General features: G+C 43.1%; 4 protein-coding genes and 1 pseudogene across 14 annotated transcripts; 3 read left to right on the top strand and 2 right to left on the bottom strand.

Annotated features, from left to right (window-relative positions):
- Positions 1–13,169: 13,169 nt before the first annotated feature.
- On the top strand, positions 13,170–14,669 carry LOC108290629 (annotated as a pseudogene).
- A 15,074-nt stretch (positions 14,670–29,743) lies between these two features.
- On the bottom strand, positions 29,744–48,646 carry LOC108290639 (putative uncharacterized protein ZNRD1-AS1). 9 transcript variants are annotated; one of them, XR_001819640.2, is made up of 5 exons: positions 48,440–48,646; positions 47,787–47,841; positions 43,126–43,248; positions 38,114–38,189; positions 29,744–31,257 (listed from the first exon to the last, which is right to left on the bottom strand). XR_001819640.2 is itself a non-coding variant. In XM_017510537.2 (4 exons), the coding sequence occupies exons 2-4, from the start codon at positions 47,798–47,800 to the stop codon at positions 36,951–36,953; spliced, it is 846 nt and encodes a 281-aa protein (XP_017366026.1). In that variant the 5' UTR covers positions 47,801–47,841; positions 48,440–48,646; the 3' UTR covers positions 36,625–36,950. The 9 variants fall into 9 exon arrangements, 5 of the variants coding, with proteins under 5 accessions (XP_017366026.1, XP_037587985.1, XP_017366028.1 ...); XR_005197164.1 differs by having other exon boundaries at positions 42,222–43,248; positions 47,787–48,646; XR_001819639.2 differs by having other exon boundaries at positions 47,787–48,646.
- On the top strand, positions 42,736–46,482 carry POLR1H (RNA polymerase I subunit H). 2 transcript variants are annotated; one of them, XM_017510548.2, is made up of 5 exons: positions 42,736–42,837; positions 43,006–43,160; positions 43,408–43,508; positions 43,715–43,824; positions 46,248–46,482. In XM_017510548.2, exons 2-5 carry the CDS (start codon positions 43,025–43,027, stop codon positions 46,270–46,272), a joined length of 372 nt encoding a protein of 123 aa, XP_017366037.1. In that variant the 5' UTR covers positions 42,736–42,837; positions 43,006–43,024; the 3' UTR covers positions 46,273–46,482. The 2 variants fall into 2 exon arrangements, with proteins under 2 accessions (XP_017366037.1, XP_037587990.1); XM_037732062.1 differs by having other exon boundaries at positions 42,794–42,921.
- A 2-nt stretch (positions 48,647–48,648) lies between the features above and the next one.
- On the top strand, positions 48,649–51,872 carry PPP1R11 (protein phosphatase 1 regulatory inhibitor subunit 11). Of its 2 annotated transcripts, XM_017510543.2 has the most exons (4): positions 48,649–49,035; positions 50,123–50,231; positions 50,655–50,746; positions 50,956–51,872. In XM_017510543.2, the coding sequence occupies exons 1-4, from the start codon at positions 48,967–48,969 to the stop codon at positions 51,148–51,150; spliced, it is 465 nt and encodes a 154-aa protein (XP_017366032.1). In that variant the 5' UTR covers positions 48,649–48,966; the 3' UTR covers positions 51,151–51,872. The 2 variants fall into 2 exon arrangements, with proteins under 2 accessions (XP_017366032.1, XP_017366035.1); XM_017510546.2 differs by having other exon boundaries at positions 50,655–51,872.
- On the bottom strand, positions 51,809–57,559 carry RNF39 (ring finger protein 39). The gene is made up of 4 exons (XM_017510523.2): positions 56,761–57,559; positions 54,985–55,007; positions 54,683–54,774; positions 51,809–53,238 (listed from the first exon to the last, which is right to left on the bottom strand). Exons 1-4 carry the CDS (start codon positions 57,121–57,123, stop codon positions 52,658–52,660), a joined length of 1,059 nt encoding a protein of 352 aa, XP_017366012.2. The 5' UTR covers positions 57,124–57,559; the 3' UTR covers positions 51,809–52,657.
- Positions 57,560–70,179: the final 12,620 nt, after the last annotated feature.

Below are 70,179 nucleotides of genomic sequence, written 5' to 3'. Positions count from 1 at the left end.
CTTATGAACATAAGACTCAGCAGTATAGAAACAGAGAAATGGTTGCAGGTGGAGAACACTTTTACTGGAGTCAGGAAGGCAACAACAACCCAAAATCTCCAGCTTTTCCTCCCTTCTCTCTCTCGAGCTCTCTGTACCTCTGTTCCAGCAGTGATCGCAGCAGTGTGGAGATCACAGCCTCAGGGAACAACCAAGGCCCAGCATCACTAGCAAAGTTTATGAGAAACTATGACTTCCTTTAAAAAACAACACGGTGGGGGAGGGCCGGGTGGGAATGAGAGTGCCTAAGGTCTTAGGAGACGGCTGGTGCAGGCCTAGGGTGTAGCAAATTCTGTAGCTTGTCTAGAGTCACCATGCCAAGTGCAGAGGTTGCCTGAGTGAGAATATATTAAGGGTAGCATCTGCACCCTCCTCTAGAGGTCTCAGAATGTCCATGACTGTGGCTTTAGTGGTCCTTGAACAGAAATTTGGTAACATGACGAGTAGCAGGTGCTGGCACGGTAAGGCTACAAATGTGTAACAGAATTATTTTATGGGTAACAGAAATACAATATATAAAGAAACAAGTTAACACTATGAGAAAGCCATTAGCCAAATTCAGAATGTGGGTGATTCTACAGGACACGTAATCTGGCTTTGTTGCTGAAGCAGAAGCATAGGAGAGCCCGGGTGACACCATTTTAAAATCAACTCTGTCTTTCAACTAGCAAGGTGTATTCCTTGCCAATCACAACCCATGGTCATAAGTTTACCGCTGAACAAACAACTTAATAATGCCTGTAAGAACAAACGCCAATGACAACAGAAGGTCCATATGTCCTGACATCACATAATAATAAATGCTTTTAAGATTATTATAGTCATGCTTTGATGTACTTAGTAACTAAAATGCCAAGGATAACTTTCTTTAAATCAACAAAGTCCTAAATTTTGTCATACTGTCAGAGCACCCACACGTAGACATAACTTAGCTTTTAGAAGAGTTTAGAGCAAAGATGGTGCATTCCTCCTTTTGCTTTCTGAGGACACCTACTCCATATCTGAGTAACTTTCAATAAACTATCTCCTTCTCACTTCACTCTGGGACTCACCTTTAATTCCTTCCTGTGCAAGATTCAAGAATCCTCTTTTGGGGTCGGGATCAGAATCCATTTTTCCAGTAACAGTTTCTCCAACAAATCAAAGCTTCAGAAAAAAAAAATAGGTGAGACGGGTGGTATATTTAGAAGAACAGAAAATAAAGAGACATAAGAAGCAATTGCAATGCGTGGACCTTCTCTAGATTCTGTTTCAGACAAACCAATTGAAAAAGACGAGAGATTTGAATATGCATTGAGTACTTAGTAAAATTAGAGAACTGTTGTTAATTTTGTTGGTGTGAGAATAGCATGGTTTTATGTTTTCTAAAAACCCTATTCTGTGAAAGGTGCATGCTGAACTATTTAACTGTGAAATTGTAGGTAAAGGATTTGCTTTTACAATCCTCCAGAGATGAGTTTATAATCAAATCAATGATGTGATAAATAAATCAATGGAGGAGAAGAGGCAAAAATCTCCCCTGAAGAAGAACTCCAAATAAGGTAGGTAGATAGTCTGTCCTTAAGGGAGAACATTAACTTCTTCTTCTGGAAGTGTGAATTCTTGACATGATGTAATGAAAATGGTACTTCACTTGTAGTTTTCCTCCCCCGTATCCATAACCCCTATCTCACTATGAAAAAAAAAAACAAAAAACTGCCGAATTCCAATAGAGGAACATTCTACAAAATGCCTAACTAGTATTCCTCAATAATGTCTAGGTTATCAGAAACAAGGAAAATCTGAGGAATTGTCACAGCCAAGAGAAGCCTAAGGAGACATGACAACTCCATGTAATAGGGTATCTTGAATGGGACCTCGGAGTAGAAAAATAATATTAGGTAAAAACCCAAAGATACCTGAGTAATGTATGGCTTTTGGTTAAAGATAATGAATCAACATTTATTCACTAATTGTAAGAAATGAACCATACAAATGTTAGATGTTAATATAGAACTGAGTTTGAGACAGATGAACACTAACAACTTCTCAATTTTCCTGTAGTTAAAACTTTTCTAGAACTAAAGTCTATTTTTTTAATTCTCCTGGAAAAAAAGTGGAAATATATGAAACATGATAGAAAAATCTTAATAACTATTGAATGTGATGATGGATAATGAGAATTAATTATATAATTCTGTTTTTGTGTATTTGAAGTTTTCTGTGATGGAAAGCTTGAGGCTGGGCACGGTGGCTCACACTTATAATCCTAGCACTTCAAGAGCCCAAGAGTTCAGGGCCAGCCTGCGCAACATAGTGAGACCCCATCTCTACCAAAAAAAGCAGAAAAGTTAGCCAGATATGGTGGGCTTGCACCTGTAGTCCTAGCTACTTGGGAGACTGAGGTGAGAGGACCACTTGAGCCCAGGAGGCCAAGGCTGCAGTGAGCCAAGATCATGTCAACGCACTCCAGTCTAGATGACAGTGAAACCTTGTCTCCAAAAAGGAAAAAGTCTGAACTAGAAATATAGAGATAAGGACATTTAGAGTAGCTGCTTCTTTTTAAAATTGTGGTTTAAAAATATATAACAAAATTGACCATTTTGCCATTTTTATGTGTACAGTTCTATGACATTAAGTGTATGCATGCTGTGTAACCATTACCATCCTCCACCTCCAGAACTTTTTCATCTTCCCAAACTGAAATGCTATGTCTGTTAAACAACATCTCCTCATTCTCTCCTCCTCCCAGCCCCTGGTAACCTCCATTCTACATTCTGTCTATGAATCTGACTAGTCCAGGTGAATCATATAAGTGGATTCATACAGTATTTTTCCTTTTCAGTCTGATTTATTTAATCTAGCTTCATGTCTTCAAGGTTCATACATATTATAGGAAAATAATTTCCTTCCTTCTTCTGAAAAATATTCCATTGTATGTACCTACCACATTTTGTTCATCAATCCATCCATGGATGTATACTCTGTTGCTTTTCTACCTTTTGGCAGTTATGAATAATGTTGTTGCAAACATGATGTACAAATATCTGCTTGGTCTCTGCTTTAACTTCTTTTGGGTCCATACCCAGGAGAGGAGTTGCTGGATCATATGTTAATGCTATGTTAAATTTTTTGAAGAATAAAAAGTGGCTGCTTCTACAAAACAGAAATTTTCAGATTAGAAGACGTTGGACAGGGAAAAATTCCTGTCTCTCAAAACTTAAGAGTTTTCACTATAAGCTTTGTAGAACCATTTGTAAGTGATATATGATAAAAATGAAGTAAAGTATGCAATAAAACTCATTTTGTGCCAGGTACTGAACATACATGGAGGGAGCCCTCAGTCCTTTGGGGAAGAAGCTGGTTATAGAACGGTGTGATCACAGGCACAACACAGAGAAGACTCCAGGGGCAAGCAGAAGAGAAAATGGCCATCAAAGGAGATTCTTTGCACGCCATTCAAAGGTGCACTACAGGAGGTGATGTGGGAGTGAAGGAGGAAAAGATGACATTCCAAGTTGGAGAACTGGAAGATTAAACTCGGAATGATGTCAGCACTGAGACTCTAGGATCGTATTGTACAATTGGCCCCATCTCAGCACTAACACTCTAAAATCTTACCTTTCTTATGTCTTCAAACTGTGGCCCTATATTTAGCTTCTATATCTTTCTTGGTCTGAATCCAATACTAAAATTGGTCCTGATTCCAGGGGAGGTGTTTCTCTTTTGAATCCCATAGCCTGAAATTTTCTATTCATCTTGAAGGCCACATTCAGGAAGAACCCTAGGAACTCTGTATCTCAGCGTGTGAGGCTTCAGGCCAAGGAGTGCTAAATTGATTGTGAAAGATCTTATCTGCCTCCAATGCCATAAGGTCCTGATGAAATGTCCAGCATCATTGTAGAAATTCAAGTGTCTTAATACAGGATTATATGTCTTAGAGAGTGCGTATAAGAAAAAAAATTTTAGAGATAGGTGTGTCTCAGTGATGCTGTGCAGACCTGAGGCCAAAATCAATTCAGAAAATGCTTTTGACTCAATGTTTCTCAAAAATATGAGTCTTAAAATTTTGATATTGATGGGAAAACGTTACATAATTGAAGGGATAAATACAAGTATGCCAATCAGCCAAAAACACTGCATATATGTTTAATGCAGATTTTTGTCTCAAAAACTGTTAATAAATTAATAGTGCAGCTTACAAAAGATTAAAAGAGCTGGGATGTTTAAAAAACTTTCCAAGTGTCAGGTGCTGGTACTTTACATTTATTTTACCTCCTAATCCTTATAATAGGACAAAGCTCATTTTATGTCTTCAAAGTTGAGATGTGACACTGGGAATTAGAAAGGTTAATATAGGAGACATGTCCAAGGCTACACTTCTAGTAATTACAGTTCATTGATAAAGAAAACATTAAAATCTGTTGGGCCCTCACTTAAAAACAAATAATATTTGTGTTGTAGAAGCAAGATCCCTTGAGTCACAAGTTAACAGTATTAGAAGAAAAGATTCAACATGTACATTTATTTGGAAAGGCCATGGGTGAGGATGGCTACAGACATGATTGGATTCAGAGACTCAAATTTGTCATCAGATCTCTCTGTACTTCTAAAGAAGACAGTATCAACTTATCAGTTCCAACTCTTCCCATATTATCCTACCTTAACAGCTTCAGCATAAAAATAGACATCTTTCTCACAATGTTTATAAATAAAGAACAAAAGAAGATGACCTTTGGAATAATCCACCATGATCAAGTGGGTTTTATACCAGGGAAGCAGGGATGGTTTAACATAGGCAAGTCAAAAAATGTGATACACCACAAAAAAAGAATTAAAAACAAAAATCATATGGTCGTCTCAATAGATGCAAAAAAAGCATTCAACAAAATCTGGCACCGCTTTATGATTAAAGCTCTCAGCAAAATCGACATACAAGGGACATACCTCAATGTAACAAAAGCCATCTATGACAAACCCACAGCAACATAATACTGAATGGAGAAAAATTGAAAGCATTCCCTCTGAGAATTGGAACAAGACAAGGATGCCCACTCTCACCACTTCTCTTCAACACAGTCCTAGAAGTCCTAGCCGGAGCAATCAGGCAAGAGAGGGAAATAAAGGGCATCCAAGTCAGTAAAGAGGAATCCAAACTGTTGCTGTTTACTGATATGATTATATACCTAAAAAACTCTAAAGACTCCTCCAGAAAGCTCCTAGAACTGACACAAGAATTCTGGAACATTTCTGGATACAAAACTAATGTACACAAATCAGTAGCTCTCCTATACTCTAACAGTGACCAGAGTGAGAATCAAATAGAGAACTCAATCCCTTTTACAATAGTGGAAAAAAAAATTGTAAATATACCTAACCTAAGGAGGTGAAAGACCTCTGCAAGGAAAACTACAAAACACTGCTGAAAGAAATTATAGACGACTATCGAGATTCACTCAGGGTGGCTGGCAAGATATCAAGGGAACTATTAGGGAAAAGTTATAAAATATAGTCTATAACCTTTAAGAAGGTTGAAAGGTCTTTATTAACTTATAGAATGGGCTGAAGGCAGCCAGTTTGTACATTAGAGTACTAAGTCATAAAGTAAGGATTAAGATAATAAAAGCTTCCCCAGTTAAGTCTGTTTACCTCACCCCCACACTCCTTTGTCTCTACTCTGTTTATTCATGTAAACTTTGTGTTGAATGGTCCTCTCAGAGAAGTTGAAGGGGAGTCACCCCTTAATGGTGTTTATTCTAAGCCCCAGAACCAAAAGCTTTTATCATTCATAAAACCACTCTTTAAGCCATGTTAATTATCCACAAGCATGTTGACTTAGAACCTCTGTTATTAAATTTATACTGAATAAATGCAAGGAGGAACAAGAAGTCATCTTTGGTTAGCTGCAATTGCCCTCTGAAAGCAGCTGACAACCATCTCTAGCCCAATTGACACTGTATTCTGTGTGTGTGAGTGCATTCATTCATCTGTTGCTGAGTCATGGTCTACAGCAAAGACCTCCGCAAGTGGTGATCAACATCTCATGCTGTCCCATTAGTTTATGTGTCCATTTTTATGCCAATACCTTGCCATTTTGGTTACTGTAGATGTGTATTTTGAAGTCAGGTATTGTGATATGTCCAGCTTTGTTCTTTTCACTCAAGACTGTTTTGGCTATTCAGAGTCTTTTGTGGTTCCATACAAATTTTAATATTTTTTTTCTATTTCTACAAAGAACGACATTGGTATTTTCATAGGGATTGCATTAAATCTGTAGATTGGTTTGGATAGTATGGTCACGTTACAATGTCAATTATTCCAATAAATGATAATGAAATATCTTTCAACTTTTTGTGTCCTTTTCCATTTCTTTCATTAGTATTTTATAGTTTTCATTACATACTTGGTTAAATTTATTCCTATATTTTTGCAGTTACTGTGAATGACATTTCCTTCTTGATTTTTCAGCTAGTTTATTATTTTCAGTTTCCCATATATGGCCTTTATTGTGTTTAAGTACATTCCATCTATACCTAATTGGTTGAGAGTTTTTATCATGAAGTGATACTGAATTTTACCAAATGCTTTTTCTACATCTATAGAGATGATATTATTTTTGTCTTTCATTCCATTGATATGCTCTATTATGTTTATTGATTTGTATGAAAATTCTATAGTTTTCATATGTTGATATTATAGTCTGTAAATTTATTGAATTTATTTATCAGCTCTGAGAGTTTTTTGATGGAGCCTTTAGGTTTGTCTATAAATAAGATTATGTCATCTGCGAACATCAACAATTTGACTTCCTCTTTTCCAATTTGGATGCCTTTTATTTCTTTCTCTTACCTAATTGCTCTGGGTAGGACTTCCAATACTGTATTTTTATTGTTGTTATAATTTTTTTAAAGTTTCTATCCATTTCTATAGTTATCAGTCTAGGACTATGTTAAATTCAGTTAAAGTAGGCATCTTTATTCTTGTTCAAGTTCTTAGAGGGAAATCTTTCAACTTTTTTTCCATTATGTATGTTGTCGACTATTGAATTGTCATATACAGCCTTTATTGTATTTTGATACATTTTATCTATACCTAATTGGCTGCAAGTTTTTATCATGAAGTGATGTTGACTTTTATGAAATGGTTTTCTGCACCTAGAGAGGATCATTTTATTTTTTTCCTTCATTATGTTCATATGATCTATCATGTTTATTGATTTGCAGATATGTAACCATTCTTGCATCCCTGGAACAAATCCTGTTTGATCATGTCATATAATCTGTTTTAGGTGTTGTGGATTTAGTTTGCTAGTATTTTGTTAATTTTTGCATCTGTGTTTATCAGGAATTTGGGCGTGTAGTTTTTTGTTGTTGTTGTATCCTTGTCTGGTTTTGTTAACAGGGTAATGCTTGCTTTCTAGAATAAATTTTAAATAATTCCTTCCCCTTCAATTTTTTGGAATAGTTTCAGACGAATTGGTGTTAGTCCCTTCTTAAATGCTTGGTGGAATTGAACAATGAAGGCATTCAGTACTGGGTTTTTCTTTGGTGGGAGACTTTTTATTACTGATTCAAGCTCATTACTCATTATTGCTATTTTCAGGTTTTTAATTTCTTTTTGGTTCAATCTTGGTAGATTTTAAGTGTCCATGTTAAATTTCATTTGCCCTGATAATCAAATGAGGCCTACGGACCAAAATTTTGGGTACAGCAGTTTCCATGGCAGTTAGAGTCTTAAAAAACTTTCATTGCCCCCACCTTTTTTGTTGGTTTTGTTTCGAGTTATGGGTTTCTTTTTAAATGTTAGCTAGGAGTAACTGAATTGTATAAGCAAAATATCTCTAAGTAGCCTTGATTAGTCACAAATCAATCTTTTGTTTACCAGTCTTGTTTGCTTAATTAGCAAATGTGTGCAGGGAAAAATTTTAACCAGGTTTTTATTTTTCGCCTTTTCCTTTTTGACTTTTGCATGGCACAAAAACAAAATTTTTATGTTGAACAGCAATGTATTATTGCTCTGAGATCAAGATTTTGACCTATTTGGTCTAAGAGCCTAACTTTTATAAACATTTATTTCTCTTCCTTTTATGTTACTGATTTTTCAATTAAGTATCTCATTATTGTACATAACTGTTAGGGAAACCTAAATTTATATTTATAAAAGGTGTCAAGGTGGTTGATTACCATGGAGCTATTGTAATCTTTAAAGCCATTAGTTTCAATGCCTTTGAGACTGTTTTCTTTCCTTAACTGAAATGCCATAAGCAGTGAGTTTTATCTCAACACCTGTAGAAATGTCAGTAGGTTCAAAGTAGGCAGAAAAAAAAAAGATAAGAAAACTTCTACATGTTAACTCTATAATTATTGGTTTTAAAAATAATAACCATTTCAATTTTGAATTTTCCTTAATTCATTTTTCCCATGCACTTACAAATGTGCACAAGAATGGGTCATAACATACAGCCAGTAGGATTCTCAGAAAACCTGTCATGCCTTAATCATTAACAATGCCATTTTGTTTCTTATCGCTCTGTCAAGAGCAAAAAAAATTGTATAAATCCCATCAAGGAGTGTTAGGAGTTTTGACCAGTAATCACTGGAAACTGTAGAAGATAATATTAGTTGTTTTGAGCTACTAAGTTTTAGGTAATTTGTTATGCAAAAGTAAATAACTAACACAGCTTCACAAGAGAGGATAAATTATTGCACTTTAATTTTCTTTTGCTCTAAATTAATTATGATTACTACTATTATATTATTATTGAGACAGGGCTTGCTCTGTCACCCAGGCTGGAGTGCAGTGGCATGCTCATGAATCACTGCAGCCTTGACCTTCCAGGCTCAAGTGATCCTCCTACCTCTGCCTGTCTAGCAGCTGGGCCTACAGGCATGTACTACCATGCCCAGCTAAGTTTTGTATTTTTTGTAGAGATAAGGTTTCACTATGTTGCCCACGCTGGTCTTCAACTCCTGGACTCAAGTGATCCACCTGTCTCAGCCTCCCAAAGTGCTGGGATTATAGGCATGAGCCACCACACTCGGCCTTGAGTGGCTTTTAATTAGCCATCAGTGCCCATTTTGAATGTTTATTTTTGCTCCTGGAAGACTGTCAGCAACAGGCATCACAATTGAGTCAAATCAAACAAAAATAAACCAAGATAAGAATGTACACAAATATTTTAACCCAGGCATGAGGACTGAACAAAATACTAAACTAGGTGCATGACCAAAAGTGAATTCACCAGAAACTTGCCTCACAGACAGTATTTAAGTTCTGTAGAAACCAGGATATTCAATCCAGAAAGGCCCTAATAGAAAAGACCCGAGGGTTCTTTACTATGGGGACCGTATCCAAACCAGATTCCAAATAATATAAGAAAACCTCTGCCAAAGGAGGGAGGCTCAGCCTGAGGAAAGACACCAGGGCAAGAAAGGCCAGCTGTGGAAGCACAGAGCTCAAAGGGTTCAAGTAAGTACGGAACACCAGTTCCAATGATCACTGATTCCTTCTGACAGAGACGTTTTAAAAAACTTCTTATTTTTAGAGATGGAGTGTCCCTACCTTGCGCAGACTGGCCTCAAACTCCTAGGCTCAGGCAATCCTTCTGCCTCGGCCTCTGAGTAGCTGGGACTATGGGTGTACACCACTGCACTAAGCTCTGATAGTGACCTTTTCCAAGTCCTGTTTCTGACACCATCTACATCAACCCAGATAGGAACAGAGAATGGCTCTCTAAAACAAAAATATTTATTTGGAAACACAGCATTGCAATTGGAATATACATGCCATAGTAAACGATGTGTGTGTTTGGGGAGGTAAAGGAAGACAAAGGTTTTTAAAGGGCTACAACGATCAATAACAAGGTTGACATCAGTTATGTCCAAGTTTGGACAGGCAGTTCCTGGGCAGATACCCTTATAGAAGTATTTTCGTGTAAAGCTGTGATTGCCCTTGTGCAAGGTTGTGATTTTTGTAGTGTTTTGTGACAGTTTTTGTTATCAGGTGTATAAGCATGGGAACCCTCTCTTCATCACCTTCCCAGCTCCATTTGTCAGAGTTTGAAAAACATTAGTGACTCCGTTTTGATTCTGCCAACTTCCACACTAAACACAGCAGAATCACACCTCACACTCTGGATGCAGGTGAGAACCAGCACAGACACAGTTAGCAGTGGGACCCAACCTCAGCTTGCTCCTCCCCCAGCCTTCTCCACACACGGACCCTTCACCCTTGCCCAGTCTCTGTGACATTAGGAAAACCCAGGCACAAATGGGAAGCAGTTGTGAGATACACAAACCCAAATGTCCACAATCTCCAGCAGGAAGTCTTTCCTGAAGTCTGCAGCCTCAGTGCTTCCTTCAGTATGCTTTCTTCAGATGTGCAGACTATGACCCAACAGCACTCTTCCTCCCAGTAACCACAGGTCTCACTTCCCCAACTCCTTCAGGACTTCACTCTCTCAGTAAAGGCTCCTCTCAGGGGAATATCTAAAAATTACCACCAGCTCCTACATCTTCCTCCACTTATTCTCCCTGCCACCCGAGCATTTGGGAGGTTCTGGCTCTGGATAGGAGAACTCCTTCATCCCCTCCCTTGCCGTCTTCTCTTCTTTCCCTGTCTCTTCTCTGTTTCTGAATTATACTATTCCTGTCAGTATATAAAACTACCTAAAAGTTAAGTATAGCTACTGATGAGTTACAGAGCTAACTCTTGTGCATTTACCCCCCAGGTGAAAATCAGAGACCTCTGCCAGCCCCCCAAACTCTTTTGCCTCCCCTGAAACAAAACCCATCCCACACAGATGTCCACTAAGCTGACCTCTCCCCACGCCCCCTCCTATTTAACTCCTTCCCCTCTACTCCTTTTGGCCTCTTTTTCCCTCTTGTCCTGAGTTCCTCCCCATTTTGGCTTCTCCAGGAGCCTCCCTCATCTTCCTAGGCCAGAGCTCCAGGGTCTCTCCTCCCCTTCCCCATCCAGGGATTGGAGAATCCAGAGTTGATTCCTGAGATAAGGCCATTTCATCATGAGAGCAGCAGGATCTCATCCAGGACATCACATTACATTTAGTCCCCATTATGTCTCTTAAGGCTCCTCTGGCTGTGATGATTTCACAGGTTTTCCTTGTTTTTGATGACCTTAACAATTTTTGAGGAGCATTGGTCAGGCATATTGTGGAATGTCCTGTAACTCGAATGTGGTTGGGGCTATGGGTGTCGGGGAGGAACGGCTCAGAGATGAAATGCCACTCTCAGCACATCAGGGGTAGGTGCTACCCACTTTATTTATCCCTGGTGATGTCAACCTTCATCACCTGCCTAAGGCAGTGTTTCCCAGTTTCTCCCCTGTCAAATTCCTTTTTGCTTTCTGCCTTTTCATAGTGTTGTCTTTGGAAGGAAGTCACTATATGCAGCCCACAAATAAGGAATGTTCTGCTACAAAGATTTTGTGTAGGTTTTTGTGCAAAGTAAGTTTTCTATTTGTTAGTTAAATACCTAGGAGTATGATCACTGTGCTGTATGGCGATCATGGTGAATCTATGTTTGATGAGTCTATGTTTACCCTTATAAGAAGCTGCCCTTATCTTCTAGAGTGGCTGTGCCATTTCCTTTCCTGCCAGCGGTGGATGAGGGCTCCTGTTGCTCTTCATCCTCATTGGCACTTGGTATTACCAGATTTTAGTGTTTTAGTTATTCTAGTAGGTGCGTAATGGTATATCATTGTTGTTTTACTTGCATTTCCCTAATGATAAATGACATTGAGCATCTCCTTATGTGCTCACTTGCCATCTGTGGATCTTCTTTTGTTGAGGTGTCTGTTCAGACATTTGCCCATTTTTAAATTGGGTAAATTGTTTTCTAACTGTTCAGTTTTAAGGATTCTCTCTATATTTTAGATACAAGTCCTTTATCAGCTTTGTGATTTGCAAATATTTTCTCCCAGTCTGTGGCCTTTATTGACATAACAACACACAGTAATGCATACATATATATTTGTGGGAAAAGAAATGCGAAATTTCTAACTGTGAAGGTTTCCAGGTAGATGACCTGAGGGACAAGCAATGGTGGTAGGGGTCGGGGAGCAATGGGAATAACTTACCTTTGTATATTTTATACTATCTTTTGAATTTTCTGTGTGTGCATTAATAATAATCTCAAAAATAATTATATAAAAATCCCTTACACTTGTGAAACCCTTGACAGATTGTGTCCAGATCATGTGTTAAGACTCAGATTCTGATCCCGTATTCTAGGACCAATGATGTTCTAATTGAACTATTTTGCTTTGAAATTTCCATTTCTGGAAAAGGTAGTTAGATTATATGAACAAATCCCTGTGCTGAAAAAGCTAAAAGTGCCATTTAAAATGCAAAATTGATTTTCTTAAGCATCAAATTGCTGAGAAGATGGTAATAAATGTCTGCACCCCACAAAGGGAAGGGAAGATGCTGTTTGGCCTCGTAGAGAGCAGTGACTTCAGAAATGGAGAAAAGGCTCTGTAAGTTCATTGCCTGGAGCCGAGACACAGGGGCCCTGCACTTCCAGCTCTTTGCTCCATGTTCCTCACTTTGTACCCATTTATCTGCCTTCCCTTTTAAAATTTCAAACAAAGCTCTTTATTTCTGATACATTATAATACATATGCATAAGGTGTAATATATGATATAGTGTATATTCACTGTGGAAACATTAAAAGATGCTGTCAAAGACAAATCACAAATTAAAGATAACCTGTAAACCTCACACCAGAGATATTTTGTTGCATTTCCTTCTAGTCTGTTATGCATCATCCTGCTGCTTTTGCCTGCGTGCTTCTCTCTCTCTCTCTGTTGATGAGCACAGACCTCAGTGGCTCCGGCCCTCACTTTCCAGATGTCACCTCATTCTCACATCTCCTGAGGGGGCTACTTCTCACTTTCTTCCCCTCCTCACACTCCTCCAATCTTTTCCCACTCCTCACTCTTAGATAATGAGGTTTTTTTTTTTTTCACTCAGAAAAAAGAAGGACTCAGGTGAAAAGAGCATCATCACCCCAAGACAACTGCACAGCTCCACCTATCTCCTGGGTCTTCCCACCAGTGATGATGGATGGTCCTCAGCTCCTGCCTAAGGCCACAAGATCCACCCCTACCTTCCCTACATGAGTTTCCCCTCTCTCCTGGCTCATTCATTCCTGTATACAAACTGCATACAAAATGCTGTAATATTTCCCATTAACACAAACAAAACTCAACTAAATAAATAAAAATAAAATCCTACCATTAAAAAATCCATTGCCTGGGCCACCACGCCAGGGAGGAGCAGCCGCTGCCACCCAGGACTAGGCCCCTGGGGAGGAGGAGGCAGGAAGATGGCAGACAACGCCGGTGCTGCCGACAGCAACGTGGAGATCTGGAAGATCAAGACTCTCATTAAGAGCGTGGAGGCGGCCTGCAGCAATGGCACCAGCATGATGTCATTGATCATTCCTCCCAAGGACCAGATTTCACGAGTTGCAAAAATGTTAGCAGATGAGTTTGGAACTGCGTCTAACATTCAGTCGGGAATAAACCGCCTCTCAGTCCTGGGAGCCATTACATCCGTACAACAAAGACTCAAACTTTATAACAAAGTACCTCCAGATGGTCTGGTTGTTACTGTGGAACAATCGTAACAGAAGGAAGAAAGGAAAAGAAAGTCCATATTGACTTTGAACCTTTCAAACCAATTAATACGTCATCGTATTTGTGTGACAACAAATTCCATACAGAGGCTCTTACAGCACTGCTTTCTGATGACGCAAGTTTGGATTCACTGTAATAGACAGTAGTGGGGCACCTTTTGGCACACGTCACGGAAACACAAGAGAAGTTCTACACAAATTCACTGCGGATCTTCCAAAGAAACACGGTAGAGGAGGTCAGTCAGCCTTGCGTTTTGCCCATTTAAGAATGGAAAAGCAACATAACGGAAAGTAGCAGAGACTGCTGTGCAGCTGTTTATTTCTGGGGACAAAGTGAATGTGGCTGGTCTAGTTTTAGCTGGATCCACTGACTTTAAAACTGAACTAAGTCAATCTGATATGTTTGATCAGAGGTTACAATGGAAAGTTTTAAAATTAGTTGATATATCATATGGTGGTGAAAATTGATTCAACCAAGCTATGGAGTTATCTTCTGAAGTCTTTTCCAACATGAAATTCATTCAAGAGAAGAAATTAATAGGACTATACTTTGATGAAATCAGCCAGGACACGGGCACGTACTGTTTTGGTACTGAAAATACACTAAAGGCTTTGGAATGGGGGCTGTAGAAATTCTAATAGTCTATGAAAATCTGGATATAATAAGATATGTTCTTCATTGCCAAGGCACAGAAGAGGAGAAAATTCTCTATCTAACTCCAGAGCAAGAAAAGGATAAATGTGCTTTCACAGACAAAGAGACCAGAGAGGAACATGAGCTTATCGAGAGCATGCCCCTGTTGGAATGGTTCCCTAACAACTATAAAAAATTTGGAGCTACTTTGGAAATTGTCACAGATAAATCACAAGAAGGGTCTCAGTTTGTAACAGGATTTGATGTAATTGGAGGTATCTTGCGGTGCCGAGTAGATTTTGAGGTAATGGAATACCAAGGAAGAGATGATGAATTTTTTGACCTTGATGACTACTAGGTAGTCAACATGGGTTCAGCAAAATGGGCCTGACTCGCCAGCATCCAACCCAAGGAGCATACCCATGGTGGAATCCAAACAGATCCCCGCCTTACAATTGGAACATTTCCAGAACTTAATCCATGAGGATTGGATATTGAAAAGAAAACCAAAGCAAAACCAGACCCAACCCTACACTTTGCTTTGTCATGGTGTCAGCACAGCAGCCTACAACTAAGTTCCTAAATGCCACTTTGGGCTAAATTTTAAAAGAATCCCAGTTTTTACTTGTACTCAATGGTGAAATTGGTTACTCTTGTATTTATGGAAAAAAAATGATTTTTTAAACTTCACACGTAGAAGCAAAAATACCTTAACTGCTGTAAGCCTTCAGAAGTTAATAAAAGTGAAATCATACTGCTTTGTTTCTTATTTTGGTTGGAGAAAAATTAAACTGCTGCATTTCACTGTGACCATTTACATGGCATTCTCAGCTTAGACTGCATAAGAAGAAATATATGTGGTGAAATGTTGGAACTATTTCTCTCTTGGTCTCTGCTTAATATTGAAAGGGTGAGCTAATAGGAGTAAATTTCAACTTCACTCCCTCACGCTGCCCCATCCCCCTCCAGACTGGCAGTTTCAAGCATGCAAATTGCAATGCAAAATCAAACTGCCTCATGAAGCATTTGGGCCAGTACACTGTTTACTTACATCTGTTTGCAGATACATTTGTGCCCAGTGTTTGGGAATCCTTTATATCAATGTTCTGACAAGGGTCCCCGTAATCTTAACCTACTCAAAACCAGTTTGGGATGGATATAATGGGGCTTCTGTGCTATCGCTTGGATTGGGAGAAGTAAAACACACAATTTAAGTGGAAGCAAAAAAATAAAAATAAATCAAAAATCAAAAATCCATTGTCTGATTCCATGTCTCCCTCCAACTACTGCCCCATTTCTCTGACGCTCCTTATAGAATAATTCCTGAGTCTCATGATGTTTTTTAAATATCAGATGGATTTATGGACAGTGTTTCAAAAGTCAAATTCTTCTACAAGGCTTATTATAAACACAGATGTCCCCAATCTTTCATGTACACAATTTCCTGAATCCCAGAAGCAATCTACTTTACTTATTTTGCCTAATTTTATTGTTAACATCTGTGCCTCTAAATAGTGTGTTGTAGTGCTGCTTTGTTTTTCACTCATGCATCATGCTTAGCTGATAGCCCCCTTTCACGTATCCCTGTCCTCTCAGTATAGTTATTTTACAATTTTTCTTAGCTGGGTGTTCACTATTTGTATTATTATTATGACCACGGAAATGCTATTCACAACTAGACTAGGAAATGCCTTTCACAAGGATTATTTTCCCTTGTTGAATTGACTTTTTATGTTCCCTGGAATTAATAAATATTTTATCCCTTCATGTGCTCAATTTCTGTTATACTCATTATAAAATCCCTTCCAAATTTCCCCCCAGGGCATCTGCTATAGTTCGTATGTGTCCCCCAAAGTTCATGTATTGGAAACTTGATCCCCAACGTGGTCATATTGAAAAGTAAGGCCTAATAGAAGCAGTCTGAGTTATGAGGACTCTGCCCTCATGGATAAATTAATATCATTAGTGTGGGAGTAAGCTCACAATGATATTGTCCTCTCTCTTGCTCTTGACCCATTTGCCATGTGAAGACACAGCAAGAAGGCCCTTTCCAAATGCTGGCGGCTTGATCTTGGACTTCCCAGCCTTCAGAACTGAAAAAACAAATTTCTGTTCTTCACAACTGACCCAGACTATGGCATTCTGTTATAGCAGCATAAATGAGCTAAGGCAGTCTCCATGAATACATACAACCACGTCCCGTATTCTACCAACCTCATCTTTATGAAGACACTTCCCTCAGTCCTCCCACACGTGGACTGGCGCATGTACATCTGGGCTGACTTCCAAGATCTTCACCTCATCCTGGGCATCCCTCTGCCTCTCTCTTGTGCTGGCTCTCCTGTTGCCTGGATCCCATGTGTCCCCTTTCTTGGTTTTCTCCATCATTCTTGTTTCTCATTTCATCTAGCAGTATCCTAAGGGAACAGGAAAGTAAAATTTGAAAGCCTAAGCTTCTGGAAATGTCTTTGGGCTACCCTAGCACTTATTCCAACCTGGACTCGGTATAGAATTCTGTGCTGAAAACATTTTTCGTAGGAATTTCCATGACATTTTATCAATATTTTTTAGTTTCCAAAGTTGTTTTTCTTGACTTTTGATGTTTTTACAATTTCTTCTTTTCCACCCACCTTCTGAAATTTCATTGTGATGTATCTTGGTGTGGATGTTTTCATCTACTATAGTAAAAACTTGGTTGGGGTCATTACAAGTTAAATTTTTGTCTGTAAACTTGAAGACATTTTTTTTATTTTAAATCATTTCTATCTTTCCATCCTTTCAGAATTTGTATCATTAAGTTGCTGGAAATCTTTAATTGATAGCCTAGTATTTGTATAGTTCTTCCGACTTTCTTGGCATTGCTTTTCCATTTTTAATATTTAGTGGTAGTACAAATTTGCTCTTCCAACTCATCTATTGAATTACTTATTTAAATGATCACTTTTTGATTTCCAAGAGTGCTTTGTGGTTCTCTGATTGTATATAATTTTATATAATCCTATTCATCATTTATAAATGCCATATTAATATATGGCATTAATATATCTTTTAGGTATCATTGAGAACAGTGATACTGCACCTGTTAGATCTCCTGGTTATCTGCTTTCATGATACCATGAACTTTTCTTCACCGCAATTAGCTTAGTAGTAATTTTACATTTATCTTTGTATGTTCTGCTAAATGTGCATCTCCTTCATAACAGTGCAAACATCAAATTGCCAGCATCTTACTTTTGCTCTTCACTGTATCTTTAGTGTTTAGATCACATGGTTCATTAGAGGGCTCAAAATACGTGCTGGATGAGGAAATGCAAGTGTGGCTGAGCAGGAAAGTCAGACTTCCTTGATGAACTGCCCCTTGATGTTCTCCTGAGCACTGCATCTCATGACCTCCTGTCGTAGAACATTCAGGGACATTGAAAGAGTTCATTGGCATGGGATACAGAGTCATATCAACCACCAGATGGAGAGGGAATCAATGAAAGATGATTTCATTGACAGAAAATTCCCTGGGTCCACTGCAGCTCCACCACCTGCTTCACCTCTCTGAGTCTCCCTTTCCCTCTCTATACAAAGGTGTCACATACTGGGTTTCCCATGGGTTTGCTTTGAGGATCAAATTTGACTCTCTCAGTAAAACACATGATATTATACCTTGCGGTATATTAAGTGTTCCATTACTCATAGCTACTATCCCTAAATTGATTATAGCATTTGGGTTGTTTCCATCATTTTGATTTTATAAACCAAAATTCAAGAAACATTCTTGAACATATATTTTTTAGAATATGTGTGGTTATCTTCTTAGGAAAAATTCTTGAAAGGGAAATATCTGCATTGAAATGTAAGCCAGTTATGCTATTAATATGTTTTGCAAAAATCCCCTTTAGAAATTTATACTCCAGCTTTTCATCAGCCTGTATGACAGTGTATTTTCCCTACCTCTGGCTAATATGCTCATCATTTACTTTCACATTTGCCAAACTGATAGATTTTAATTTTCATTCCCATTTCTAATTTCACGTTCTCATTTTTCCTCATATTCATTAATCATAGAGTATATTGTCTGATATTTGATTTATTCTTTTCCATATTGCTTTCTAATATTCTTTATTATTTTCCAATTGGGATGTAGGTACTTAAAAATGTTGAATTTAAGAAAGAAAAAAAGCAGCTCTTGACATGACACTGACGGTAGGTTTCAGTGCTGTTAGAAGCTGTCCTATTGGTCGCCACTAGGCCATATTATTTTATCCTTGGACATAAACCATATTACAAAACAACAACGGACAAGGATACTCTGGGAACATGATAAAGCAAGACAAAATAGGAGCACTACGTAATTTCATATAAGCACAGACAAAAAGCAAGGCACTGTGCAACTCACGAAGTATCAAACCTCTCCCCCTGCTGGCTGATATGAGTGATGGCTGTTTCTTTACCAACCACAACTTTATCCTTGCTCTGCTCTGCATTCATTGTGGGTAAGATTTATTGAGACAGTCACAGAAATGTTCCTGCTTCTTGACAATACCCAATCTGTAGTGAAACCCTACCTCCTTAGCTCTCTCCAAAAATATCCTCTGTAAGACCAAATCCCATATTACATTCTTTCTAATATCCTCATGCTTACATGGTGTGCAGTCTCTCTTTTGGCAATGAGCAATAAATCTCAGTTGTTCAAATATAGGTGTTTCTGGTGGCCTTTGGCTGAAAGACATTGAAATATGCTACCTTTTGTCGTTCAGATTTTTTACGTGTCTTTGAATTTGATCAGAGGCATATGTCAGTATATTTGTGAGTTTGACATACAGAAGTTTTATTAGTTGACATAGAGAAGTTTTATTTTTTATTTACGGCTTTTTATCTCTGGGTCATGCTTAGAGAATCCTTTTCTACTTCACAATTGTAAAACTTAACATATATTTTCATCTAGGTACAGATGATATGATGAGAGGGAGGTCCAAGAGTAAAGAAAAACACAGAAGTATGTTTGATTTGGGGAGAAAGCTGCGGTGGGGGAAAGGTAGGGAATGAGCAAGAAGCACAGAGTTCTATGGTGGAGTTTTAACATTTAAAAACTGGTCAGGTGTGGTGGCTCAGACCTGTTATCCTAACACTTTTGGAGGGCAAGGTGGGCAGATTACTTGAGGTCAGGAGTTCAAGACCATCCTAGCCAACATGGTTATTTACCAAGAAATACAAAAATCAGCTGGGTGTGGCAGTGCATGACTGTAGTCCCAGCTACTCGGGAGACTGAGGTGGGAGAATCCTTTGAACTCGGGAGGCTGAGGTTGCAGTGAGTCATGACTGTCCCACTGCACTCCAGCCTGGGTGACAGAATAAGACTCTGTCTCAAAAAGAAAAAAAGAAACAAAATTTAAATCTTTTGCTTATAATTTTAAAATATGTCTACAAAGCCTATAAGATATTTTATATGGCACCTTCAATAAATACTTTCTCTTGGGCTAAGTAATGACATATATACCTCCTTGTGTTCACCAGGTTATAGAAATATAATATCAAGAGTCTCAATGAAATATAGACAAGGATTAGCTATGGTGATATGCATTTTTGAAAATGTATGACCTTGAGTTGATAAATCATGTTTTGGTAACCTGTATGTACACTCTTAATTGTTAATACATATTGAACTTTCTTGGGCCTGCTGTATTTTAGGGATATGTCTAAGACGCACATGGCCAAATCCATGGCTTCTGTGTGACGATAATTTTAATGTATTTCAATCTAGGAGTCTCAATGTATCTTTTTTGTAGGGGAGATTGAAAACTAAGAGCACTCTAGATAAGCATTATCGAAAATGGTAACTACTAGCTATGCATGGCTATTTATATTTAAATTAATTGAATAAAACTTTTCAAAAATCAACTGTTTATCACACTAGCCATATTCCAAATGTTCAATACCCACATGTAACTGGTAGCTCGCATATTGGACAGTGCAGATATAGATCGATTTCATCACCACAGAATGTTCTTTTGAGCAGCACTACTGCTATAGACATTTTATGCTCCTCCCAGATTCATGTGTTAAAACCTAATCCCCAGTGAGATGATATTCGGAAGTGGGTTTTAGAGGAAATGATTATGTCATGAAGTCCCATGAATTGAACTTGTATCTTTATAAACGAGAGCCTGGAAAACTGTCTTGCCCCTTCCACCATGGGAGGACGCAGTGAAAAACAGCTATGAGGAAGCAGGCCCTCACCAAACAGAGTGAGCGAACATCTTGATATTGGACCTCCCAGCCTCCAGCCCTGTGAGAAATACATTTATTTTGTTTATAAGCCACCTAGTCTCGGGTATTTTTGTCATAGGAGCCTGATGGACTAAGATAACTTCTCTTAATGCTATGTGGGCCTCGAGTCAAGTGTATTAGACACATTTAAAATAAAAAGGTGGCTGGTCGTGGTGGTTCACACCTGTATCCCAGCACTTTGGGAGGCCAAAGCAGGAGGATCGCTTGAGCTCAGAAGTTCAAGACCAGCCTGGGTAACATAGCAAGACCCCATCTCCACAAAATATTTTTTAAAATTAGCTGGACATGGTGGCAAGAGCCTGTAGTTCCAAGCAGTTTAAGAGTCTGAGGCAGGAGGATTGCTTGAGCCTCCCCCGGCCCCACCAAGTATTCACACTACAGTTAGCCATTATCATGCTACTGCATTCTAGCCTGGGTGACCGTGTGAGACCCCATCTTGGAAAAAACAAAAATGAAAGGACCAATATTATTTCTCATGGAGATCGCAAAATCAAAGTAGGTCAGGAGTAAATCTCTGTTCTGTGCTTTCAGGCACAAACCATTCCCGGTGCCAAAGGGGAAACTCATCTGCCACCTCTGTTCCCAGACTAAGGAACCCTGCCACCTCTGTTCCCAGACTAAGGGACCCTGCCACCTCTGTTCCCAGACTAAGGAACCCTGTGTCCAATTTACAGCTAATAGGTCCTCTGCTATAAGAGCCCAGGACAGAGCAAACTTAGCGCTAGCTAAGTTTTCGGACGCAGGGAGTCCTGTTCAGGGAGAAAAACCGGGGGATATGAAGAAGAGGCAAAGGGGACAGTCGAGAACCCTCCACAGTTTACCAAGAACAGGATTTCTCAAAGTGCAATCTGTGGAACCATTGTGGGCTGCTGAAACCTCTTCCTAGACCCATAAGGTTAAAACTATTTTTATAACATAACAACGACATTATTTGTACTAAAGTAAAACTTGGCAAGAAAGGAGGCTACAGTACCAAACTGCAATAGTAGTTATTATATTCTTAACCTTTTCTTAATTATAGAAGTTAGAAAAAAACAGTTTCACTTAAATACGTTCTGGTTGAAGTATCAAAGAATTATTAACTTTATTAAAACTCTATCCCAGAGTCCACATTTTAATATATCTTAAATGATTAAGTGGGAAGTCCACACAAGGTACTTCTACTGCATTCCAAATTAGGATGTTTGAGACCAGGCACAGTGGCTCACACCTGTAATTAATTCCAGCACTGTGGGAGGCCTAGGTGGGTGGATCGTTTGAGGTCAGGGGTTTGAGACCAGCCTGGCCAACATGGTAAAACCCCGTCTCTACTAAAAATACAAAAATTAGCCAGGCATGGTGGTGTGCATCTGTAGTCCCAGCTACTTGGGAGCTGAGGCAGGAGAATCACTTGAACCTAGGAGGTAGAGGTTTCAGTGAGCCAAAATCATGCCACTGCACTCCAGCCTGGGTAACAGAGCAAGACCCTGTCTTAAAACAAAAACACATTAGGATGTTCGTGTCAACAAAATCATTTTGTGAGTTGTACTAGTCTCTTTTTTATGAATATCCTTTTTACTTGAAAGAATAAATGACAGAAATGATTATCATTTAGACTTGAATATTTGGCTGACACTTTCTCAAAAATGAACATGAGCCTGTCCCTTCCACATAATCCACTGACAGTATTGTTGCTAATGATAAAAGGCAAGCTCTCAAGAGAAAACTGGAATCCTGGAGAACTTGTATCTACCATCGTAAGCCTGATAGCTTCCCAATACTTACAAGTTTTTCTGGTGATATCTGTGGTAATTTTAAAAATGTGATTTTTCTGATAACTTGCAGTTAAATATGTCAACACTGGAAGATAAAACTTGGTGAAATTGTGTTTCTTTTTTTTAAAGTCATGTATTATAGAAGATGCATTCAATGTGGAAGATGGACCTATGTATCTTAATGTAATGACACATGAAATAGTTATTGATAGTTTAATGTTCCACATTACAAATAACCTTTAACACTTCTGTTAAAGCTAACACTTCTCTTATTTTAGTATAGTATCAAGGATGAATATCCACAATTTTCTAAAATATATTATTAAAAATATGCCTGGCCTAGCAAAGTGACTCACACCTGTAATTCCAGTATTTTGGGAGGCCAAGGTAGGAGAATAACTTGAGCCCAGGAGTTCAGCTCAGGAGTTTGAGACAAGCCTGGGCAACTGAGTAAGACCCCTCCTCCATCTCTACAAAAACAAAATTAGCTGGGGTGGTGTTTCAGCTGCTTGTGAAGCTGAGTTGGGAGGATCCCCTGAACCCAGGAATTCGAGGCTGCAGTGCCCTATGATCACACCACTGTACTCCAGCCTGGGTGACAGGAAGAGACCGTTCTCCAAAAGGAAAAAACAAACACAAACAAAACCCCCCACAAAACCCAAAACAAGAGCAGCAACAAAAATATGATTGTGTGAGGATGGACTTTTTTTTTTCATATATTTCAACTAAAATAACAGATTAGATGAAGAAAAGGAGGTGAAAATTCATTAATCTTCTAATGAGACACATAAGAAAAAGATTTACAAACATATAAAATGTTAAAGGTGCACTCTTGTCACTATACTGTTTATTTTGGGAAATAATGACTTCGCATAAAAATATTTCTAACATGTAATGTGTTAATATTCTTAATGAATAACATATTTTAAATAGTTTTAATTTCTAATACCGTAAATATTAGCATATATAACTCACATAAAATTACCTTCAAAATCCTCACTAATTCCTAAGAGCATGCAGAGATCCTGAAACTAAAACGTTGAGAAACAATGACATAACTCCTAGCTCTGGATTAAGGGAGAATGTGTGACAGAGCATTTGGTTTAGGAGGAGGGGGGCAGGGCAAAGTCCCATGGCCCCGGGCCTGGCTCTCAGGGTCTGGTGCCCCGAAGGCAGTGTCTGGATTTGGGAGACCCAGCGTTGGGATTCCCCGTCCCAGGAATTCCACTTCTCGGTCTCCCAACCTGTGTCGGGACCTTCTTCCTGGATACTCATGCCGCGTTCTCACTCGTATTGAGTGTCGGGTTTCTAGAGAAGCTGATCAGCTTCACCTCAATTCCAGGTTCTAAAATCCTCACGGACCCACCGGGAACCCACGATCGCCAAGGCCAACGCGCAGACTTTCCAAGTGGGACTGTGGACCCTGCGCGGCTGCTACAACCAGAGCCACCCCGGCCCGGGGCTCAGGTCACCACCCTTCCCCATTCTCCACCGATGGCCCGGGTCACCCCGAGGCTGCGGGACCCACCGAGACCCTCAATCTGGGAGAGCCCCAGGCGCCTTTACCCGATTTCATTTTCAGTTTAGGTCAAAATCCCCATGGGTTTTTTGTTCAGGTGCGGGGGCAAGGCCTCCTACCGTTCATTGGATTCATGGTTGCTGCGTGCTACTTGCGTTGGTTGCTCCGCGTGTTTGATTGTTCGGCGTCATATTGCGTGGATTATGTGGCTTTGATGAAGGTGGTGTTGGGTGGCATTCTGTGGTTTGATCGTTGGTTTTCTGGGCTTTCTTGGGGTTTTTCTGTGTGGAGTGTTTCCTCTGATGTGTGGGGTATTTGCTTGTTGCGCTGGATGTCCTGTTTCCTTTTAGCCTCCGTGCCCCTGCCTTTCTGTTTTTCCTGTTTGGGGCTGGCCTTCCTTGATGAAGGTAGGTGAATGGCGCCAAGGGTAGAATGTGGTCCTGCGTTGTGTCTCGGGGAGTATGAGTGGTTTTGGGTTTCGGGCTTCTGTACCAGAATTTGACTCCGACGGCCTTCCGTGGTCTCTGGTACCATTGCTGTTTGTGATGTTTGTGGTGTCTTGGTTGGTTGTCTCTTCTTGTTTTACTGGTCGGTGGTTCCCTTTTAAGTTTGTTGTGGCCTTGGTCCTCATGTGTTTTTTTTTGGGCCTTGTTGTTTGTCTCTTCCTGCTTGTGTTTTTGGGGTTCTGCTTTCAGCTCTTGTTATTTGCTTGGTGTTCAGTTAGGTTTGTTGTCTGGGTTTTTCTCTTTGCCTTTTTGTCTCTTAACCTGCGTTTGCTTACTCTGTTTCTTTCTCTTTGCAAGCAGTTTTATCATTGTCGTTGATACTTGAGTGCATGGTTGTGTCTGATTTTGCGTTGTGTTTCTTTTTTTTAGTTTTCTGTCGATTTTTTTTGTGGTCGCTTTTGTGCTGCTGGGGTTTGCCCTTGGGGGTTCGTTGTGCTTGATTTTTGTGATTTTTGCCCTCAGATCGTCTTATTTTCCATGTGTTCTTTTTCTGGTCTTTGAGTCTTGGGCCTCTTTGATGTGGTTGGTCTATGTTTTCTACTGTGTTGAGTTCTTACTGATCTGGTTGTTGTTGTGGGTGTTTGGACGCAGGACTCAGAGCTTGTGTATTCTCTGCTTTCTGTGTCTGGAACTTTTTTGCCTTGGGCAGCTACGTTTGTGTGTTGTGTTGAGGATTTGATCTTTACTTTCCATGTGCAGCTTATGGGGGTATTCGAGCTCCTCTCTTTGAGATTGTGTATGGATGTGGATGAGGGGCTTGTTTTCTTTGTCGGGTTCTGCGGGAGCCGTCTGGAGCTCTTGGGCTGGGTCTGGGATGCTTCCTGGTGTTCTGGGCGGCTCTGTTTCCTACCTTTGTGTGGTCTTCCTCCTCAGCCCACCATCATCACTGTGGGAATTTTTGCTGACTTGGTTCTTATGGGAGCTGTGGTTGTTACTGTGATGTGGAGGAAGACCTCAAGTAGGGAAAGGAGGTGACATGAGTTTTCCTGTCCCATTGGACGTGGTTCTTGAAGTCACAAATTGGAGCCTTTCAAACTGGAGGATTTCAAGCCCCACACAGGATTTTGCCTGTCTCCTGCCATCTGCACACGTTTACCCAGCCTGGGGCCCTGTGTGCCAACAGTTACTCTTTTGTAAAGCACACATGAAAATGGATGACAAAAATTTTACTTTGATGATTCTTGTGATGGAGATTTGACTGTCAACAATCATAGGTCAGAGGGGAAAGTCCCTGCTGACACCAGACCTCTAAAAGGGTGACTGGTGCAGTGCCCACACCTCCCTCCCTCATGTCTCCAGATTCTGTCCTGAGTCCGCAGTCTCTTTTGGGAACTTCCTGAGGTCTATAACTACCTAGTTCCTCTGGGACCTTGTGGCCCTGATTCCTCCCTGGCCTCTCACTGGACTTTTTTCCCCATGGGTAGAAAAAGAGGGAGCAATACTCAGGCTGCTAGTGAGTGGGGTACACAGGGCTGGTTCCTGAGGCCCTTGGGACAGTGTAGACAGGAGCACATGGGGGAGCTCACCCACCCTACAGTTCTTCCTTTGTCACATCACCTGTGGACTCTGGCCTGGTCTTGTTTTGTTCTATCCCAGGCAATGACAGTGCTCAGGGCTCTGATGTGAGTGGGGCAGAGTGGACTCAGCTGGGCTATGGGGATTCTCTGGATTTGGACATTTGAGGGTATGGTTCAGTGTGTTCAGTGTAAGTTAGACTTACAGTGACTGATGTGTGTTTATCCATGACTGTTTTCTTCTATGGCAAGAGACAGCTACCTATATGAGACTAAGTAACGTAAGACTTATTCATGCCCCAATCTGTGACTTCAAGAACCCATAGTTTCTCTTTCTGCAACTGGCATCTGAATGTATGTGCATTGCTATTAGGATAAGGTGAGGATGTGGCTGACTTGCGTGTGACTTCTCCTCACACTGACCTGTGCTCCCTTTCCCCCACGAATGACTTTCCTGTTCTAGTGGAGCCAACGCTGAGCCATCTCCATCCCTGTCTTAACTCTATATTGCCATGAGCTGCAACTTCTTATTTTTTTATTGAAAGTAAGAACCTGGATATGAATTTGTTCTTTCAAATTAGTGCTGTGGATTGTGAGGGTGATGGTTCAATTCCTAAAATGGGAAAGAGGCAATAAATGGAAGACCTGAGAAGGTTCCCAGAGTCCATGTGTTTGCTGTGTGGAGTCTGTTGCAGGTGGGGACAGGAGAAGGCTGTGAGGAGCCAAGTGTAGCTGAGGCCTGTGCCCAGTTGGTGCTCAGTTCATTCTGGACTTCCACTTGGTCACTTCTTGGTTGGGTCATCTTCATCCTTGTCCCTTGTAATATCTTGTACCATAAGAACCTGTGATCACAGGGACGTGGACCCTGCCCAGGCCTTATCCTGTCCCTAGGACTGTGGTAAGGGTTTTGTGTGGCCAGGTCAGCCTAGGCTCAGGCGTGGGTCTGGCCCTCAGCCCCCACCTTTTTCATTGTTTGTTTTGACAGAGGACTACACCTGTTCTATTCTTGTGTCTGAGTTTTGGTCTCGAAGTCTCAAGTCTCCTTTAGGGCAGCAGTAGGAGTTATTTTTTCTGCCATTGTCCTCACCAGACATGGGGTGGCCCCAGTACACAGGAATCTCTGTGGTATCAAGAGACCAGTTTTTATTTTTTAATTTTTTTTTTTGCAGAGACAAGTGAACATGTATTTTTGTACCTTTCCTCCTATGTGTATTTCAAGTCTTTTTCACAAGGCCCCAGGAATCTCCAGATTCAATTATGTTCCTGGGCCTGTCCACTGCTGCAGGAGTTTTAGGGAGCCTTTACAAATGCTAGAGTTACTCGATTACTAACATTAAACCCTTCGATAGGAGATGCAGCAAACCAGGACTCCTTCCTCCATGGAATGTGCTGATTTCAGACGAGGCGGCAGCCAATGTAGAAAACGCTGTGATTTTTCCTTGGAACTGGACTGTGATGAGAGGTGCTTGCCATGAACATAAGCTACTGTTTTTTCTTTTGAGACAGAGTTTTGCTCTTGTTGCCCGGGCTAGAGTGCAATGGCAGGATCTTGGCTCACTACAACCTCCGCCTCCCAGGTTCAAGCAATTCTCCTGCCTCAGCCTCCTGAGTAGCTGGGATTACAGGCATGGGCCACCTTGCCCCACTAATATTTGTATTTTTAGTAAAGACGAGGTTTCGCCTTGTTGGTCAGGCTGGTCTCAAACTCCCAACCTTAGGTGATCCCCTCTCCTCTGCCTCTCAAAGTACTGGGATTACAGGCTTGAGCCACTACACCTGGCCAGCTACTGTCTTTTCTTTGACCCTTCCTTTCCAGTTTTTAAAGATAAAGCAGGAAATAATCTTCTCTGAAGATACTTAATACAAATTCTCCAATATCCAAAAACGCATGCTTCCACTTCATTGATAAAAATTTATTGCAGTTTGGCACCTGGTTCAAGTTCAGCTGGTAGATGAACTGATTGATGCATTCACCCCAATAGCCAGGTGTGCCCATCTCCTTGAGGAAGCCCACTCTATTTTTGGTAGCATGACAGGCCACTGAGAGGTGGAAAGGGCACAAGAACCATGAGATCTCCTGGACATGCTTCCCCAGGAAGGCAATTTCTTGAATGAGGTCTTCCAAGCAAATGACACCAAACTTCCCCAGGTGCTCCTCAATCACAGTGTTGTCTGTCAGAGGGATGGTCTTATTCTTGACCCTGGCTTGTCCAAGACCAGTTTTTAGACCCATCTGGCTCTTTTTCTTCCAGGGCTGTTTCCTGGATTGTTCTTTCCATCTTTTCCCCAATCTTTTTCAGGAAACCAAATTCTGGAATTAGAGACCAGATACCAGTTTCTCACCTTAAATAAACTCAAGTTAGGAATTTATTTTTGGCTCACCTACCCCCCTCCCTGCCTTTAGCTGTAAGAATCCTAGTGCTGGCTCAAATCCAAACTCATAGTTTCTAGACCCTAATTTAACTCACAGTTAGTTGGAAAATAGGGTCCATAAGCCTAGGATCATTTTTTTCTGAAAAGGTAACTATAATTGTGTGCTGTGGTATGTAAGAGGGTTTGTGTGGGAGGGAGGCGAGAACAGCATTTCTGTTCTCTGTGAGGAAAACACATTCAGCATGGATGTCAACCTGAGCAGTTGTTTCACTGTAACTGACACAAAACAGGATGTGGTCTGCAGCTACATTAATACAGATACTGTTTCTAGAATAGGGAGGTGCCGTACAGTGATCACTCACGTAGCCAATGTTTGTTGAGTGCTGGCTGTATGAAATGCTAGTTTTACATCTGGAAACTAAAAACATGCAAAAATTGCTGGCCTTGAGGGGCATATGTTTTAGTGGGAAAAGGATCACCCTGGCTGCTCTGCTGGGAACAGAGTGGACAGATGAGGGGTGAGTGAGAAAGTGAGAAACTGTAGGACACCAGTGCAGTACTCCAGACTGGAGACGTTGGTTGCTTTGCCTGTGGTGTGAGCAGAGAAAAGAGTGGGAAGTGATTAGATTTCGGACATATTCTCAATATGGACTTCACAGCACTTCCTAACAGATTAAGTCTAGGGTATGAAATGATGTCAAAGAGGAACCCCAAAATTTCAGACTGTGCAAGTAGAAAATGAAGTTGTTGTCAGCAGAGATGGGGAAAATTCTGAAAGGAGCATATTTAAGGAGGGGGCACCATACCCATTCAATTTAGGAAATGTTGAATCTCAGATGTCAGACATTGAAGTGAGGTTGTTGTGTTGGCAGCTGGATATGCAAGGAATTTAGGAGAAATGTCTGAGCTGGGAAAATAGATTTGGTAGTTAATGCCATATTAATGACATTTAAAGCATAGAGCATGCATGAGTCACCAAGGAAGTGATGGCTATAGAAGAGAAAAAGGACAAGGACTGAACCCTGGACCTTCAGTGCTAAGGGATTTCATCAGAACACACTCCACAGCAGACTGCACAGTTCTAACACCACATCTAGATGGTGTATAAATCTGAGAATCTCAGATTTTAGTGTGCATAGGAATCACCTGGACAACTTTCTAAGATTCAGGTGGTCTGGAGTTGAGAATGAGATTTTGTGTTTATAAAAATTTGAGGCAGACACTGATGGTCTTCAAACCACACTTTTAGTAGCCAAGAACGTAGACCAGGATTCCCACCTGGCTTTGCATCAGCCTCACCTGCATCTTGTTATTCCTGGGATTCATGGTCTACTTCTGAGACGGTGGGTATGGGGAAAAGCCTGAGTATTCTGTAACAATCCTACAAGGAATCCTGGTGATCAGCCAAATTGGGAACCACTTTGGGAAGCAATCAACAGGGCCTAGGGTGAGATGGGTTCTTATGTTCACATGTAAATGCTATTTTCTCTAATTTAAACATAAAGGAATTTATCTATCTATCTATCTATATTAATTAGATTGGTGTTTATCTTATTTTGGGAAGGCCTGTGAGAATACGTTTAAGGCTACATAGCCAGGAGCAGAATCTATAATTACACCCTAGGTGGAGTCTCACATAGGAATTACTGCCCCTGATGCCAGGCACAGATGTCACTGTTCATACCAATGAGACTCTAAAGCTGGACAATGGACCCTGCAGACAGAACTGCTGTCACTACTGCTGCTGGTAATTGGACATCACTGCTGCCACTCACACCACACTTAGTAAAATGTGTGCACAGTACCAGCTTGTGTCACCAGGCCAAGTCAGAATCCAGCAAGTGGTTATCTGCCTGGTGAAACCTAAGCCTCATACCACATCCAGCTGCCAGATGTTTGGAAAGTGAATTCATCTCTTTTGTGAAAGGAGTTGGTGTCTGCCTCCTATCATGACTCTGTAAGTATGAAACTCTCCTAACATATAAAGTGGGTTCAGGTGCTGGGACACAGGAAGATAGGGTGGAAAAAGAATGAAAAAAAGTCTATTCCTAGAGCAGTAATCTGAGACTAGAACCTTATCTGGTACATCATAGACACTTGGGTTCGGTTCATGAATGAGTGACTAATGAATTACATCTTTCAACTTATTCCCTTGATAGTCTGTTATGAGGTACAACCTTTTTCTGATCAAGTTTATATTCAGATAAGTAGAGTGGCATTGTGGGATGGTGAAATGATTGCTCAAAACTTATCTCTTGTTAGGGTTTTTTAAAATCTAGATTTCTAAGACTTCAGAGGACCTGTGTGTACACTAAGATTTTATACTAATATTTATATGTCTTTGCATATGCACATATTTTCTGGAAAGAGTATCTGTGACATTTATGTTTTCGTTACGCTATATTAGGGAACCCTCTTTCAAACCACGTTTTTCCTCTGCTCTCACACCACCACAACAATCATCAACACAGAAGACTTCTGTGACCAAAGGTGTCGGGCTTTTTCCCCACACACCAAGCAGTGGACAGCTGGGTGTCTTCCGGTTCAATTTCATCACTATCTACCTGGAGATAGCATCATATCCCACAGACTGGAGGCTTAATCCCCAAGACTACTCCATATCAGATACCAATTGCAGGTCCCAGCCTCTAGAACTTCTGATCAACTGGCTTTGAGTTGGAGTTCCGACCACCCCCTGTTTGGGCTTCACTAATTTGCTGGAGTGGCTCAAGGAATTCAGGGAAATATTTATGTTTACCAGTTTATTATAAAGGATATTACAAAGGATACAGATGAAAATACATGTAGAGTGAGGTATCGGATAGAGCATGGAGCTTCCATGTCCTTCCTGCACACACCTCTCTCCAAAAACCTCCACGTGTTCAGCTATCTGGAAGCTCCCTGAACCTAATTCTCCTGGGTTTTTATGGAAGCTTCATGATGCCAGCATTCCTTCTCCTAAGGTACAGGGTGGGACCCTCTCTGGAGAGGGTCTTAAGACCTATAATTCGAAGGACAGAAGATTAGAGCCCTGCCTCGGGGCAGGTGAAATGAGGGCAGAAAAGAGATTCTGATTCCTGAGGCCGGCCAAGGCCTAATACACCCAGCATTATAACAAAAGACTGTAAGAGGGGAATATAGGAGCTAGGAGCCAGGAACTGTGGCCAAAAACCAATATATAACACCACATGCCCCCACTGTCCTAGTCCACCCAGGCTGCTATAACAGAATACCTTAGACTGGTTGGCTTATAAACAACATAAATGTATTTCTCACAGTTCTAGAGGCTGGAAAGGCCAAGAGCAAAGGTGTTGGTTAATTTCATGTCTGATGATGGACTCTTTCCTGTTTCATAAACAGGTGTCTTCTCCAAGTGGCCTCACCTAGCAGAAAGGTCAAGAGTGTTGAGATTTGGGCAGGTACACAAATCCAACCCATATCAATATTTAATGGTGAAAGAATGGTTGCTTTCCTTCTAAGATCAATAATTAAACAAGAATATCCTGTCCACTATGTCTATTCAATACAGCTAACATAATTAAAGCAATAAAGTATATTCAGATTGGACAGAAAGAAGTAAAGCTATATTCACAGAAGACATGATCTTTTATAAAAAAAAAAAAAAAATTCTAAAGAATCCACTAAAGAGTTATTAGAACTAGTAAGTTCAGCAAGGATAAAGGATCTAACACCAGTATACAAGTCAATTATATTTCTAAACCCTTGCAATAACAAATCCAGAAATGAAATTAAGGAAACAATTCCATTTGTAACAGCTTTAAAGGAACAAAATAGCAAATTTAACAAAAGAAGTGCAAATCAAACATTGATGAAAGAAATTAAAAATCTAAATAAATGTGGTAAAGTTCATGGATTAGAGATTTAATATAACTCAATGATTATATTTCCAAACTGATTTTTAGATTCAGCACAATCTCTAAATGACTTCTTTGTAGAGATTTGCAAACTGATTGTAAATTTATAAGGAAACTGAAGGGACACAGACTATGCAAACAATAGTAGCCTACCATAGTAACCTATCCCCAAATATTTCAAACAAGCTCATACAGTAGACAAGTTCTTGGCAAAACTGGAGCACTTTATTATCAGCCTACATTTTCCAGTTTGCTATTTTTCCTTGTCTCCTAACTGCTGTCTTTTCATTCATATTTTTCTTTGGCATTCTGAACTTGAACTATGAGATTTCCATGCCTCTATTTAGCAGGAGCTTATAGTACAGTATGAAAGTAGGGGGAGAAATCCAATAGAAGGACAATAACAATAGATAACATTATGTGGCGTCTTACGGCTATAAAGCACTTAATGGCCAGGCGAAGTGCCTCATGCCTATAATCCCAGCACTTTGGGAGGCTGAGGTGAGTGGATCACCTGAGGTCAGGAGTTTGAGACTAGGCTGGCCAACATGGTGAAACCCCGTCTTTACTAAAAATACAAAAATTAGCCTGGCATGGTGGCAGGTGCCTGTAATCCCAGCTACTCAGGAGGCTGAGGCAGAATCGCTTGAACCCGGGAGGCAGAGGTTGCAGTGAGCTGAGCACCCTACTGCACTCCAGCCTGGGCAACAAGAGCAAAACTTGGTCTCAAATAAATAAATAAAGCACTTTAACATTTTAAAATCTCATTTGAAAAACTGGATAAAACTGAATTTGGAATTGGGAGATTTGTTTTGGGTCCCCACTCTGCCATTTCCAAACTCAGTACTCTATCAGAACTAAGTCCCAGAGTGCTTGAGGGCTAAGAAACTTTCATCCTGCAGACAAGAAGGAACTGTTATACACAGCCTTTGACCCTCTAGGGACTCCAGCAACCCAGTACTAAAACCTGGTACTAAAAGGAGACTCCTCCAGGTGCAGTGGCTCACACCTGTAATCCCAGCACTTTGGGAGGCTGAAGTGGACGGATGACCTGAGGTCGGGAGTTCGAGACCAGCCTGACCAACGTGGAGAAACCCCATCTCTACTAAAAATACAAAAAAATTAGCTGGACATGGTGGCATATGCCTGTAATCCCTGCTACTCGAGGGGCTGAGGCAGGAGAATCGCTTGAACCCGGGAGGCAGAGGTTGTGGTGGGCCAAGATCATGCCATTGTTCTCCAGCCTGGGCAACAAGAGCAAAACTCCATCTCAAAAAAAAAAAAGAAAGAAAGAAAGAAAGAAAACATAAAAGGAGACTCCTTGTCTCCTTCTCTGGGGACCCTTTTGTTTAGAAATAAAACTTTATCATCATGCTGCAGGTGCCTTGGAGAGAGGACATGCGGGTGACCTTTTCTAGAAAGCAGTGGAGTGAAAGTTTTGGGAAAGTGACAGAAAGAGAAACAAATCCTGAATTTACTGGAAGCTCATTAAAAATCAACTAAGTAAACAAAGATTTTAGTACCTCAACTGAAATATAAGCATAAACAAAGGTTGACTATTACTGTACCTGGACAGGATGAGTAAGAAGGTAAAGTGGTCTGTAAACAGCTATTTCTGCATTTTGGTCCTGGCTCTGCCTGACACAGTTGTGTCTCCAGCAATTAACAAATGTCCCACTTTCTTTCAGCAAGTATCTATTAAGTGGCTAACATGTGCCAGACTCTACAGAACAGGCTTACAGGCATAATACCACAATGAAATAGAAATCTAACAGGCTCCAAGATCAGGCTTTTCAAACAAACGTACCGTAACTTATATATCACATATACATCTGGCACACAGGCACCAGAACATGAGATTAAACATGTTAAAGGACTGTTTATCTAAATATTTTTAAAAGAAAAATAAAACAAAAACTGGAAACCAAATGACACCAACAGAATATATAATTTAGTTGTGACATATTCATGTCATGGAAATGAACTACAGTGTCACACATCAACATGGATGAATCCAAAAATAATGAGCAAAAGTAGTCATATACAGTATAATTCTATTTGTATAAAGGCTATAAATAAGCAACTATTGGGGATACATAGTAAAAATCTATAAAAGCTAGGTGACAATTATACAAAACTCAGGATGGTGGTTGCCTCTAGGGGTGGGAGATGGAGATATGAATGGGGAGAGCATAGGAGGCTCCTGGGATGTAGTAATATTCCATTTCTCAGTCTGAGCAATGGGCACCTGGACATTTATTATTGTTCTTCTAAATAAACATTTTCATTTGTATATCCTATTTCACAATAAAAAGAAAAAAGACCCCAAAAAAAGCATTAAGTGTGACTAAAGATTTAAGCAATAGTGCTTGGGAATATTATCGTATCATGCAGACACAGTGCAAGGAAATGAAAAGGTGGATATAATTTGTGAGGTAGAGATGATGGGTTCAGGTTTGCACAAACTGAGCTCCTGAAACACAGACTTTTATTCTTAGTCATATTAGGTATGAAATTGCCCTCAGGTCACCAGTTGCTTTTATGCTAGATTTGGAGGGGAAGAAGGGGAGTTGTGCAATTTATGTGTCCAGCTCTGAAAATCTTCATTGTAAACAATTACTAATAGGTCATATGTTAGGTTACTTTTCAGCCCCAGTCAGTTCAAAGGATTTGTCATTACCCTACTGATTTGTACTTCTAAGTCTTCTGCCTGTTGCATTCTGGTGATCCATTTCTAAGCAAGATATAGAATCTAAAGCTAAGACATAGTGATAGAAGGCCAGAGAACAGACACAGCAACAAAGTTTGCATGATGCAAATCAGGAGGGTAGGAATGAGATTTTGATAGGCATCCTGGCCAAATTCCAGAACTAGCAAAGAGAAGGCCAGTTCCTAATTCCAATCAAAGCAATTCAGCCCTCATATTTTCACACAGAAGTGGTCTACCTTGATTTTTAAATCTCTTGAAGGGATTAGGGAGCCTCTGAAATATAAAGAAAACTAAACTGATAGTAATGTAAAATGAATAGTGACCTATCATACCAGCAAACACTGTCAAAAACAGAAAGATACTGGTGGGACCGGCCAGAGTCTAGAACACAGGAGTTATGTTTATCCAGTGCCATACTGTACAACAGAGCAGTCACTTGCCACATGTGGCAACTTAAATTTAAATGAAATTCAATTAAGCATTCCATTCCACAGCTGCACTAGCCACATTTTAAATGCCTCAATACCCACATGTAGCGAGGACTACTGTACTGAAGAGCAGAGACATAGAACATTTCTGTCATAACTGAAAGTTCTATTGAACAGTGGCTGACCTCACGATATCCAGGGTAAAAGGTGTTCTGCTAGTAAAGCAAGATGGACATCAGAATTATCACAACTTAAGCATAATGTTCCTGATGACATCCATTTCCATTTATTTGCATCTCTGCTCACCAACTCCGGATTCCTGCTTTTCCAACTTTCTGGTATGTTGGAAGAGAATAACTGATTAGAAAACATAAATTTCATTCATTTTACAAGTGTAATTCTCACTTAAATTTATAAATTTCCTTTCTGATTTATCAATGAGTGCTGAAGGCCCGAGTCTGAGAAAGGCTAAGTTTGATTACCCCTGAGTGGATCCAAACATTAGGAAGGTCTTGCTTAAGTGGGTGATAGAAAGTAACAAAAAGAGCTGGAAGGAAGGTGAGAGACTGTTACACTCCCTTCTCTAACCTTTCTCCTTTTCACCCTGCTCACCTGAGCCAGGTTAGAATCCGTCCTTTGTACAGCACCCTGTACCTTTCTATTGCAACCTTTACTACATTATGTTTGTAGAGTGATCTATGCCATTAGTTGAAAACTAGTCAAGAGCAGAGACTTCTCTCTTTATTCACCTTCAGTAACTAATACAACACCTACGAGGAAGCATGTAGGAGGCTCTCTAAGTTTCTCATACAAATAAATTGTACGGGGCAAGTTACATTTTTAGGGCCTGGCCAGTAGTTCTCTGATGAAGGTATGATATTAAAGACAATATAGTAAACGATAGCAAACTCATCAAAATAACCCTTGGAGGGCTGGGGAGCAGGGAGAATAAAAGAAGCAGTTTAGAACAGCTCTTTATTCACCGTCATCGCCCAACCCCAGTCTTCCCAACTGGGGATACTAACAGTTATGAAACAACTAATATATACCTACACTTCACAAAAACAATAGTCCTTCCAAAATGCTAGCAAATATTACTATTGCCACTTTAAAGATGAGGACACTGAGGCTGGGTACTGTGGCTCATGCCTGTAATCCCAGCACTTTGGGAGGCCAATGTGGGTGGATCACCTGAGGTCAAGAGTTTGAGACCAGCTTGGCCAACATGGTGAAACCCCATCTTTACTAAAAATACAAAAATTAGCCTGGCGTGGTGGCATATGCCTGTAATCCCAGCTACTCGGGAACCTGAGGCAGGAGAATCCATTGAATCTGGGAGGTAGAGGTTGCAGTGAGCTGAGATCACACCACTGCACTCTAGCCTGGGTGACACAGTGAGACTCCATCTCGAAAATAAATAAATAAATAAATAAATAAAAGGGGGGGGTGCTGAACATTAGAAAGGATATGCAACTTGAACAAATGCAAATCAACTAAAAATAGTTAAGCTAATTTGCAAGTCCAGAACTATCTTATATATCTGATACAAACGGGAATATCCACTGAACCCCAGGGAGAAATAAGAATGAGCATTAAAAAAAAAAAAAAAAAAAAAAAAAAAAAAAAAAAAAAAAAAAGGTTCACATAAGAGAGATAATTTTATCATAACAGCATTGAAACTTTAATCTCTTATTTTTCCCATTTGACTTCTTAAAAAGGGTGGCATGGTCAAGAATTCTCTTTGATATGGTTTCAAAATTGTATTCACTTTCTCTCCATCCTGAGACTTTTCCATAAGAATATTCACCTTAATCCGACTTCTACTGCATGGCTGAAAAAGAGGATACGCAATAACTCTTTCCAACTCCTTTACCTCTTTCTTTACTCTCTCATGCTTCTCATATGTAGGTAGTTGGCTCTGGCTTCTTCTCAAGATTCTTTCCTTGAGTCTTTGCTCTGTAAGTGCTCTCCCTCGAATCATACGTTCCTGGTGATCCTTAATTTGCATCTGTTCCCTCTCATTTACCTGCTTTCTTCTCTGTGCATTCTGGATGCCATGCCCTTCTGGCATAATTTTTGGTAATTTTGTTTCACTGGGGAGTTGTAGTACTTGTCTAAATGATTTGTTCTTAGATTTTCTAGCCTGTCCTGTACAATGTATGTGCCTTTCTATGTGTTTCATCTCTCTCTCAGGTACCAAACAGTACTGTTTTAGTCCTTCTGTGCTTTGGGTTGTTTTCCCCTTCATTTTTTTCTTGATTTCATTGCCGGTCTCTTCTTTCATCATTTCCAGTATTCTTTTATGATAAAAAGACTCTGCTTTGGCAAGCCAGTAGTCAAGAGAAAGAGCTTGCTCCCTACAGAGTATTTCATACTCATCTTGATATTTCTGAGTTATCAACCGTCTTGCTGCTGTTGTATGCACACCACCCAGATTCTGTCAAAGTGAAGTCAGGAATTTATAAAGTGATCATCTTTTTCCTTTGAGAACACATTTAAACAAGATCCGAGCCCACCCTCCCTACGGACACCAGGAAAAGCTAGATGCTTTTTTATTTACTTTAGCTTAATAATTATTATTTTTATTCCCATCACTCCCAGGTGAGCCTGTGAGCTCTGAAAGTATGAAGTATTCACTACCACAAATCAATAACTAGTTTTAAAAATGCATGGTGTTGGAAGTTTTCAAAATGATTCTTTATTTCACAGCTATGGTTATAGCTGGGAAACATTTGCCAGTGTAGACATACTACCGGAATGTGTCACTTGGGCAGAAGGATTTTAAACCTAAGATTCCTCCTCTGTGTAGTTCTAAACTGTATGATATGAAGATAGTTTACTTACCAAGATCATTTTCTCCAGTGGAGACTGCTGACCTGCAGCAATCCTAGGATCTTTAGATGAAGTAGCCCAGGCCAATCTGGAAGATAAAAAAAACAAAGGTAAATTAAAATGTAGGAGGTATCAGAACAAAGCTACTAATAGGCAGGACTAGAGCATTTCCCATTTCCCCCATGGGAAACCAGTGCATTCCTGTGGTGGAAAATAATGAATGCTCTTCTAATAAGAGGATCTTTCCTTTCATATGAACAAGGATACTTTTCCTGTGGACTCAGCGTGAACCACTGTGAATCTTGTATTAGGGATTGTGAATGAGAAGAGACACGCTCCTTGGTGAGGTGTTGTCCAAGTACATCTGTGTCAGACTGCTCAGTCCTCAAGCCTCCTCTGTGTTCTGAGATGATTCTAGGTCCTAGTTTTCTAGAGGATTCTAGGTTTCTAGTTTTCTCTTTCTGTAGTTTCTTGATCTGAGCCCTCTCTGCCTATATCAGCACATGCAGCATTTCTGCCCTCTAATCTTTTGTTCTGAAATTGTGCTTTTTTTTTTTTGAGACAGTCTCGCTCTATTGCCCAGGCTGGAGTGTAGTGGCGCCATCTTGGCTCAGGGCAACCTCCACCTCCCGGGTTCAAGAAATTCTCCTGCCTCAACCTCCCAAGTAACTGGGATTACAGGTGCACACCACCACACCCAGCTAATTTTTTTTGTATTTTAGTAGAGATGGGGTTTCCCCATGTTGCCCAAGCTGGTCTCTAACTCCTGGGCTCAGGCAATTCCACCTGCCTCAGCCTCCCAAAGTGCTAGGATTACAGGCGTGAGCCACTGTCCCCAGACTGAAATTCTGTTGTTATTTAATTGCCCGGCCCTCTGCTTGCCTGCCTTCCAATGCCAATCATCCTTTACCCTAAATCCATCATAAAACTGTTCCCTGTTGGACTCCTCAGGATGGGAATTTGTGGTTACTCTGGGTTTATTTGTAGAGGAGGCTGATAGCAACACAAATGAAAACTATCAACTTTTATGTGTCATCCCTGGTCTAACCTGAGCGTACTGTGAGGTCATATTTAAGTCACTAAGGATGTCTGGCATTTCCTCTCTGTGCCTTTTATACCATTTACAGTTCAAAGGATGGGCTTTAGAGTCTGACAGGGCTAGATCTGAATCCTAATTCCACCACTTCCTAGGTGTGGGACTCAGGGCAAGTAAATTCTGTCAGCTTTCTCATCTATAAAATGGATATGTAAGACAAAAATCTGCCTCTCAGGGTTATAAAGAACAAATATGAATTCAATGTAAAGAGCTTGGTAAGTTCTCAATTAATTCTGTCTATCTGTCCTTCACAGGTCAAGCTCCTGACTATAGTCTTTCTGGTCTACTCCGTCACTGTGATTTTCCCTTCCTCTAAACACTTGATATATTTTATTTCTACAACTCATTTGAAAATTTACCATGACTTACACTGTGATATCTGTATTCATATATCACTTTTAACATTTTGATGCTGAAATTTAGGCTCATAAGGAGTGAAAACTGTAATCTGTATCTACAATTATGATGCTTCTATATTATTGGAAAGGACCTGATATCAAATATTTGGTCTCACTGACCTCTTAGGAACATTCTTATTTGCCTATGTAAGCTTATTTTGGGATTTAAAAAGTGTGATCTTCTTACTTTTACTTCTCTGTACACGGCTTCTAGCACAGTACTTAACATTAGAGTCTGTGATCCCAAGTTCTCAAAATTAATGATTTGTTGATTTCTGATGATCCCTGACACATAATATCTGAACATCTTTTTAAATATTTGCCATAACATTGTATCTATCTTTTTATTAAATCATTTCCCAGTCCTCCTTGAAGTTTACAGACATGTTTTCTTTATATGCATGTTCTGGGCTCTCACATTTTGTACCTACTAGCACACGTTTATTGTATTCTAATTACTCATTTCATGTTCATTGATGTCAGAGAACACAGATTTCAGCTTTGCAGCCTCAGCTCAAAACCTGGAATAGTTGCTCAATAAACACTTTATTGAATAGATTGTGAGCTTTTGTTGGAAAAAGGATATGCCTTTTAATGCTGTGTTCCTTTACTGAAATTCACAGGGGATGTTGGCTGTTTTTCAAATTAAAAATAGAAAACTGAGAAGGGTGGAAGGCTAATTTCAAGTTCCATTGTCAAAGGAGGCAGACACACAAATAAGTGAGAATAAAAACTGCCTATGACAATCAGCTCAACAGCACATCTCCCTTTGTAAGACGGACAAAATAACAAGCAATTTCACAGTTAAGTGATAGGCCTTGTCACTCTTCAGCAGTTGGTTGAGTTTTAACCCTTTCACTATGGTGTTCTTTCCGTTATTACAGAGAAAGGCAGATGGGGGCCTCTTCCAATGAAAGACTACAGCTTCTGTCCTTCACAGGAGAAAATAGTGATGGCTCCAGAACTTTTAAATGAAAGTCCTTAGTACAGCTATCAGAGTGGGTGATGATGGGAGGCCTAGAAGGAAACCAGGAAACAACTACAAGCTGCCCCTTCAGGGAAAGTTTCTACTTAGAATATAAGTTAAAGATTAATGAAAATAGCAAGATTTTCCAAAGACACATTCTCATGTTTTATAAAAGATCAGGGAAATGTCAACTGTCCACTTAACGGATGACAATAATGATTTAAGAGTTCGATAGCTGGCAGGCACAACTAAAAGCCAAACGCGACCTAAGTCTTATGAAATCCTATTTAATGAGCTCCCTGGACTACTGCCAGCCTCATTTATCCAGCAGGAGTCCAAGGAGGGGAAGTCCCAAGCTTTTCTGCTCCACCACCCCCAAAGTCCTGAGCCCCTTCTCAAGTGTCCCACTTCATCCCTGCTTCCTTTCATCCACTGGGACTAGACCCCACAGGGGCCAAGGCAGGAGTCAGAAGCCTCAGCCTATTTCCATATAAATAATAAAGAAGAAAATAACTAGAGATATAACCACAGTAATTATTTAGTATTTATTATTTAGTAATTATTTAGTAATTATTAGTTATTCCTAGGTAATCTTAATTATTCACAGGTGATCTTATTCATAGGTGATCTTAATTCTTTTACTAATGCCTCTCAGGTCTCAGGTCCGGAAGTGAGAACCTGGGGTGACATTGTGAGGGAAATGACCCTAAGGCAAGATGTTCTACAGCCCCGCTACGCCCACATGAGGGCTACTAGGGCCGCCTCGGCTGTGCTACAGCGTTGGTACTGAGAAAATGCCCGCTGTTTAGCCAGCTAGGGAAGGTGGCATCCAAAGATGGCTGAGACGTCTCATTCCCCGGAGGAGTTAAGAGAAAACTCCGCTCCTCCAAGCTCTTGCGGTAGGCCTGACAGCTGTCAGGTAGACCCACAGACATCCGGGGGCTTATTTGTCTCTATGTGATGCTGTGCTTCAGTGGTCACATTCCATGTCCACTTTCATGTTCTACTTCTGGACCAGGTTCCTATTTTCTTAGAAGAGATAATCAGTAAGAGTAACACAAATCTTGGCCGGGCGTGGTGGCTCACGCCTGTAATCCAAGCACTTTGGAGGCCAAGGTGGGCGGATCACCTGAGGTCGGGAGTTCAAGACCAGCCTGACCACATGGTGAAACACCGTCTTAAAAAAAAAAAAAAGGAATATAAATCTTAATGTCTGTTCTTTCTTAACAAGTATGGAAAAGTGTTGACGCATTAGGCTCCTTGCCTCATCCCGGCTCCTAGAAATTTGTGGGTCCCTACCTGTATGATATGTGATGTACTTCACCCTATCACTGCTATGCCCCATCTACACTTCCCCCGGTCGCTGACCACCAACCACCAATACCACACCTACTTACCCTGCCCCCAGCTTTGTACACAACAAAAGTCAGAATGTGCAGATACGGACGGGGCCACTGCCCGACTCTGCGATCTGGATGGCAGTGAACGCCCCACCCCCCACCCCGCCATCCCGCCCAAACTTTCTGTGTCTTGTGTCTTTTATTTCTGGTTTCTTGTCTCCACACCAACAGAGAGGGGCTCACAGAGCCCTGTAGGGCTGGACCCGATACTTCCTGACTCCACCCTCACCACTTGCTGTCCCTCAAGAATCCGACTTACCCCTTATAAGCGGCGAACGGTTCCCAAAGCACACGAGGCTGGTTGCGCTCTGCAGAAAGCCCACGCTCGCCGGCGGGACCCAAGGAACGCTAAAACTTTACGTCCCAGAACACTTAGCTTTCTTTTTAACTACTCTGCAGCCGCAAAAGGGAAATACCGGCTCAGGATCAGGGTAGTTGTAGTTCTCTAATCCAAAGAAATCAGTATTTTTAAATATGATTTACGGCAAAATACGGTTTTCAGGGGGATATCCCCCGGGACTCGGTTCCTGTAGGATGTGAGACAAAGAATAAATATCCCCAGGATTGGGTGCTGATGGGAAAATCGGCTGGAAGCGCATCATTGGCTACCAGTTTTGTGCTCAACGTCTCAGCACTAGGGTGAAACTCGTACCGCAAACACCCTTCGGAGAGGTTGGGCTCCATCTCTAAGGCTCCCGAGACACGGTTCGCAATTAATTATGACGTCACAACCAATCGTCAGCCCGAATGCGTGACACTCTAGCTCGCTGCTCAGCCGCGGGCGCAGAGCTGCCGCTCTAGCCCACAGAGTTGGCTGGCTCCTCTCGCCGGCCCCAGGAAAGGGTTCCAAGTCCTTTAGTACCCGACGCTAGCTGGTAAGCCATTCCGGGCGTTTCAGCTGCCTGGTCGCAGAGGCAGGAGGCGTGCATGGGAGGAGAGCTCGGGTAATATACTCCCAGGTACTGGGACAGAATAGTTCTGACCTCTGTGTTGGGGGGATTCCTCTCTCTTTTTGTTAATATAACTTCTAACTCCCTCCTCAGACCTGACCGCACGTGCGTCATGGACCTCGCCAGCACTTGCTCCAGCTTTCAGTCGGACTTGGATTTCTGTTCGGAGTGCGGCTCGGTCCTGCCTCTGCCGGGGGCTCAGGATACGGTTACCTGTACGCGCTGTGGCTTCAACATCAACGTTCGGGGTGAGAGGCTTGTACGCAGTGGTCCTGGCGGAGGGCCCAGGGTCGGAAACTTGGGGACCTCAAGATCGGTTGGGTTCGGGAGGGGACCCTAGAGCAGGAGATCAGGCAATTGTACGTTTGGTCTAGAGATGAAAAATGAAGGAAAGGATATAGGGCTTCCTGGCCTAACCAGCCAGGGGAGAGGGGAGGTTTCCGGTGTCAAATCCCTCTGGTTGTCTCCGTAACCAGCTCTTACTTGCCTGTGCAGACTTTGAGGGGAAGGTTGTGAAGACTTCAGTTGTGTTCCACCAGCTGGGGACAGCCATGCCTATGTCGGTGGAGGAAGGGCCTGAGTTCCAGGGACCTGTGGTAAGTTAATGAGCTCAAGGACTGGCTCCATAAGGTGGGTAGGAAAGAAACGGGGGAGTGATTGCAGAGATCTGGAGAGTTGTGTGCCCAATTCCAAGAGGGAAAAGAGATGTAAAGCATCGATGTTTGAGAGGAGTGATCGCCTGATTCCTGTGGGAAGTAAGGGGATATGACCAGGCCTCCGTAACCCACCAGTTTCTTCCCAGGTTGACAGGCGCTGCTCTCGATGTGGTCATGAAGGAATGGCATACCACACCAGACAGATGCGTTCAGCAGATGAGGGGCAAACTGTCTTCTACACCTGTACCAACTGCAAGTGGGCATCCCTTCCTCTCCCTCTGCTCAGTCTGTTTGCTAACTAAACAAATCCAGTGATTCTGTTGTTGTTGTTCTAAACCGCTGTTTCCTTTTGTCCCATTTCTGTGCAATTCTGGTAACAGGGAGATTTGTGGGGGTTTTTTATTTTTTAAATTACACTTTTTTAACTTTTTTTTTTTTTTTTTTTTGGAGAGATGGGGTTTCTCTATGTTTCCCAGGCTGGTCTTGAACTCCTGAGCTCAAGCGATCCACCCACCTCAGCCTCCCAAAGGGCTGGGATTACAGGCATGAGCTACCTTGCCTGACCTACTTTTAGGATATATAAAAGGAAATCAAAAAACAAACAAACAAAAAACATAAGAAGCAGGTATTGTTTAGTGGTCAGCATCTTATACTGCAGTCTTCAACTGTAGTCAAGAAAGCTTTACATTGGAGACAATTAGTCACGCATGATTTAGGGAACATGGGCTTTCTGAATTCTTTTAAGACGTCATCTTTGGTGTCCTTCAGTCACTATAGTATATCAAAATGTGATTTTTTTTATTATTATTATTCTGTTTGGGATTTGTTGCACTTTCTGAAACTGAGAGTGAATTTTTTTTTTTCATCAGCCTTGGAAAATTGTCATCATCTCATTTAATATTGCCTTTTCCCCATGTTCTCAGTCCTCACATTCTGGACCTCTAATTAGTTACTAGAAGAGAGGTGTCTCTTTTGTCCTCCATTTCTCTCACCCTCTTTTCATATTTTCAATTGCTTTTCTTTTTATGCCACCTTCTGGGTAATTTCTTCAGGTCCCTCTCCCATGTCACTAACTGTCTTCAGTTTATTTCAAATATCATTTTTTATTATTACTTTGAGTTCTGTTTAATTACTTTTCAAATCTCCTCAATTTTTAAATAATTCTCAGTTCCTTAATCATATTTTAAATTGTTCTTTTATTATTCTTTATATATTTAAAATATTAAATATGGTTATAATATTCTATGTCTCATAAAATCCATGGATTTTGTCTTCTGATGCTGCTGTCTTTTGTTTCTGCTCTCTCATGGTGCCTTTTTTCTCTGTTTTGTGATTTTGTCTATAAACTTGAGTTTTTTAGAACTTGAACTGTAGGAATTCTTTGAGACCTTGAGTGAGTGCTGTATTCTCAGCATTTGTATTTCTTTTCCTTGAAGCACTATCAAGCTGGAATTACTTTAAATAAATTCTTGGCTTCATGTTTTTTGGAGCAGACAGATAATATGAATATGAGCTGCAAATCCATGTAAGGGTCAGCTTATAGTTAGAAATTATCAGGGAGAGTTTTCTCTCCTTCTGCCTACTGAGACAAATTCCCCTTCTATAGAGTTGAATTTTTTTTCTTTTTTTGTTCACTTTTACAAAAAAGGGCAGCTCTTTGCAGTTCCTAAATTTATGCAGGGAATCTCCTGTCAGACCTTATACATTTTGTCCCTCATTTCCTATGCTTTCAGTGACTATCATAACAGTATCAAGGGCACCATAGTGTCACGTTTCATTGGGACTTCAGTTTTCACTGTCTGGATTTCTGGTTTTGCATAACTTTTACCAGTGTGAATTTTACTTTCTCACCATCTCATCAATGGATTAAAAATATTCATAGTCAGATATATCTTTTAAGAGTATTTTTTCCGGCTGGGCACGGTGGCTCACGCCTATAATCCCAGCACTTTGGGAGGCCGAGGCGGGTGGATCACAAGGTCAAGAGATGGAGACCATCCTGGTCAACAAGGTGAAACCCCATCTCTACTAAAAATACAAAAATTAGCTGGGCATGGTGGCGCGCACCTGTAGTCCCAGCTACTCAGGAGGCTGAGGCAGGAGAATTGCTTGAACCCAGGAGGCAGGGGTTGCGGTGAGCTGAGATCGCACCATTGCATTCCAGCCTGGGTAACAAAAGCGAAACTCTGTCTCAAAAAAAAAAAAAAAAAAAAAGGTTTTTTTACAAATCACAGTTTGTTTTTTTTCAAAAAAAAAAAAAAAAAAAAAAAAAAAAAAAAAAAAAAAATTTTACCAAAAAAAAAAAAAAAAAAAAAAAAAAAAAAATTTTTTTCCCCCCAGACAGTGGTTTCCCTATTTATTTTCTTAACCATATCTTTATATGAGCAGAAGTTTTAAGTTTTTATGAGGTCCAGCTTATCCCTTTTTATTTTCTTTTACAGCTAGTGCTTTTTGTGTCCTAAGAAACCTTTGCTTTGAGGTTATAATTCAATGGATATATTTTTAATCCCAGCATTTTTAGTTGTCTTGGAATTGGAATTGGAGAATTATTTAAGGGAGCTAGTCCTCAATGATGTCGTAAATAAAAGTCCTTCCTTGATTATTTAATTGCATATCTTATCTTATACTACTAGAAACTCTTCTTTGGGTGAATATAACAAGTCCTTTCTTTCCTCATAGGTTCCAGGAGAAGGAAGACTCTTGACCTTTTTTGTGGGCAACTCAACAGTCCCTCCCTCCTTTTGGAAAGTGAAGGATTCTGGGTTCTTCAATGCCTTGTCCATCCCGTCTGGTTGCAATGTTTTGCTCCCAGAAGAGAATCAGATCATCATGTGGGGATTATCATTGTTCCCAGAGTACTCTTGCCTTTAGTTGAATTTCCTTATTAAAGTTATATTTTTCCATAAGACCCTGACATATGTATGTTACTTATAATCTACCTTATTTCAAAAGGAATTTAAATGAGTTTACAGAGATACATGAAAGTGAAAAGGGGGAAAAATAAGGACAAAAAAGTAGAGTCAGAAATGAGGCTAATGTAAACAAAAAGCAATTATAAGTATTGCCACTCTACTTAAATCTATTTGGTTCCTGAATTTAGGGTAAGAAAAACTAGGAATTTGGGTAGTGAGACATTTCACAGAAATTTTAACCAGATCTCTTCAGCATATAAATTTGGACAACAAAAAATCTGATACCAGTAATATCACTAAGTGATCACTATAGGTAGATATTTTGTTACTATTGAGATAAATACAATATACAGTTGACTCTTGAACAACACGGGTTTGAACTACTTGAGTCTACTTATGTGGATTTTCTTCCACCTCTGATACCCATAAGATAGCAGCACATTTAAGCCCTCCTTTTCCTCCTCCTCAGCCTACTCAACATGAAAATGTGATCCACTTCTACTTAGTGAATAGTAAATATATTTTCTTTTCCTTATGATTTTCTTAATAATGTTTTCTCTAGCTTACTTGGCTGTAAGATTGCAGTATATAATGCTATACAAAACATGTTAATCAACTGTTTATGTTATTGGTAAGGCATCCAGTCAACAGTAGTTAAGTTTTGGGGGAGTCAAAGTTATATACGGATTTTCAGCTGTTCAAACGGTGAGCACCCCTTATCCCCACGTTGTTCAAGGATCAACTGTATAATAGATTCTTATATAGTAAGATAGAAAAAAGTAAAGTCACAAGCAATCCTACTCCACAGAGATAACCAAATTATACAGTGTATCTGTGCTTATACATATATATGTGGCTCTATATATGTGTGGTGCTATATATGTGTTTGGTTTTTCTTAATGGACTATACTAGATATGCTAAACTGTCTTGCTGTTTTCTGTTTGGACCAAAAACTTTCAAGGGGAACAAATACATACTCAGGTTCTGCATTCTTGGGCTTAAATGGCGACCAAGGGGTTACAGTAATAATTACCACATAATTGTGTGGCCCTTTATATATATTCAGAGCTCTCAAACATAGTTATCTTGTTTGACAGCAACGTGGAGAATGGGCAGGGCAGTCTTTCCCACTGTACATTTGAACTGTTGCAGCAGTTGACTTTCCTGACCCACTCCTGAAATCTGAAACAAACCTATTCACGTTTCTACCCTACTTTAAGCCTTTCTCTGGCCCATAACACTGACTTGATTAAGCCCAAGTTTCTTAGCAAAGTATTCAGGTCCTTGCATACAACCACTGCCTACCTGTCAAGCCTCATCTGGCAGTCCCTCAGATCCAAGCAGTACAAAACTCCATTTCCTGTAGTGCGCACATCTACAACTTTGTAAGCTGCTCTCTAAAACCTACTTGTCTGCCTTCCTGGTCCTTGTTTTACCACTTTCTTTTGCCCTCTTAAGAAATGTGCATATATCTTTATAAAATGGTCTATACTGTAATTTATGACCATTTCTCTACTTCATCCTACTCATCACCCCAGAGAGAATGAGCATGTTGGCAGTAACTAAATTCAGATTTACAGATCAGACTTGGCATTTGTTAATGCCCCAATACTTCATATTTTTGTCAGTTTTCAGCTTGCCTATCTTTCCTACTAGACTGGGAGCTCAAAGTCAGGGTCTGAGCGTCTTACGCGCCTGCATCTTCAAGGCGTAGCACAGTGACTGGAAAAAAAAAAAAAAAAAAAAAAACACATTGAACGTGCACTAAACTGCCCTGCTCAAACACCTACAGGCACAGGGCGAGGGCTAGGACCCACATCGCTTGAGTCTTAAGTGTGTTTCCAACTGCTCCCAAGTTCCCTTTTCATTAGAGAAACCCAGACGAAACAACAAGGAAAGAGAAATAGGCCACGATAGGGTCTATATTGCTCCTCAAGTTTCCTCGCCCGTCCACTCACCCAGACAGGATAAATGGACTGCGGCAGGACTCAGCTTGGTGCACACACCCCGCCCTCGCCACACCCACTATGCAGCTTCTGGCCCGGCTGTACCCATCTGAGCGCCTCTCCTGCTTCCTCTAGGCTGTGCGAGCGCCAGCCGCCCTTGACTCTCGCTCCGCCCTCCACACCCGCAGTGATACCCCTTCCGCCAAATTTGTTTCTCTTTTTTGCAGCGCCTGCGCGGTGTCACGTTACGGCGGAACTAATCCAGCGACGCCTGCACTTTGACGCATTTGGTGCCGGGGAAGGGAAAAAGGAGGACTGCAGAATGCGTCACACCCGGAAGCAGAGAGCCGGAAGTGGAGTTGGCCAGGCTATCCCGAGGGGTGGAGAAGCGGAGGCCCAGGAGGAGGGGGAAAAAAGAAGGTGGAGGTTCCTGGCTACCACTCTGAATCCGATACCGCTTCTCTTAGACCTCAGAGACAGAAAAAGGGAAGGGTGTCTCATCCTCCTTCCTCCTCTCATCCCTCTTCTGAGCCTTAGCCATGGCCGAGGCAGGGGCTGGGCTGAGCGAGACCGTCACTGAGACAACGGTTACCGTGACAACCGAGCCCGTGAGAAAGGCGGGGGGCGGTGCTGTTTAGGGGTCTGGGAGATACTGGGAGGGAGGGGACAGGGATGAGAAGAGTTGCTGGAGTAGCTGGGCCTGGGGATATGGGAGGTGTATGGTTGGATATCTGGGGCTGGGAGAATCGGAAGGTATTGGAGCTGTTTGGAGTGGCAGAGGTGGTGCAGGAGGCTGGTCAAGAGACATGTAATAGGGAGGTACAGTTAGGATATGGATGTATGCCGCTTGGGTGGTCATGTGTATAAATAATGAACGAATGGGAAATTGAGGGTTAAGGAGCCAGGAAGATGTTGGGAGGAAATCAAAGGTAGTGTAAGATAACATGGTTGGAGGCCAACTTATCAATACTTATCATAAATATTTGTTGAATGGATGAATGTAAAAGGAAGTGACAGGAATGAGGAAACAGGGAAAGGAGATGAAAACAGGAATTTTGAGAAATCAGAGAGCAAAGATGTAAATGGAGAAAAAAGAAACATTTTTCCAAAAACATGTTAAGTTGCCTTCAAAGGGAGAAGGTTGCATTGGGCTTAATACTCTTGGATTAAAGGGAGTTTAGTAATTAATAGATTAGTAATACTCACTACTAGAGATGCCAGGATGCAAGGGAATAGGTGGTTAAGAGGTAGAGAGGGCTGGAGCTTGAGAATGAGAGTCTTTTTTTTTTTTTTTTGTTAATGGGAAACAGAATACAGGATCTGGAAAAAGGAAAGGAAATCAAAGATTAGGTGTTGGGGACTGAAAAATAATTTTCATGTATTAATACTACCAAGGATGATTTGGGGAGGAAGACGGAGAAACAGCAAGGATTATATTTTCCTTTGAAGAGTTGCTGGGACCTTCCCTAGGTTAGGAATTGAATTCTCTTATACTGGTGGTATAAGAACAGGAAATAATACTTATTCCTCAAGGGACTCCCTGAGGTCAAAGATCTGTTCTGTTTTATCTTGTCTCAGCTCCTCTGGTGCTATGTCTATGGAACTAAAGAAGAAAAGAGAATAGGTTCCCTGGGAGGGAGTGGGAAAGATCAGTAGGAAGGAACTAGAGAGGTATGCCCATCCTTAACCTTCTAGGAGAACCGGAGCCTTACCATCAAACTTCGGAAACGGAAGCCAGAGAAAAAGGTGGAATGGACAAGTGACACTGTGGACAATGAACACATGGGCCGCCGCTCATCAAAATGTGAGTAATTGTTGGCCCACAGTAGCCCTGGAGTTCTGGCTCCCTTCGGCATATCTTGTATCTACTCATATCCACTGGCTTTCCAGAAGCCCCAAGATGCTTATAATTCTGTCACTTTTTTGGTGGTTCTCTGGTATCAGGGAAAAAGGTTAAGGGTTGAGGGAAAGAGGTAGGGAAGGGCTAGAATTGGAATTGCCTAGGTCTGCCGGCAAGAAGTATCAGAGGTGGCAGAAGTGGGGCTTTGACTTCTTGGTTCTCTAAGAAGACAAGTAGGCTGGGGCCTGAGTCCCAAGGGGTGGACCTAGGGGAGCTGGATCCTGGAAGATAGGAGGAAATAGAAATTTTCACTGAGATTGAGTTGAAATGGAACTGATTATACATCTTACCCTTCCTCTTTAACTGGGCTCCTCCCTCTAAATCCAGGCTGCTGTATTTATGAGAAACCTCGGGCCTTTGGTGAGAGCTCCACGGAAAGTGATGAGGAGGAAGAAGAGGGCTGTGGTCATACACACTGTGTACGTGGCCACCGCAAAGGACGGCGTCGTGCATCCCTGGGACCGACCCCCACCACCCCTCCCCAGCCTCCTGACCCTTCCCAGCCCCCACCAGGGCCAATGCAGCACTAAATTCCTCTCTCCCCCACCATTCCTGTGTCTGTCTGGCCCTGAATGTATCCATGTGGCTACTTCTCCAGCCCCTTCCTTCCCTCTCTTCTGCCTGATAGAGGGAAGAGGAAGAGAAGAGTGGACAGAGATCCTGGAATTCTGACTTGCTGCTATTCCAGAACCCAGGCTCCTGGGTTCCCCTAGTCCTCATTTTTCCTCCCGATACTCACCCTTTTCTCTCGAGGGATCTAGGCACCCTGGTCCCAGTCTCTTCCTTCTGTTCTCACTGCCAAACTGCCTGTCCTGGGATCTAGTTATCCTGGCCCTACACTCTCAACTTGAGTAGTGAACACTTAAATTGGGTTTTCAACAATCCCAGCTTTCACTGCCAGGGTCCCTGTCAGATTCCAGGAATTCGCACCCTAGCTATGCTTGCTAATCCTGGTTTAGAGCTATCCCACTAAAATATTTAATCCAATTCTTAGTTCTTGCCTGTGAGATATGAGGTCTTACAGGAGACCTCAGGGCTCCCAGCCCTTCTCCTTTTGCTAACCCTCCTCATGCCCTCAAGAGGAGTTAGTTAGAAGAGAGGTCCTTGCCATTCTCACCTCTAATGGAAAATGGAAAGAGAAATAATCATATCCTTTCTTCCCACCCTTCTCCTGTGATTTAGGATTTCTGACAAAGCTGGCTTGAGATTGATCACTTAGAGCCAACTATCTACTCAGCCTTTTGTTTTTCACCTTCAGAGACAAATCCAATATAGTCCCAGGGACCTGGGGGGAAAGGGAGGGAACAAAGAGATGGGGGTATATCCCCTATACTACACTCTTACCTCTTACTTCCTAGGCTTTGATTTCTCTACCAGTCCAGATGTTCAGTTCTCTTGGCCCTCCCTACCCCTTACTGGGATCTGGTTTTCATTTTCCAGTCCTTCTTGCCATACACAATTGCAGAGATCAGTCAAATCCATACCGCCACTGAGATCTCATTTATTGCCACAGATGCACAAAATAAATAACCCAAAATCACAAAATGTGTTAAATATGGGCCCATTTATACATTTTACGGAGAAGGGCGTGAGACTATACACAGGATGAGTTTGGGGATGTCTGAAGTATTCCCAGGTTGAGGAGGGGAGAAGGGAAGTAGCACCTTTGGTTTCTTTCTGTATGTCTGCAGAGAAGTTTCAAGAAAGTTCTTATGGAAAAAAGGCTGTGAACATAGAAAGCAGTCACAGGAGGTTGGGGAACTAGCTTGTCCCTCCCCACCCCCTGATCGCCCAAAAGGGTTATGAAGCTTCCTAGAGGGTCACAGGGCCCAGACCAGGGTCAAGCCTCTTGTTTTAGGAGAAACCTCAGTGGACAGGCAGGGTAGCCCTGTCCTTAGATCTGTGGGGAAAGTCCTGAGCCCTTCTTTGGAGCTAAGAGAGGCAAGAGTGGGAGTTAAGTATTTGACTAGCAGAGCCTCTGTGTAGGAAACCCCGTCACTTTGCCAGTACTGCTGCGGAGGGCCTGTTCCCCACTGCAGGCCTGGAATAGTATAGCAGGGGGAAGTCAGTCAGGAAGTACTGTAGTAGCTGTCGGGGAGAGAAGATCCTGAGAGCCAGGGAGCAGGAATGGATTTGGTTTTGAGCAGGGATGTGAAAACCTGGAGGCCAGCTAAGGTCTTATTATTTTGGGAGAAAAAATGTGGGTTGGTATTAATACTCCTACAATGGGCGTGTGAATGAGCTCCCTGAAATGAGAAGGGAATTCTACGCCCAAAAACAAGCAGCCACAGGGCCAGTGGCCGGGCCAGACTTCTAGCTGGAGACGAGACTCAGCTTTCCGCTGGTACAATGCGGAGTAGGGCACGAGGGTCACGGGTGCAGAACAGCGGGAAGATGCGCTCTCCCAGGGGACCGGGCGCCTGGAAGGCGAAAAGCAGGTCCAGTGAGCGGCCGTCGTAGAAGGCCACACGGCCCCGCTCCCAGTCCAAGTCCACGCGAATGCGCCGTGGCGGGGACTCGGCGCTGCCCAGCGGGGTGGGCTCGGGTGCCGTGAGGGCCCACAGGCGGCCGCCGCGGCCCTCCACTGCCCACACGGCCCCCGAAGGGCACAGCCTCACGCGGCCCTTGCGTTGCACGGATTCCCCGGCGGCGCCCACTGCATAGTGGCTCTCCCCGTCGTCCTCATCCTCCCCAGAAGAGTCTCTGCAGGAGGCTGCGTCCCCAGTCTCCACTTCCCAGCAGTGGCGGCCGGCCCCGAAGCCCTGCGCGCCCAGCACAGCCGGGAGCTGATCGAAGCGCGTGGGGGCATCAGGGGGCGAGGGCGTCCCTGGTGGAGCCAGTTGGACGCTGCGGCGGTCGGCGGAGATGAGCAAGCGACGGTGTGCGGTCCCAGGGTCCAGGGTCAGGTCGGCTGAAGAGGGGGAGGCAGGGAGAAGACCTCATGAGAGAGTTTTCTAAACCACAGTTGGGGTAGGGTGGAGAATAGTCGACGGAGAGCATGTAAAAGACTGAGTGCTAGTGACCCCACAACAGCCCAAAAGGACCTAAAAGAAGGAAGGCATATGAAGAGCAGGCCTGGGCAATATTGGACGTTGCTCCGATGCACCACTTCTGTAGAACGGAACTTGGGGAAGGATCATACCGGCCCAGGCCGGGGGAGCACATCAGGAAGATCAAAGGAGAGGATGTGGGGTTGGGGGAGGAAGAGTGAGGCTGATCTGACTTCAAGGGAGGAGTGAGGACTGATACCTCAATCTGCAGCATCTGGGGTGGAGCATGGGAGCTGGGTCAGCAAAATGGGGATGGCTCATTTAAAGAGAAAGGCATACTGATACTGGAACCTCAAGTGACAGGGAGGGGCACAGGGAGGAATCCAAGGTATCCTGAGGAACCAGACCACCCACCCACCGGAATAGGTGGGGGTGGACAGGCCTATTTCTATAGAGGGTGTGGGGAAGAGGCGGAGAGCAAGTGGTGACAGCCAGAGACCAGAAAGAAAGAACCATTGACCTTGTATGTATGGGGTGCTTTGAAGAAAGATTTCTGAATTAGGGGTACCAGAAGCAATCTGGACTAGGTGAGATGATGGATGACCAAGAGGGTGAACCATCTTCTCTAGGCATTTTAAAGAAGGATGGAGGGCACCCTTGTTCTTGGGAGTGAGTGAGGAAGGAAGGGTCAAGGAGATGCTGGGGTCCCTTTCCAGAGAGGAGTGATGAGAGGTGGTGGAAGCAGATTTCCTGGGACACACCTAACCTTCAGGGAGCTGTTGTTTGTATGAAAAAGGAAGAGGGAAAATGGCTGGAATATGAGGAATCGAGGATGGACATTGTTATAGGCTGAACTGTGCCCACCCCAACCCCCGCCCCCCCACACACACAAAGATAGGTTGAAGTCCCACAAACCTCAGAATGTGACCTTATTTAGAAACAGGATCTTTACAGAGGTAATCAAGTTAAAATGAGGGTCATTAGCATGGCCCCTAATCCAGATTGCTGACTTACAAAAAGAGAAAATTTGGGCACAGAGACAAATGCATACAAAAGAGAATGTGCAGACCTGTCACCCAAAGCACATGTGAGGCTACCAGAGGGGAGGAGAGAGGCAGGGAACAGATTCTGTCTCATGGCCTTCAGAAGGAACCAACACTGCCGACACCTTGATTTCAGACTTCTACCTCCTGAACTCTGAGATAAATGTCAGTGGTTTAAGCCACCTATTTTCTAGTACTTCATTACAGCAGTACCAGGAAACTAATGCAGACATCAAAAAGGACCCGATCTTTTTTAGGGCTATCAGGGAGAAAATCTAACGCAGACTCTCATTCAATTCCCCTCCCTCCCTTCCCTCCTTACCTGTCAGTCTATGAAGCATGTTTTTGACCACTGGATAATCTTCAGGGAGATCATCCTCTGGATTAGGTGACTTGGGTGCTGGGACTTCCAGTCTAGACAGATGAGGGGAAGGGTCAGCAAATCAGCCCTCTGATGCTAATGCCCCCACACATACCTCACTCGAATCTCTGGAGGAAGAAGGGATGAGGCTGTACCCCCAGAAAACCTGCCTGTTAATGGGAACAAAAATGTGGGCCCAGTGGAAACATGATGGCTATGGTAGCTGCTAGTGAAAAGGAAAGAACAGTAAAAGCAGAACTCACCGTCTCCACGTCTTCCTCATATCCTAGGATGGGCAGAAACAAACATGGATGTGAGCTCTGGGCCTCATTCTGTGGGCATCCTTTCCTATCTTCCCCCCTCCCCAGGTGAGCTCTGTCTGAGTTGGCAGTGTCCCTCCTTACCTTTCAGGCTGATCTCACCTCCTTAGGCTTTGTGTTCCTTTACCTCTCATTCTCCTCCTTCACCTTTCATGATCCCTCCTTCCTCTCACCCCATCACTTTTCCCTCATCCTCCTAACTCCATCCCCACTGTCTTCCCCATCTCCACTCCCCAAGAGTTCTCAGTTCTCCTTTCCCAGCCTCATCCATGCCTGTTTCTTGTCCCCAGAGCCCTTGCCTTCCTCTGCTGCCTCCTCAGTCCCATCTCTGTCTCTTTCAGTGCCTCCATCCTTATCTGTCTTCCCCATTGCATCCCAGAAAAACATCTGTCCCTTCCACCCTCCGTCACACAGACAAAATACACACCCAGAGTCCTTGGGCTAAGAGTTGGTATATAAAAGCCTTACAATAAAGCTGCTTCCCCTCTTGCAGTAAAAGCCCAGTGACATTTATTGGGCCCTTTCCTTTGTGTCTCTGGACCCTGGCCAGGGAGGCAGCTGGGCTTGAGTGTGTCCCTAAAAGCCCAGCAGATCTGCAGAGTACTATGGGAGCCAGGAGAGGGCGCTGGATGCTCCCCTCCAAACACTGGGATGCAGACCCCTCCACTTCACTGTCCAGTGCTAATGGCTGGAGTAGGCCGGTAAGGTGGAGGGGGGAGAGAGAAACAATTTGCCTAATTGTACTAATTACACTCAGACTAATTAGGTCTATGAAGACTTCAAAGGGCAGAAGCAAGACCCAAGACCAGCTTGGCTGCTGGGGAGAAGCCAGTCAGTAATCTCGGACGCCCAGGGGTCGGGCAAGGGAATGGGGTTGGTTGGTGGCCAAGAAGCCGGGGCGCAGGAGAGGCGCGGGGTTAGGTGGGTGCTAAGACTGAGATGTGGACAGGAGCCAGAGGCCGCAAGGACGGTTCTCCCGCACCTCGCCTCCACCCGTCGGCGCTCCTGCCTGGGGCCCTGGGAGGAGCCGAAATAACAATAACAAACAACACACAGCTTAGCCTGAGCCAGAGTCCGCGACCAACCCCCACGACGCTATAGGGGCGTTTGGATCTGCGCTGCGCTCCCCACTTCCTCCATCCTCTGATCAGTCCCCTCCTCTCCAGCTTTTTCTCCACCACCCACCAACCGGCCCAACCTCCTGCTCCCCCTCCTCTAAGCAGATTCTGCCCTCGCCCACCATCCTCCCAGACCCCCGCTCGCCCTCACCTGGGTCGGCTCCCCATTGCGCCCGCCGCTCCCTCCCCTCCGCCAGCTCTCCTCCTCCCGGGCGCCTGCAGCGGCCCTGTCAAAACTCCTGCAGTTCCCGCGCTCTTCGCGGCAACTCCAGGGCTCTCTGCGTTGTATCCAGTACCCCTTCTCTGCCTCCCCAATCTCTTCTCCCCAGCCCCTCTCACAAGGCTCAGGCATCCGTCCAGCCTCCTCCCCTGTGAACCAAGTGTCAACTCCTCTTTCGTCCTTCCCGGAGCCTCGCACCTTGAGGAGCCAGGGTCAGACCTCGCCCCCTCATCCTTTGCTTTTCTCTCCCCACCCCATCCTTTGCCTAAATTTCCACAGGGGCTCCGGCTCCGGAGATGCCGTTCCCGGCTTTGCCGGGGAACCCAGGAACCTCTCCCTTACACCAACAACTCCGCACTCGCAACGCGCGCCCAGCCTCACCTCTCCGTACGGGTCCAGAGAGCCCATGGTGGGGATGCGCCCCCCTCGGCGTCTCCCCGCGAGGGCCCCAGGCTCAGCCAGCTTCTGTCGCAGCTCGCGGCTGATCCGCACCTCCACTGCCAGCCGCACATTAGACCTCAGGCTGCGGCGGGGACACGGCAGGCCGCAGCAGGGACAGGCGGTGGCGGAAGCCTCGGTGCCAGTCGCCGGCGGGGTCCCCCAGCGACGGGCCAGACACGCGCGGCAGAAGCTGTGCTCGCACGCCAGTAGCACCGGGTCCTCGAAGGGGCCCCCGCACAGAGGACACGTCGCCAGCTGCTCCAGACGCTCCACCAGCCCTGGGCCCAGCTCGGGCGCATCCATGGAAAGCCGGTATCTGGACGCCGCCCTTTCCGCGACCACCGCGACCGCCTTCGAGCGCGCAGATGGCGGGCCGCCCCTGCTGCTTGCTGTGTAGATGCCCTTCTCTCCGTCTCCCGCATTAACTTTTGCCGCTTTCCGCCCCTCTTCTGGGATTGCCTCTCTCTTCAACCAGTCTCAGTCTCGGCCAATCTCTCTGCCACATCAGGCTTTATAGGGAAGGAGGAGGCTCCTGCGGGAGGTAAACACCAGGTCTTGCGCAACGCCTCATCTGGTTCTCCCGCTTCCCGAGTAAGGTTTGGGGGAGGAGGGTGGGGAGAATAGTACACCTGGGTCCCCGAGCCTAGGAGGCTGCCACTAGAGGGCGCTCTGGGGGCGGGGTAGTCCTGTAGGGGGAGGGTAGCCCCCTGTGACCCCCCAACGCAAGAGCCCCAATTTTACTTTATGCATGTGGTGCGCGCATGGGCCGGGAGCCCAGGCTCGCTCTTGGCATGTGCGCCCACATTGCCAAGGTGTGAGTCATTCCAGGTGGCTGGCACGCCTACCTCTGGGAGCTGGGGGCCGGAAGCACAGATCCTGGTTTGTGTGGCTTTGGCAAGCCTCCGAGTGTTGATGTGTGGTTGTCATCCCCGGTGCCTCTCGCCTTTCCGTCTTCCTTCCTTACCTATTAAGGGCTTAAGGGCACTCTGAAGCTCTAGGGTAAGGGGTGGGGAGCAGGCGCCCACACTCGGCCTCGGAGTCAGAGCAGAGCTCTCTCCGCTCTATGTCTGGCCAGCTCCCAGGGGCTCTCCTTACTTTCTTCCTGGGTCTCTCTTTCTGATCCTTTCTCTCTATTTTTCCCTGTGTGTGTTTTTATTGTCATTTTTATCTTTTCCTCCTTCTTTGGAATGTACCCGGTATTCTCTGTTTCCACTCTGGTAGTTCACTGAGGCTCAAGGAGCTGGAATAGCTGAGGTCACATAGCAAGAGAGTGACCAGAAGTGGAGCCTACCCCTGTCATCTTCTGACTTGTGCTCTTGCTGTGACTCAACCCTGCCTTTTTCGCTGGCAGATCCCTGGGACTCCTTCCCGCTTCCTGATTTTTTTTCTGATGTTCCTTTGTGCCTTCATTCCTCACTTCCATCTCTGTCTTTTTTGCCTTACCTGCTCCTCTCCCCACCTATCCTCTTCCTCTCTGCTCCTGTCTCTTCCTAGCTTCTCTACCCTTTCAGTGCCAGATCTAGCTGACTGGATACTCATGGGGTTTGTGCATAAGCAAACATCAGATGTCTACAACTATGATCACCCACAGTTATATAACATGTGTCTGCATCCATCAATGTCCAAATGCCCAAATGTGCATAAACCTGCAGATGAAAGCACTCATGTAATACAAACACCACAGATATATATCCTGTGTATGAATAGCCTCATACACACCAAATATCACTGCGATAAATGTCCAGTGTTATTTAGGAACAGATGGACATGCAAAGACAGACATGCTCAAAGATGGACATGCTCATTAGATGGACATGCTCAAAGAAAACAGGCAAAGAGGCAGATACTATCATTAGTTTTGTTATTAATAAGAACAACAGTATAACAACAGTAAGTCTTTATGGAGCAGCAGGACTTCATTAGACACCCCCTCCAGGCACCCTTCTTCTTCCTCCCTCATACTTATCAGGGAGACACTCAAATATGACACCCCGATAAACAAACCTGCACAAACAAATACAAGTACATTCATCTTGGAACAGCCCTTCCAGCTCAGTGCTCATAAAACACACAGATACCCAAGCATAAGACTACAGTTATGACTGAAATCTATTTTGTAAGAGGAATAATGGTCCCCCAAAGTTGTCTACATCCTAATTCCTGGAACCTGTGAATATGTTACCTTACCTGGAAAAGGAGAATTAAGGGCGCCGGTGGAATTAAGATTGCTAAACAGTTGAGTTTAGAGTAAGGAGTTTATTCCAGATTATCCACATGGATCCAATGTAATAACAACTGTCCTTAAAAGTGGAGGACCAAGGCTGATGAGGAGAACCAGAGAGATAGCAGCATGAGAAGTGATGGACCTGACATGGCTGGCTTTGGAGACTGAGGCAGGAAGCCATAAGCTAAGGAAGTGGGTGGCCTCTGGAAGCTGCAAAAGATGAGGGAACGGAGTCTCCAGCAGACCATTCAGAAGGAACCAAGCACTGCTGACACCTTGATTTTTGCCCAGTAAAACTTATTTCATGCTCTGAACTACAGAATAATAAAGTAACAAATGTGTATTGTGTCAAGCCCCTATGTTTCTGGTAATTTGTTACAGTATCATTAGGAAACTAATAGGCGAGGTTGCCTTTTCTCCTCCAGTCTCTGGCTCTCTGCGTCTATTCGCACTCTCTGTTGTTGCACCTTCCAATTTGTCACATTTTCTGGATTCTCTGCCTTTCTTGACCTTCTTGTGAGTCTCCTGTTATCTCTTTTCCTTTGGATTACTTCATTGTCCTGGCTTATCCCGGACTCCAAAGCCTCTCAAGACCTTTTTGGATCTGGGCTTGAAGTACTGGAGAAATGTCTCTGAGTCTCCTCAAGAATCTCAATTGTCACCAACCCAGGTGCCTTGCCATGGCCCTTATGAGCCTGTCAGTGCTTAACAGCTTCATTTGCACATTAGAATCATCTGGGAAACTTTAAAATTCCTGACGCGCAAGTGACACCTCAGACCAATTAAACGGACACTCCGGGGATGGGTCCCAGATGTCAGGACTTTTAAAAGCTTTCCAGGTGGTTTCAGTGTTTAGCTAACAGGGAAACCATGGCCTTGAATGATAGGTGTACATGGCCTTGAATGATAGCTGTCACTCCATTTTGCTTCTTATGCTCTGTGCAACGCCTTCGATTTGTCGTTCCCTGAGCATGCCGCTGCTGGTGCGGCTGTGGCACCTTTGCACTTGCTGCCCCCTCTGCTTGGGCCTCTGCTCCTTCAGAGCTTCACGTGGCTTACCCATTTTCTCACTCATGTCTCAACCCAAAGGTAACAATTAGAGAGGACTTCTTTTACCACATGTATCTCAAGTGGTCTTTCTCAAAGGCATTCACTATCTCTGTACCCAGATTTAGTATCTTCCTGGTATTTATTACGATCTGCAGTGATCTACTTATTGACTTTTCATCTGTCTCTATCCAACAGAACAAACCTTCATGTTTGCTGCTGCTTTCCCTGCACCTAGAACAGCACCTGGCACCCAGTGAGTCTCAATAAACTTAGGCCAGATGTTGAATTGCTCATTACTGATTGGACAATGTGAGAGGGTCATTTGATTGGCTCTGCTTAGACCTTCGGATCCTTCTCAATCAATAGTCATGCCTCACTGACATATGCCAGGCACGGTGCTGGGAAACGCTCATGTGATATGAGACATATGGTACTCAGTCTGGCTAGGAAGCTCGTGACTAGTTGTCGTTTGCCTTCCATAACCAGATGATGAGGATTCCTGCTAACAAAGGATCAGCTCAGCCTTTACGCCCTGGCTACAATGAGTTCATACCTAATGGTTCCAGGACACCGGTAAGGGAAAAGGCATTTGGAGACAGACTCTGCCAGGGAACATCTCACTTCTCAATAGCTTCTCCCTCCCTTTCCATAATCCCTAACAACTCTAAACTTGATCCCCTAATTACCTTCCAAGTTCGTTCTATTTCCAGAGAGCTGGAAGGGCGGGTGTGATTTTATGTGTGTTGGCTTGGCTTTGCTTGCTCCAGCTGATCATGATGGGATCCTGTCTCTCTGCTAGGATCCACATCTTCCTTCCTTAATGTAGGTGCCTCCCCAATAACTGTTCCCACCTCTTTCCAACTCTTTCCAGGATTCCTACTTGTGGTGTTGTGGAGTGTGACAGCTTGGTACCCGTGCATGGCACTAGGGAATGTTAGAGGTGGGAGAGGTCTTGACCCATCCCTTTCTTTTCTTCTCTTCCTCTTCTTTCTTCTCTCCTTTTATTTATCCTTCGTTGTGTCTCCTCCATGTTAGTAACATCCTCATGCTTTTCAAAACCCTGCAAGTTTTTAGAATCTTCAAGAGGGAGAGAGAAATATGAAGAGGTGTTTGGGAAACTAATGAGAGAACAGTCATGGTCCCTGCCCTTAGGAAGTGTAATAAGGCAGGTAAAGTGTACCCATTCATCAACAAAATTTACCACTAACCAATTAGGGTGTGTAATACGGCAGATAAGGTGTATCCATCATCAACTTGAATCTGTCATTACCAGATTATAAAGGTGCAGTGAGGGGGGAAGAGTGAGTGAGGATTCTGTTGACATATTGAAGGACAAGTGGAAATGATTTCAGGAAGTCTTCCAGGAGGAGGTGACCTATGAATGAAATGAAGGTTGTGTTGAGTGGAAGAGAAGTGAAAAGACCTGAGCAAAGAATGTGAAGCACCTCTGGGAAGAAAACTGGATTGGGAAAAGAAGGCCTTGGAGGTAAGAAATCCAGATGAAAGAGATCAGAATTTTTCTCAGTTCACACTCACTATGCTTCCCAAAGATTTTCTTCAACCTTGATTGTTTCTATAATGACTCATTTTTTTTAAGGACTTGGATGTTTACAATGTGCTTTCACAGAACTGGAAATTCTATCAGAGCAGAGAAGTTTTCCTATGCAACTACTCCAAGGACACTGAGTAAAACTTGCCCTGATGGGAAGGCAGTTTTAGGAGGGGTGGCTTGAGTCAGAGATAGTGGAAGAAGATCCAGCCAGATTAATCCAATTAATCCTGACACTCAAATACAGGACTATGATGTAGAAATGTCACCCTCATAGTGCATTCTCTCATTTAACCCTGTAACAGCTGTGAGACCGAGTCCAGCCATGTTACAGTGAGCCCCCTGGGATTCTGGCATGGTAAGGGATTTGACGAGGCTCAAACAGCACGGCAAGAGCCAGGATTGAAATTCAAACCTCCTGGCTCCAAAGCCTGTAGTATTCTTTTCCTTAAATATTAATGTCTTTCATTTGAGACTTACTTTCTCTTTTCTGTCCCTCCTGGAAGCCTCCTTCCTTTCTCTTCCTTTAAATCTCTGCTCAGGGCTAACAGCTTCTCTGAAATGTTGCCCATCCTTCAAGTTCATCCTAGGTGCTCACTTGTCTCTTTCCTTCTAACAACCTACCTCTCAATGTCACTAATATTTCTCTCCATCATTTAAATTCTCCCTTAAACATTCACTATTTGTTCTCCTCTGCTCAATTTTCTCAAAGCCTTCTTGTTCACCAAGCCCTTGGCAGTTTCCTTTTAAGTGTTGTGCATTCACTCATCCATCCACTTAATTATTCAACAGCTATTTACTGAGCACCTACTATGCACCATGCATTGTTCTAGGAGTTAGGGACAGTGGAGAACAAGCCAAGCATAGTCCCTTGTCCTCTGGAAATTTAGATTCCATTGAAAAAGGCCAACAATAAGCAAGTAAACAAATAAATTAACAAGGTAATTACAGATTGTGATCAGTGCTTTGAAGAACACAAAGTGGTAATATAAGAGGAATTAACTGGAGGAGGTGTGTACTACGTTTAATAGGATGTTAGAAAAAGCTCCTCTGAGGAGGTGACTGATGAGAGGGAGCCGGCAGTGAGAAGGGTTGGGGGAGAGCCCTCTCAACAGCAACAACAGCAGATGCAGCTCTGAGGTGGGAAAGCTCTTGAAGACGTATGAAGTGTGACCACAATGGCTTGATGTGAGACTAAAAAGGTACTAAGAGCCAAGCTGTGTAGGACCTTAGGGACCAGGATAAGGAGTTGTTCTAAGAGCAGAGGAATGCCGCTGAGGAGCTTTAAGTGTGGTATTTACATGGTCCAGTTGATTGATTGGTTGCTTTTAGAGATGGGATCTGCCTGTGTTGCCCAGGCTGGTCTCAAACTCCTGGCTTTGATCAGTCCTTTCACCTTGGCCTCCCAACGAGCTGAGATTATAGGCATAAGCTGCCACACTCAGCCTGATTTGTGTATTTTGAGGCTCATTTTGACTAGTAGTCTTTTCTCTCAGTTTTCTTTTCTAATTAACATCCCCCTTCACATTATTCACATTCAAGATGATCATCGAATTTCCATGTCCACTTCCCCATCAGGGAGAATAAGTTTTCCAAACAAGTTATTTATTAACCCGTACAAGGCTCCCTAGTAAGTGCACCAAATATAGCTAATTTGACTCTGCCTCTCACCTCTATTAAAGACTTCAAAGAATCATAGATTTGTAGAATGTTGGAGTTGAAAGGGACACCAACAATGTGTAGTTTAGCCCTTACAATATGGATAAGACCATGCCCAGAGAGATGGTCTAGCTGGTGTGTAAGTAAGGAAAACTTTCTGATCCTCATCCCTCAAGAATGCAGAAGCAGGTTCCTTCCTGTCTTTTGGGCACCTATTTCAATTAAAAATATATTAACTGAGCACGCGTGATATGTCTAGAGTCAAAGCCCAGCTCTACAAGAAAGAGAGGTAACTGAGAAGTTCATGCACAGCAATACTGGGGAATAACGATGTTTAACAGACACTGCCCTCAGGCAGCTTTGAGTCTGTGGCCAGCAGAGATCCTAAACAATCACACAGTAAACCTGTTGAAGTACAAGAGGAGGAGAATTGTATCAGGTAAACCTCCAGGCAGGAAGGGGAAATCACTCTAGGTATTTTAAGGAGCAAGGGACTTAATGCAAAGAACTAAATGATAAGAAAATCATTGAAAGGGCTGGAGGGTTAGAAGTCAGGATGTCGGTAGGGCGCGGTGGCTCATACCTGTAATCCCAGCACTTTGGGAGGCCGAGGTGGACGGATCACGAGGTCAGGAGATGGAGACCATCCAGACCAACATGGTAAAACACTGTCTCTACTAAAAATAAGAAAATTAGCTGGGCATGATGGCATGCACCTGTAGTCCCAGCTACTCGAGAGGCTGAGGCAGGAGAATCACTTGAACCTAGGAGGTAGAGGTTGCAGTGAGCCAATATCATGCCACTGCACTCCAGCCTGGCGACAGAGAGAGACCCTGTCTCAAAAAGAAAGAAGAAGAAAGAAAAGAAGAAGTCAAGAAGTCCTAACTGGACTCTTGGCTTCAAGGTCAATCACCATAGGTCAGTAATGCTGCGGCTACTGCTGGCATAGCGGCCACTGGCCCAGCTGCCCGATGCACATCTCATGTCTATTGGAGCTCATCCACACTCTTCTGCAGGAAAATGGCCACCAGCTCACTTTTGCCTTTCAAATCTCATACACATACGTTTAATTGGAAGGACTTAATTCATGTCCAGAATCCTAGCTCCAAAAATTCTGAAAAATAGAGTTTTTACTTTTCAATCTCTTCAACAGAAGGGAAATGAAGTCAATCCACACATGTTGGGTTGCCAGTTAAATTTGAATTTCAGATAAACAATGAGTTTTTAATATAAATATCTCCCACATATTGTATGGGGCATTATACTAAATCATTGCTTATGATTTATCTGAAATTCAGATTTAAATGGACATCCTGTACTTTTATTTGATAAATCTGACATCTTGACAAATATCCAGCACAGAGACTGAGAGCAGAAGTCCTTAATTTAAATGGGGACACTGAGAAAGGCCCATCCTCTGGGGTGATATCTAAGGGGAAACCTGAGAGATGAATAAGAGATCATCATGCAAAGAGGGGAGACAAGGGCATTCCAGGCACAGACAACAGCTTTGCATCAACCTAGAGGCAAAAACAATTTGGGCTAATTTAAGCAAAGTTGGCACATGATGAGTTGGGAGTGACGATGGCACAAGATAATAATGAAGACTTCGGCAGAGACTAGAGCAAGCGAAATCTTAAGCTTTAGTCGTGGAATAAGCAAGAGTGCAATGGGGGAGACCCAGGGCTACTACATGCGAACTGCATTCCCGGAGTTGTATAAGGCCATCATCCCAAAGAGAGAAAACCATGCCAGTAATTTAGGTGAGAAAGGATGATGGCTTGAGTTAGTGGGCTCCAGTGGAGCTGAAAATAAGCAGTCCAGCCAGGTGTGGTGGCCAGCAGAGAGGCCTATAATCCCAGCACTTTGGGAGGCGATGGCGGGTGAATTGCCTGAGGTCAGGAGTTCGAGACCAGCCTCACTAATATGCTGAAACCCTATCTCTACTAAAAATACAAAAATTAACCGGGTGTGGTGGCATGCGCCTGTAGTCGCAGCTACTCAGGAGGCTGAAGCAGGAGAATCACTTAAACCAGGAGGTGGATGTTGCAGTGAGTCGAGATCGCACCACTGCACTCCAGCCTGGGAGAGAGAGTGACGCTCCATCTCAAAAAAAGAAAATGAAAATGAGCAGCCCAATTTAAAGTGCATTTTGTAGATAGAATTGACAGAAATGTTGAAGTGGCCTTTGGGTGATGAGGGAGGGGAAAATCCGAGACGAATTTCTAATTTTTGGAATGGACAACCATGTCATTGCAAGTGCTGTTACAGAAATGGGCAACATTCTTAATGAGCTTTGGATGTTGAGATGGGATCACAAGAGAGGGGGTAAGGACAAAGTGATGAGCTGTTTTGTTTCAGCTGGACAGCAGTCCACAATGACTGCCTCTCCTCTGCAGAATGTCCCCTAACATGCACTGAGACCTGTTTGCTCCATCCTTCTCTCCTTCCTCCCTGCCTTCCCCTTCATCATTTTCTCTTTCATATTCTCTGTCCTTTCTTTTGGCTTTGTGGTCATCCTATTTCCTCAACAGAATCGGAGTCTCAGCCAGTGAGATGGATGGAGTGTAGGCAGCTAGAAATGGAAGAATTCCTGTGCTTCTGTGATCCAGTCTCCCAGTGGCCTTTAAACCATTTAACCTCTGTTGTCCCGACCCCAGGAAGAGGTGAGGCTGGAAGCGGGTAAAGAACTTGGACTGAAGCATCAAGGAAGGCCCTGGAGGAAAGAGCCAGCATCATCCTCCAGCAAATGGGCAATCCCTTAGTACAAACTCCTCATTTTAAATTGAAAAAAACTGAAGCCTTTGCCCATTTTGACTAAACCAGATAAGAAATTACACAGTATGAAGGAAAATTGACAACACTTAGAAACACTGTAAAGTGAAAACAATTATACTTACATCAAAAAATTGTTTTAGGAATGAAAAAGTAATTTATATTTATTCATTCAACAAATACTGATTAAAGACCTACTATGTGCCAGATACAGTGTTGGAAGCCGGGGACTCAGTGAAGATCACACAGGCAGGAACCTGCACTCATGGGAATTACACTGCAGTCAGGAAAACAGCTCATAACAAATAAGTGAGTGGAATGTATGGCAGGTACCATGAAGCAATGTATAGCTGGGAAGAAAGATACAAATACTGGCATAGTTTTCTCTCTTTGGGATGACTGTCTTATGCAACTCTGGGGAATGCCGTTAGCAAGTAGTGGCCCTGGGTCTCCCCCATTGCACTCTTGTTTATTCCACGACTAAGTCTTCATTATTATCTTGTACCATCTTCACTCCCAGCTCACTATGTGCCAACTTCGCTTAAATTAGCCCAAATTGTTCTTGCCTCTAGGTTGATGTGAAGCTATCACCTGTGCCCGGAATGCCCTTCTCTTCTCTCCTCTCTATGCATCATGATCTCTTATTCATCTCTCAGGTCTCACCTTAAATACCATGTCAGACGATGGGCCTTCCTGAGTGCTGGATGAAGTGCTGGATGGAGTAGGCAGAGTTACAATTTCATTAGATTCTATTCGAGCAAAGACTTGAAGGTGGTAAGAAAAGTCATCAAGTGCTTACCTGAAAGAAGGATCATCCAGATGAAAGGAAAGGCAGGGGCAAAGGCTGTGAAGCTGAAGCTGCCGATGTGTTTGGGATTTAACATAAGGCCATGCTGCTGGAGCAGAGGGAGCATAGGCGTGGAGCAGGAAGTCAGAGAAGTCACTGGCAGGACTTTCTTCAGTACTGGCTGAGGTGAGTCTGGCAGGGGTTGGAGGTGGTGGGAAGGGTTTGATTTCTGGACATGAGTTTCTGCATTGGGGCGAGAGGGCAAAGGAGAAGGCAAGAAGCACTAACGAATTTGGCTGCCAGTGACTGCAATGGGAAGAACTGTGAGGAGCTGGCCTGGGCAAGAAGGTCAGGGGTGGCATGTTGGACGTGTGAAGCCAGGAGGCCTGTTGGCCATCCAGCAGCGCTGTGAACTGTGCAGCCCAGTGCAAGCGAATCTGACATTAGGAGTGGTGGCAGAAGCAGAAAGAACAAGAATAGTTCATATTAACACAACAATAATTTTGTAATTTTGTAATTTCAAATCGTTAAGGATTTTACACTTTCTTAGCTCCTCCAGGAGCCTGTGTCACATTCCAGTCACAGGGAGGAAACTGGGGGCCATGAAGAATGCAGATCAAAGCTGCATGCTGGGCCTCAAGTGCTTCTTCCCCAACAGTGGCAGAGCCCCGACTGCCAGGGACGCAGAGACATGAGGAGAGTGACCCGGACGAGGACTGTGAGTCAGAGAAACCAAGCCAGAGGCATGAAAGGCAGCACACGGCAGAGCAGGGGAACCCAGCGAGGGAGGCAGCAACGCAGAGTGACCTAGAAAAGCCTGACGAGCTGACAGCCAGCCGACAGCAGGCCCCATGTGCCTCTGGGTCTTGGCCCACATGACAGACTCTCCCTCCCTCCCTTCCTTCCTCTCCTCTGGTGACCAGTCGCCAAAACATCACCGGCACGCTGCTGGCATCCAGCCTGCCAATTAGTTCAGGAGCCACTCCCTCTGACTGCCTCCTGAGCCTCAGATGTTACCTCTCCATCTCCCAAACACACCCCTCCAGCTCTGTCCTGCCCTGCCCTGAATCTCTGGAAGGAAAACTGGCCCCGGGACCTGCCTTGGACTCTCCTGCTCCCCACATCCAGCCCCTCCCTGCACAGCACATGGTATCTCGAGCCCTTTTATCTGCCATCTCTGAGCACCTTTGTGAGCGTCCTTGAAACCAGTGCTTGGTAGAGTTATCCACACCCATGCCAGGCTCCCCTGCCCCCGGGGTGGCATGTACCCCAGGAGGAGCAAGGAGGAGCTTCAAGGAAGCAGATGAAAAGGAACCCATAAAAGCCCTTGGGATGGCTTCTAGGAAGCTGTGAAGATAGAGCTATGCTGAAAGGAGAAAGGCAAAGGCTACAGAGAAGTGGACACTGAAGAGGAATTAGGCAAGATCAAGGCAAGCCTTACTAAGTCAGAGGAAGGGAATGGGAGGGCGAAGCAACAACATCAGAAAGGAATGAGGACCAGGAGTGGGGAGGAGACACGTGATCTTACAGAAGGGGCTGGGCGTGAGGAAAGGATTTTGTCAGAACTATGGAAAGTTTGAAATGAGATTGAAGAAAGACTAATAGTAATACTTTTTACATTTTTAGAGTATATTCATATATTTTATTTCATCATTAGTTCATTATAGATATCACTACACCCATTACACAGATTGAGAAACTGAGGCTCAGAGAGGTGATGTGAGTTGCCCAAGATCACACAGCTACTAAGAATGTACATTTTCCTCTATACTACAGTGGCAGCTGCCTCTGTATGTGGTATATGACATAGAAAAATGAGATTAGATGTTTAAAGTTGAAGATTCTCATCCAGCAAACATATATGGGGCACTTTTTATGTGCCAGGCAATATGCTAAACATTGAAGATACTAAGGCAGCCTGCTTTCAAAAGACTGATCTTGTGGTTAAGGAGTGATATGGGTGGTGCAAACCAGAAGGGGGTGGGGCTGCCCATAGGCTGAAGGCTCCTCTGTGAGAGGGCAGCCTAGGGAAGCTTTTATAGGGGATGCCTGGGAAGAAAGGAAACATTTCCCCAGCGAATGGCGGAAGGGGATGGCAGAGGGCATTTCAGGCTAAAGCAAGCAAGCAGAGTGTATGGGAGAGCTCAGAGGAGTTGAGATCCACAACGGAGAGATGTGTAGGGAACTAGATTGAAAAGCTGAGGAAATATTGGGGAGAACAGTGACATTAATTAAATTCATGATCTCTTTAAAACCATTGCATAGGGCCAGGCACAGTGGCTCATGCCTATAATCCCAGCACTTTGGGAGGCTAAGGCAAGAGGATCACTTTGTCCAAGAGCTAGAGACCAGCCTGGGCAACATAGCAAGACTTGTCTCAATGAAAAAAAAATCAATTTTTTTGAAAAGTACAGTGCATAGCTTAATAGGAGTTGAGGAGGAATCTTACAACTATAGTGTTACAGGAGGAAAAGGGTGTTTTGCCCTTATGTTGTGGTGACGGGAACTTACATGAGATAAGGAAATACTTGAATCTTCCTACATGCCAGATGGCATGCAAAATGCTTTTATATACATTATGTAATTTAATTCATCTAGCAGTTAAATATAGTGAAGATGACCTGTTTGGGCTGACATAAGAAGATCTATAACATTATGGTTAAAAGAAAAAGTCAGCTCAGAACATTATATACTATAAATTATGATCCACAGTAAAGAAACACATACAGGGGAAGGATTTTGGTCAGAGGGAGTACAGAGCCAGGGTAGCCGAGAGGAGGCGCCTCTGAGCCTGGTGCGGGCTGCATGCCTGGGGCCGGCGCTGAGAGGCACATGGAGCTGGTCATACTGAGGGCAAAGCTCAATCTTGTTTCATTAGGCAAGCCTCAGAGAGTTTTCAAGTGGAAGCGAAACACTCTGATGACACAGGCTGTAGAGACTGTTCTGGCTGCAGGTGGGGAACAGATTGGAGGCAGGAGGAGAGCAGTCAGGTAGGAGATACCCCGAGGGCCGCACAAGGCTGAACCCTGGGAACGAAGTCCCGGGACAGGAAGCAAGGGTGAAAAGCTGGGCTGAGGAAGTGAGTGGGCAACAGATCTTGACGTGGCTGGTAGGGGAAAGAAAGGAACACAGAACACAATTCGATTATTTTCAAGATTTTAATAGCAGTTACACATGCAAATAAAAAGTTAAACAATTAGATGGGTTAATTCTTTAAAATGGCAGCCCTCACCCCCATCTCTGCTACTTTCAACTCTTTTAGCTGTTTTGGTGTTCACCTTCACATCTGTGAATACAAGGATTATGTTATTACTA

The sequence above is a fragment of the Cebus imitator genome, unplaced genomic scaffold, assembly GCF_001604975.1.
Source record: "Cebus imitator isolate Cc_AM_T3 unplaced genomic scaffold, Cebus_imitator-1.0 Scaffold440, whole genome shotgun sequence".
Classification (NCBI taxonomy): domain Eukaryota; kingdom Metazoa; phylum Chordata; class Mammalia; order Primates; family Cebidae; genus Cebus; species Cebus imitator.
Note: the sequence above shows the minus strand (reverse complement) of the source record. Positions and strands in the feature narration are given on the sequence as shown.

What these genes read in the sequence shown, in the direction of transcription:
- POLR1H (XM_017510548.2), top strand. Translation starts at nt 43,025, where the DNA reads ATGGACCTCGCCAGCACTTGCTCCAGCTTTCAGTCGGACTTGGATTTC. An exon ending in CTTCAACATCAACGTTCGGG is followed by an intron (nt 43,161 to 43,407) that starts GTGAGAGGCTTG and finishes TTGCCTGTGCAG; the next exon opens with ACTTTGAGGGGAAGGTTGTG. An exon ending in TACACCTGTACCAACTGCAA is followed by an intron (nt 43,825 to 46,247) that starts GTGGGCATCCCT and finishes CTTTCCTCATAG; the next exon opens with GTTCCAGGAGAAGGAAGACT.
- PPP1R11 (XM_017510543.2), top strand. Translation starts at nt 48,967, where the DNA reads ATGGCCGAGGCAGGGGCTGGGCTGAGCGAGACCGTCACTGAGACAACG. An exon ending in GGGCCGCCGCTCATCAAAAT is followed by an intron (nt 50,232 to 50,654) that starts GTGAGTAATTGT and finishes CTCTAAATCCAG; the next exon opens with GCTGCTGTATTTATGAGAAA. An exon ending in GCTGTGGTCATACACACTGT is followed by an intron (nt 50,747 to 50,955) that starts GTACGTGGCCAC and finishes TCTGCCTGATAG; the next exon opens with AGGGAAGAGGAAGAGAAGAG.
- RNF39 (XM_017510523.2), bottom strand. Translation starts at nt 57,123, where the DNA reads ATGGATGCGCCCGAGCTGGGCCCAGGGCTGGTGGAGCGTCTGGAGCAG. An exon ending in CTCTGGACCCGTACGGAGAG is followed by an intron (nt 55,008 to 56,760) that starts GTGAGGCTGGGC and finishes TGCCCATCCTAG; the next exon opens with GATATGAGGAAGACGTGGAG. An exon ending in ATGAGGAAGACGTGGAGACG is followed by an intron (nt 54,775 to 54,984) that starts GTGAGTTCTGCT and finishes TCATCTGTCTAG; the next exon opens with ACTGGAAGTCCCAGCACCCA.
- LOC108290639 (XM_017510537.2), bottom strand. An exon ending in CACTGGAGAAAATGATCTTG is followed by an intron (nt 37,707 to 38,113) that starts GTAAGTAAACTA and finishes TCACTTTGACAG; the next exon opens with AATCTGGGTGGTGTGCATAC.